The sequence below is a fragment of the Lissotriton vulgaris genome, chromosome 5, assembly GCF_964263255.1.
Source record: "Lissotriton vulgaris chromosome 5, aLisVul1.2, whole genome shotgun sequence".
Taxonomy (NCBI): Eukaryota; Metazoa; Chordata; class Amphibia; order Caudata; family Salamandridae; genus Lissotriton; species Lissotriton vulgaris.
In genome coordinates, this window is record NC_141693.1 from 876,543,377 (window position 1) to 876,615,465 (window position 72,089).

Genomic DNA, 72,089 nt, shown 5'->3' on the forward strand with positions numbered 1-72,089 from the left:
CCACATGTCACAAGGCACTAGATAGAATTTGTTTAATCAAGTTCCATAAAAAGCACCTGAGAGACCACTACTGTGCACCAATGTATATAGGGCTGTTGCATTCTTAAGACCGCTAACTGCATTTGATACTGCCAAAAAACACAATATTGGCATTAGATGGATTGCATGGATAGAGACTTTTGAAGATTTCATAGATGCAATAGATGAAAAAGATCCGATGTGAAAAGCAATTCAAAGGGAAGAAAAATTGGCACGAAAAAAGTATCAAAAGCATTCAAACATTGTCTGAAATCACTCTAAAGATAAATGGGTGTTCAATACCATTCATAATTGACAGCGGTGCATCAATAAATATCATGCCTGAGAAGAAGTATCAAGAATTGTCTCCGTTACCACAACTTACAAAGTCAAAAAGTAAAGTATACACATGGGCTTCTTCAATGCCCTTTAGGAGTCAAGGTTCCTTTGTAGCCACAATGAACCATACCAAAACTGTGGAACAAGCACCTATTCATGTACTTCAAGAAACAGCTTCAAGTGTCTGTTTAATGAGTTTCAACACTGCTGCTGATATGGGACTCATATCAGGGAAATACAATATGAATGCTTATCATAAAATTGTAAGTCAATTTCCTTCATTATTTAATGGGTTAGGAAATCGCAAATCAATGAAAATAATCTTACATATAAATGAGGATGCTCGTCCTGTTGCTCAAAGACACAGACAAATTGCGTTTCACTTGCAAGAAGATGTTGAAAAGGAACTAAATTAATTGCTTAAACATGCCACCATAGAGCGCTCCACTGATCCAACACTATGGGATTTTCCCATTTTAGTAGCGCCTAAAAGAGACAGTGACAGAGCTGTATGCATATGCGTTGACACGCATCATCCCAACAAGGCAATTGGGCAAGAGAAACATCCCATTACGCACATTGCTGATATGATCACTCAACTGAATGGTGCAAAGTTCTTTTCTTGACTCAACTTAAATAAAGGTCCTCTCCAATAGGATTTTGAAGAAAAATCAAGGTACATTACAACCATTTCTACACATATTGGTCTGTTTCGCTATATGCAATTGAGTTATGGTGTATCATCTGCTGCAGAACCTTTCCACAACATCATGCGATGTATCATACATCCTGTAGTAAATGCTTTTAGTTATAGTGATGATACATTGGTTTTAGGATCCACACAGAAAGAGCATGACAAAGCTCAAGTATGTCCTGTGCTGAATGATGCAAGCTTAACTGTGAATGCTGACAAATGTGAATTCCACAAGTGAAGCTTGAAATTCTTTGGCCGTGTCTTTTCTGATGGGGGCATGAAACCTGATCCAGCTAAAGTGCAAGTGTTGTCTAGTGCTATTCCCCACAAGACATTTCTATGCTATAATCATTTCTTGGAATGGCCAGTTAATGTTCTAGGTTCATACAAGACTTTGCTATGGTCAATGCACCATTACGAGAACTAACAAAAAAGAATGTGTCTTTTCATTGGTCAAGTGAATTTGAGAAGAACTTCTAAAAAATCAAAAACACTATTGAGAGTGCCTCTAAAATTACCTACTTTGATCCCAAACTTCAAACAAAGGTTGTAGATGATGCTATCCCTATTGGGTTAGGCGCAATCCTTGCACAGCACAACGGACAGCTAAATGCCCGGGAACATATTGTGGCATACACCAGTAAAAGCCTGTCACAAACGGACTGTGCTTACTCGCAACCTGAGAAGGAAAGTTTGGCAGTGGTTTGGGCTTGTGAATATTTTCATGTATTCTTGTGCAGAAAGACTTTCCCAGTAGTGACTGATCATCAAGCACTGTTGACAATAAACAATGGATTTAGGCCCAGATCTCTGTACTGGGGTGAGTGTATGACATTGTTCTGCATTCTGTCCACCACATGTTCTTTTTGCATTTATCACCCCGAGTGGGATCGGTATGCCCAGACATAGGTCCTATGTTCTCTATGCCACTGGAGTCAAGCTAGCCTGGCTGCTGAGGGGTGAAATCCCATAACTGGTCCTAGGATGCTTGTTTCCAGTCAAGGGAGGAGCTGGCCTTGCAGTTCGGGCTGGATTCTTCCCACAGGGAGAAGGGTCAAGACTGATTTGCATATGACTGGGTTCAAACTGGAATGGATTGGGGTGCAAACAAAAAATGGATTTAGGACCAGATCTCTATACTGGGGTGAATGTATGTCATTTTTCTGCATTCTGCCCATCAATTGTTCTTTTTGCATTTGTCACACCATGTGGGACAGGAATGCCCAGGCGTGGGTCCCGTGCTCCACATGCCACTGGAGTCAAACTAGCCTGGCTGATGAGGGGTCAAACCTTGAAACGGGTCCTAGGATGCTGCTTCCAGTCCAGGGAGGACCTGGCCTCGCAGTTCAAGCTGGACTGTTCTCACAGAGAGCAGGGTCAAGACTGATTTACATATGGCTGTTTTCCAAATGGAATGACATGGGGTGCAATAAATTATGGATTTAGGCCCAGATTTCTGTATTGGAGTGAATGTATGACATTGTTCTGCATTCTGTCCATCAATTTCTCTTTCTGTATCCCTTTTGAGTTAGGCACAATCCTTGCACAGCACAACGGACAGCCAAATGCCCGGAAACTTATTGTGGCACACACCAGTAAAAGCCTGTAACAAATGGAACATGCTTACTCGCAACCTGAGAAAGAAAGTTTGGCAGTGGTTTGGGCATGTGAATATTTCTATGTATTCTTGTGCAGAAAGACTTTCACAGTAGTGACTGATCATCAAGCACTATAGACAATATTTGGCACTCCCAAAGCCAATTTACCTCCTTGTTGAGCGTTGGGGTTTGAGGTTACAAGCATACAACTATACAATTCTTCATCATCCATGGACAGTTCAGAATACTTCTGATTATTTTTCAAGAGTGCCAATATAGTACGTTGGTACCCCATATAACACAGCAGAGACCTACATCAATTTCATTGTGAAATCAAGCACCCCAGCTGCCATGTCTTTAGAACAAATTGTCACAGCCACAAAGCAAGATAGTGACATGTTAAAGTTTAAAAACATCACCAGCACTCTAGATTTCTCACTAATGACAGTGAGTATTTGTAGTTAAAAATGTAAGACCCTTGACCCTGCTATCAGGCATGGCGCTCCCCACGCCGCTGCAACAGCTCCACCTGCTGTGACCGCCCCCCCCCCCAGCTCTCTGCTGCTGTCTGACGAGAGTTCGAGGTTTGCCCTGTACTACATCGTATTGTATTGTATCGTATTGTTTTGCCTGTTCTGCCATCTGAGAGCCCTTTAGTGTTAGTGATTTTTATTTCCCTATGTATTGTAGGATATCTTACTGTTTACTGTTTCTGCCTCCGTTTTTGCTTTCATCCCCTTTTCTCCCTCTGTGATTTGTGTACCCTGTTTTGCCTTCGGTTCCCTCTGCCGTCCCTCACCTGTTTTTTCCCGCTGCTGCGTCCCTGCGGCTCCGCCCCCCTGCTCGCCCATTCGCCGCCCCGTTTCCGCCTCCCACTGCTCCTCCCTCCCTCCTCACCTCATATGGCGGCCGCTGTGTGGTGAAAGGAGTGACCCTTGACCCTGCTCTAAGGCAGGTCGCTTCCCACGCCGCTGCAACAGCTCCACCTGCTGTGACCACCCCCCAGCTCACTGCTGCTGTCTGACGCGAGTTTGAGGTTTGCCCTGTACTACATTGTATTGCATTATATTGTTTTGCCTGTTCTGCCATCTGTAAGCGCTTTAGTATTAGTGATTTTTCTTTCCCTTTGTATTGTAGTATATCTCACGGTTTACTGTTTCTGCCTTCTTTTTGCTTTCATCCCCTTTTCTCCCCCCTGTGATTTATGTGCCCTGTTTTGCCTTCTGTTCCCTCCGCCATCCTTAACCTGTTTTTTCCCGCCGCTGCGTCCCTGCGGCCCGGCCCCCTGCTCGTCCATTCTCCGCCCGCTTCAGCCTCTCAGCTGCTCCTCCCTCCCTCCTCACATCATATGGCGGCCGCTGGCATGCCAAAGGCACACCTAAGGCAAGCCTGTCTGTGCCTGTCTGCGCCTGGACCGCTCCAGTACCCCTGGCCCCGCGAACGCCACAACACCCGTCTCCGCTGTGATGCCAGCACCCTCTATGCACTCAACACCGGACAAACACACACATGTTCCCTGGCCGCCCCGAATCGCACCCCAGGACCCTTGTCCTGCCGGAAATGCAGCTTCACCAGCATCCGATCTGCCAATCCACCCACCAGGACAGGACACAACCACCTCAGATGCATGCTCCTGAACACCCGCTCCGCGCACAAACACACAGTCGAACTCTGGGACCTGCTCGACACATCCGCACCGGATGTCACCTTCCTGACAGAGACCTGGATGAACGATTCCTCAGCACCCGACATCGCCATAGCCATCCCGGACGGCTACAAGATCACCCGCAGAGACCACACCAATGGCGTTGGAGGTGGACTCACCATCATCCACTAGTCCACCCTCAAGGTCTCGACCAACTCCGACGACACCCTCAACACCGCCGAACACCTGCACTTTCAGATCCATACTGATCCCAACACCACCCTCAGAGGAACTCTGATGTACAGACCCCCGGGACCTAGGCCACCCACCTCACCTCCACGGACTACATCCTCCTCGGAGACCTCAACTTCCACCTCGAGAAAAACAACGACACCAACTCCACCACCCTGATCACCACCTCACCAACCTCGGACTCAGAGAGCTTGTCACAACACCCACCACTCTACCGGCCAAACCCTTGACCCGGTCTTCTCCAAAAGCTGCCACGTCTCCTTCAGCCACACCACCAAACTCCACTGGACAGACCATTGCTGCATCCACTTCACCTTCCAAAAACCCACCAGGCACCACCGCACGCAACAGATCCCCCACCGCAGCTGGAGCAGAATCACTGAAGACCAGCTAAACACCGCCCATGCCCGAAGCTCACCCACAGACCCCACCAACCCCGACTCTGCCGCCAGCAACCTCAGACGTTGGATCGATGACTGCGCCAACACCCTTGCCCTGATCAAGAATCCCTCCAACAGATGCACCAACAAGAATGCCAGTTGGTTTACCACGGACCTCCAAACAAAACTGCCAAAAACTAGAGAAGAAATGGCGCCACGAACAGACACCGAGGAACCAAGCAGCCCACAAGAACGCCATGGGCCAACACTATCACCTCATCAGATCCGCCAAAAAGACCTCCTTTAAGGACTGCCTTGACAACAATGCACACAACAGCAGAGAGCTATTCAACATTGTGAAAGAACTCTCCAACCCCAGCTCCAACACCAACGACATCCCACCATCGCAAGACCTGTGCAACTCCCTTGCCTCCTTCTTCCACCGCAAGATCACAGACATCCTCGACAGCTTCGACAACCAGACCACCACGACAGCCAATGACACTTCAGACCCCATGGCCACCACCCACAGTTACCCCCTGCTTAACTAGACTAACATCAACGACGATGACACCATCAAAATCATGAGCACCATCCACTCTGGCTCCCCGCAAGACCCAAGCCCTCACCACATCTTCAACAAAGCAAGCGCCATCAACATCTCCTTGGAGATCAAGACCTTCCCGGAAAGCTGGAAGCACGCCGAGATCAACGCCTTGCTCAAGAAACCCAAGGCAGACCTGAGGGACCTCAATAATTTTCGGCCCATCTCCCTACTCCCATTCCCGGTGAAGGTCATCGAGAAAACAGTCAACAAACAGCCGACCTGCTACCTCAAGGAGAACAACATCCTGTCCCATCCCAGTCTGGGTTTTGCAGCAACTACAGCACCGAAACGGCTCTCATCGCTGCCACCGATTACATCAGGATCCTGCTGGACAACAGCGAGACCGCGGCCCTCATCCTCCTGGACCTATCAGCCGCCATCAACACGGTCTGCCACTGCACCCTATGCACTCACCTCCACGACGCAGGAATCCGAGGCAAAGCACTGGACTGGACCACCTCCTTCCACTCCAGCAGAACTCAGAGCGTCCGCCTCCCCCTTTCTGATCCGAAGCCTCCAAGATCATCTGCGGCGTACCCCAAGGATCATCCCTCAGCCAGACATTGTTCAACATCTACATGGCCCCGCCCGCTCACGTCGCCAGACTGCACGACCTCAACATCATCTACTATGCCAATGACACACAGCTGATCCTCTCCTTCACCAAAGACTGTCCCACCGACAAAACCAACCTGCAGGAAGGAATGACAGCCGTCGCAGAATTGATGAAGAACAGCCGTCTCAAGCTAAATTCGGACAAGATGGAGGTTCTCATCCTTGGCCCCATCCCCTCAGCCTGGGATGACTCCTGGTGGCCGACCGCCCTGGGAGCATCACCATCACCCACCGACCACGCACTCAACCTGGGATTCATCCTCAATTCAACACTCTCCATGACCAAGCAAGTCAACACCATCTCATCCTCCTGCTCCAACACCCTTCGCATGATCTACAGATGGATCCCCACTGACACAAGAAGAACGGTCACCCAGGCCCTCGTCAGCAGCAGACTGGACTACGGAAATGCCGTCTACGCGTGAGCCCCAGCCAAACTGCCTTAATGACTGCAACGCATACAGAATGCCTCTGCACTCCTGATCCTCGACATCCCTCTCCACAGCCACATCACCCCCCACCTGAGAGACCTGCACTGGCTTCCCGTCAACAAGAGGATCACCTTCAAGCTCCTCACCCATGCTCACAAAGCACTCCACGACACCGGACCAGCAAACCTTAACATTTGACTTGCCTTCTGCACCCCAAACCGCCAGCTCCGCTCAACCGACCACGCCCTGGCTACAGTCCCTCGCATCCAAAGAGTGACCTCCAGGGGCAGATCGTTCTCATACCACACCGCAAAGACCTGAAACACCCTCCCCATTGTCCTACGGCAGACCAAAGACCTACTAACCTTCAGGAGGATACTCAAGACCTAGCTATTCGAGCAGTAGCAGCACCCCTCCCCCCCCCCCCAGTGCCTTGAGACCCTTACAGGTGAATAGCGCGCTCTACAAATGTCTTGATTGATTGATGAACTTTCAGTGACTCAAGAAGGCCTCATTTTACGAGGTATACAAATTGTTATTCCCGAGAATCTACAACAAGTGATCAACATCACCCTGAGGGAAATCAAGGAACCTTTGCCACCAAGAGAGATCTTCATGACACAGTCTGGTTTCCTGCCCTGAATGAAAGGGTCGAAAAAAACTTAAAGACTTGTCATATATGCAACTGTCTTTCATCTCAAGTTATTCAGCACCCGTTGAACATGTCAGAATTGTCACATCATGCTTGGGAGAGAATTGCTATTGAACTCTTTGGTCCTTTTGAGAATGGGCATTCTCTTCCAGTCATTGTTGATGAATACTCCTGTTTTCTATTGGTAGAAGAATTTACATCCACTACACATGAAATGGTTATTTAAAAATTAGATGGCATTTTTGTGACATGGAGTGTACATACAATCTTAAAATCTTACAATGCCCTACCTTTTAATAGTCGAGAATTCAAAGACTTTTTATAAATCACCTTACCCTAAAGCATCAAAAAAGCACCCGTTCTTTGCCCCAGGCCAATGGTCTGGTAGAACGGTTCATGATTACTCTAAAGAAAACTATCCATTGTGCTGCATTGGAGAAGCTTGACCTTAAACTTGTTTTGAACACTACTCTTCATGTTTACTGTTTGGCCCCTCACTCAATGACAAGGAAAAGCCCTTATGTTTAAAGCCTTAACGACCAGGCTGGTCCAGTGGACAACCTCCGATCCAAGAATTAGAAAGACATTCATACTACAGACTATGGCCGCAAACACAAGATGAAAATATATGCTGACAGATAACGTCATGTAAAATATGTCACCTTTACAAGAGGATATCAAGTGCTTGTCCGTAAGCATAGAAAAAGAAAGTCTGATGCTCCTTTTGAGATGGGCCCTTTACCATCACTAACACCAAAGGACACATGGTGACTGTCCAATGTCCTACGAAATCCCCTACAAAAGATTCCTCTCATTTTTGACAAGTGGCCCATCGCTCACCGAACATCCGTGTCAATGAAGAGACTGGGTCTAGGGAGACTGTTGATGACTCAGTGTATGCTGATGATTTCACCTCACGTGTGCAGATCACTGACACTCGACCAGCAGAACCCGGTTTCCAGTAACCCAATCAGGATGTGTGATTCAGGTACCACAATGCTTAATTGGAGAATTATAATTTCCTGTTTATCTATGCATTGATTTGTGTATTTATTTGTATATTTATTTTGTTATTTTGAAAATGCTGTAACTTTTTTATTTAACACCTCAGGAATAAAAGAAGACTGGAAGTCTTTTGGTTCCCACTATACACCGTAGGCCTGTGACTCTAGCATTGGAAATGCTTATGTCACAGGCCTACGGTGGAGAGATGAGTATACAGAGGAGAGACAAGTTGAAAGCAGGCTTACAATGTTGAATTCTGACTTACATGCATTGGAATAATGACATGTAAAATTACTTTTTTCGTGTTGCGAGGTTATTCGCAAGGACATGGGCTGGCAGGAAGCTACAGTCCAGGGTACAAGAGGGAAGGGATACAGTCCATCAAAGCTCCCCTCTCAGGTCACAGGCAGCAGGTCCAGCCCTCCTCTGTTCTTCCACAGGACCAGAACTGTTCTTAAGTAGGTGCCAGGAAGTGCCTTGTTTATGTGCGGAACCATGTAGTGGGTGGGCAAGCCTTCTGGGCACCCCCTAATCAGTGGAAAAGTTTCTGGGGCCCACTCTACCCATGTTTTCTAAATGTCTGTTTGTCTTACTGCAAACAAGCCCAAAATGCGATGTGGCAGTTTATTTTTAAGAAGGCGAAAGTCTTTGACCACACTAAATTTGGGCTCTGAGGGCTGTGTGTGTGCGTGTTTGTGTCTGATGTGTGTGTGTGTGTGTGTGTTGGGAGGGAGAGAAATTACAAGTATTCTCCCACATCTAACACTAAAATCCAGTTTGAGGCTGGCAATGTACCCACAACAAATCTAGAGTCAGACATCTGTAAAGAAAACACGCAGGGTAGTTCCTCAACCAGACAGGGGATTCACAAGAATTGTCCTGGGATCCTGTTCTTGCCCTTATTAATGCACCCCAAGTATTACACATAGCTCAAAAGAGCTGTCAAGCAGACTTTGACACTGTGCGGTCAAAAGGAGTGCCACAGCCCTCACCCTGCATATTCTGTTGAGCTCAGAGAAGTCATCGTTGCCCATCCAGGTCAGCCTATTGTTTGCTCCTAGGAGGCATTTCACACCTCTTTCACAGGTATCCAAGGCTAATCACTGGCTACGTTACTGCTGAATAGCTAGTGCAAATTAGCCTGCAGGCACTTCAGGTAGGAAAAACGAACTTTCTGAAAGTTACTTTTCATTAATGTTTATTCAAAGTCCAACTTCACCATTGAATTAGATTGTTATTAACTATTAAAAATAGTGGGTTCATTACTTCTCTAGCTGGTTCATGTCCCAAGTTAGTAGTATTAGTATTTTAATTTGCACTCTGGTTTTCTACATAGGTCAGGTATTTTGTCCCTTATATGTATGGACGTGGTAATATTAAATTTCAATACGTCAGACTTTTAAACGCCGTTCCCCCTACCTTTTAGGCTACAAGGCTTATGTAGGGGTGACTTAGCAATATTTAAAAGGGAGGTTTTTACCTATCAAAAAGGATTGTTTTAACAGATTATACTGCAGGCTTTACACTGCAGGTATCAGGCTACAATAGTAGGCCAGTAACAATGTTTTTTTTTTGCCACACTAGTGGATGGGGCAATAAGTGCTTCAGTCCACAGGTGACAGGTAAGTATTCATGCCATAGATTTATTTCAACACCATCTACTATGGCCTTATAGAAAAGTAAAATATGCCAATCATGGGTTAGCTGGTTTCTCCATGTTTTAGGGTTCAGAGCAAATAAACTGAATGCTGGACAGCCGTGTCCTAGAGAGCAAAGTCTACAATCAAGCCATAAAATAACGTCCAGCCAGAGGTGAAAAATAGGGGTAACCACACAGAAAAGACCGATTTTTTGCATAGAGTATTTGTTGAAATGAGGGTTTTATGATACGCGTTGGATGTTGATCTGTTAGTGGATCAAAGAAAACATGTTATGAGCCAGTGGGCTAAACCTGATGCTTTTGTTATTGAGGATTCAAAAGAAGAGAATCTCATCAGTCCAGGAAATAGGAACAACCTCAGTCCCAGCACAGAAAGATTACACATCGTTGGGCAAGTTTGACCAGGGCCATTCTTTTGAGTAATAGCCCATGTTTGCAGAGAAAGAAACAAACCTTTGACTGAGGATGCTCAATAGTGTCCTCCTTTTCCATTAAGCTGAACACCTCACCGACCATACCAGAGTCGGGGTAGTTTGCCACTTTGAAAATTGTAATGCAATGTCAAAATAGCATTAAAGAAAAAGAGCCCGGAATCTTTTGAGGAGAGTATAAAAAGTGATTATGAGTCGGGGTTTCAGGCTTTCTGACCATATCCCTTTGTCCTGAAAGAGCTCCTTTCACTTTCAGTGGAGCAATGAATGAAATTAGAAATAATTTTCACTGTCAACAAAGCCTATGAGGACAAACACCAGTATACCCGCAGAACAGTTGTCAACACTAGCACTTATTACAACCAGCCACATGATGGCGCTGTTTGTGTAATTTGGAGATGAGAAAAACCGCATGCTTTATTAGTTTAAAATACATTTTATTAAAACGAGTAATACATGCTGTCCAAGCCGTTCTTACAGATTTGGGGGCCTGGAATAGTCTGAATTGTCTCACCTGTTGGAGTATGATGGTTAATAGCTGTTTTTGTTACTGGCACTGGCGGAGTTAATGGGTGGTGCAAGCTGCAGTGGCCTCCTGATGACGTGCCAGGCACCTTTTTTTTTTTTTTTTTACAAATTAACTACTGCCACAGAATCTCATCCTCATTAATCCAGTGGTCTAGCCCTAATATCTGGCAGCGCCAATGAGCCATTCAGTCAAATTTCATTCACAAGAAACAGGAGGGAAACTCTCTCCAATCACTGGGATGAAGGTTCTAGAACAATTTCAGCAGGTTTCTGGGGGATTTACCCAGTGACAATCCTTCGCAGCAACCCTGAAGACAAATACATTCGAGAAGCTTCTTTCTGTGATTCAACCACCGCTGGGACTGACCTCACTTAAAAAGAGACAAAGCCTCCTCAAATACGGGCTGGGTCTCATGTAAACCGTTTAATCCTGACCAAGTCTGGCAGATCCCGTTGTCCATGGCACTCGGTGAGCAAAATTCTGAAACACACTGCACCCTACACTGCTCTGCTAGCCAAGAACTGCCCTGAAGGCGAATGTCAGCGCTTTACAATAACGTTCAACAAATAAAGCAAAATATATTTTTCAAAGTTTGACACCTCAATTATTTGGCCTACCATTGACCTGAGAAGCTACAGTGTTTGAAATGTAGGCAATAATGGTTGATGTTTTGAATATCTCCCAGTGATGTTTTATAATACTCAGTGATTAGAGGATCAGCCTGTGTCATACAAGTAAAGCGTGCCCACCTATTAGTGCAGGCACTAATTATAAGATGGGGTGAATGCTAATTCTTGTACAAATTCGGAATTCAAAGTTTTACGGTATACTCCACTCCTTCCATATTTTCCAGTGACAGATTTCAGCAGGTCAACCCTTCTGAAATGTACTGGGATATGACATGCTGTAAAACTCTGGCATATGCGAAATTCTGCAAGGTAATTAGTTTCTGCATTTAAATGAAAACTTGAAATCGGAGGATTTACTTCACCCAGTTAATATTGCATCATTGGGTTTTCGATCGGTGTTTAATAGTTGCAGAAACTTTACCTCTGACTTCACTGGACCACTAATGAACACGGCCTTTGCAAAGACAAGGCTATTTCTAGAAATAAATCAAGTTTGCCTCGTTCCCTGATAAACTGCTTTCAGTTCTTTCGCAAGTTACAATGTATGGGCAATTCATTATTCAATTGTTTCAACGGGCTGGTAAAATAGCTTATACAACTGTTTACATTTATAGTAATAAAAAGGAAAAACTGAGCAGAATTCAACACATTGCAAGAACTCCTCCCTCAACATTATTGATGACATAATTAATTGACCAGAAAGTACCACGAGTTAAAATATTCGTCACTGTAAGGGCTGCATCCAGGTTACCAATGTGCCTCATCACGCGCCTTTCTCTACCCATACAAGGAATATTCTGCCCAATAAAATGTTTAAGAAAGAATGAAAATGCTCATACAGGACGACCTTTTAGTTACAGTTCATTCCTGGTACACAACAGGATGCAGTCAGAGCACAACATCTCTCTGCCAGATACTCAGACCTGCGTATCATTGCCAGTTTTTTCATGAAAAGATATCTCCACGGAAACGTGTTTCTGTCTGCATCCATTTACTACCCAGTGTCGTGCTGCAGGGCGCTTTACAATGAAAGGCCACGCACTTTCATTAACTGGACAAGTGCCATCACCGGCAAATGAGAAGAAAACCAGTCACCGGATTGGGGGCATATTACCAACAAGTAGCGATATTTATCGCTAAATAGGCTTAGCAACGATTTTTTTATCGCTGCCTATCGCTGGATATGTTAGCAGAGAAAACATGCTATTAGCAACGTTTTTCTCCATTGTGCTAAAAAATCCAGCGATAGCGGCGAAATGCGTGACTATCACTGAGAATATAGCGATATTCACGCATTAGCTTCTTAATGCTTTTAGCCATGTTATCCACCTCCCATTGGATAACATGGCAAAGAACTGGTTTGGGCAGGTGTTAGTTTTTGGAGATATTCGCGCTTAGCGTGAATAATTCCAACGCTACGCCTGCCTTGCTAATAGGTGATAGCGACGTTAGCGACTGCTTTCAGTCGCTAACTGGTTGGATACGCCCACTTTGCATGTCATTAGCGATAAACATCGCTGACATGCAAAGCGGGCCCCAAACCGCTCGCTATCGCCTAAAAGCTGTCGCTAACATCAGTTAGCTATAGCTTGCTAATAGGGCGATAGAATTATCGCTGCTTAGCGGCCGAAAATTGCATATCGCCCCCCTTGGTAATATGCCTCTGGATCCTTTCACGACTTCGTTCCTGCTGTACGTTTCTCTTCTGTTGATATTCTTTGAAAGTGTTAGCCGTTTTTCCAGGTAAGCCGCACTAAATTTCCTTTTTTTATTGGTTGCTGTAAACCTCCTTGACTGACTTCTAGGGACCAGATTCATGAACTGCTTTTTGTAGTACATACGGTACCGCTACTTTACTGCAAAATGCAACTCACAAACCTATAGATGGCGATCTCCACATTGATGGGGAGATCCCCACACGTGTAAGTTTACTACTAGAGCCCAGATTATGAGTTAAGGTGTTATTTATTGCCCCTGATAAATAATGATACCACAGGGAGAGATAAATAACACCTATTACGAGTTATTGTAGAATAACATGCAGATTTTGGTGTTTGGTGAACCAAAATCCGCTAAGGTTTTTTAAATGCTAATTCCTAACTATAACGTGTCTGAAACCTATGGTTTTTCAGTGAATTTCAAAGGTTTTTTAAATGTTAGTTTCTAACTATGCCTACAGAGGTAGGACATGTGAAGAAAGATGAAAAAATGCACTATCCTTAGGAATCTTATTTGCCCCTACAAGTCCTCTCGGACTCTCCGTTCTGATCTTGCAAACTTGGTCACTGTCCCCAGAGTGAGGAAGGCACGCTCTGGGGGACGTCGATTCTCGGTCAACGCGGCAACACTTTGGAATTCTCTTCCCGCCATGATTCGAATGGAATTTAACCATCTGAAGTTTCGAAAGCTCCTTAAAACTTTTCTTTTTCCCATTGAGCCCTAATTCACTGTACCTTTCTCAGTTTTTTGCTCTTGGTTCCGCAGCGCTGGGACGCTCTCGGGCAGCCATGCGCTTTATAAATCAAATTTCATTTCATTTCATTTCACTCTCCAGCCCCATCTGGTGATGAAGATGCTCACAACCCCTGGGCGGGAACAGATCGGGGAGAGAAAAGGACCGGAAGCAGCAACAGGGTGTGTGGAAGGCAGAGACGGAGAGAGGAGAGGAGCCGAACCACCGGACGGATACGAAGGAGGAGGACAGGAGAAACGAGACCGAGAAACCGGAAAAGGACAAAAGACAGAACCAACGAGAGAGGAAGCCAGTGAGCGAGCACGGGAGAACAGAGGAGAAGACGGGATGAGGCCCGAGGAAGGCGCTATGGACGGTGCAGCCGGGATCCCAGGAGAGGGTCCCGGCCTCAGGAAAGTGATTAAGAAGGCTGGGCGCACTATAGTGGGGTGGTGGTGTGTTCAGGCCTGTTACTCTAGGTTGTAGGAGGGGGGTGCTTGGAGACCAACTGCTGGCAATTAGGGAGGGGACGAGAACCTATACTAGGCTAAACTACCACCAGGGTTAACCCTGCAAATAAGGTCCCAAGGTCAGTGGAGAGGAGCCAGCACCTTGTTTATTCAGCCTCCCCCCGAGCCCAGATTTAGGGGGGATTTGTTTAACCATAAGCCTTTATTATTTAACTTAGGGAGACTCAGGTAGAATTCTAACCGTCTCCTTCGTTTCTTTTTACCGAGGGCCCATCCAGCAGGCCGACTCTAGAGCAAGAGAGACCACCACGACGCCACCGGAGGAAGCCCGGAGACCAAAGAAGCATGGAACCCCTCAATTTCTTTGTGGACAATTGCCCATTCCTTTGTATACTTGGAATAAAAACCCTTATAAACCATTCAAGCCTCATCCCCATCTTACAGATGTGCAGAAAGAACAAACAGAGGAGCTGAAAGAAGCCTTGTTGCAAAATCCTCCTGTACCCTCAACTTTTTTATACGGTTACTGATGGTAACTGAGTCTGACTAACCAGTCCTAGAGCCAGTGCTATGTTAAAGGACACTTAGAATACAGTTAAAACACCTACATACACTAGGGGACACTATGCGTTGAGGTCCCCCTGTGACTTGCATGACCTCCTCTGTAAGGCTCTAGTATATAATAGCAAGACAAATAGTGGCTGGGTAACTTTTGCGCAACACCAACTGATTCAGTGTTCTCCAAGTGAAATGGCCCAAGGGAACAGGGGAAAGCGGCCACCTGCATCCCCAAAAAGACTGCTCTGTAAAAACAGAGAATTGAATGAAAGAAGATAGGTTGTCCCCGGTCACATATAAGCAACTTCTTATATTATCTCAAGAGAAAAGATCACCACAGTCAAATTAATGTTCTTTCAAAGTCCATTAAATCAATTCCTTTTATTTTCTTTTCTTTTCTCTTCATACATCAGAATATTCTTCATCATAGTCTCAGTATTCATAATCCATCAAATTCATATAGAGTGTAGCCAATAAATCAAAAAACCAATGCCAATCTGCTTTGGTATTTGGAAGAGAAAGTAGGTTTCCTGTTTTCTCTTCCAAATACCAAAGGAGAGTTTGCTATGGCAGGGCGGGAGCCGCGAGGCTCCAGCCCTGCCATAGCAAACTACGGTGTCCCAGGGGTGGGCACCCTGGGACACTGCAGGAGCCGGCCCTGGGGGATGGCGGTTACCCAAGGCCATCACTGGCTCGGGGGCCGTCCCCCTCACACTTTATTCAGAGTCCCGGGGGTCGTGGTCCCCGGGGCTTGGTGGTCCGTAACGGACCCCCTATTTTAAATATTTTGTGTCCCAGGGAAGTGGCAGTCCCCGGGGCTTGCGGGGACTTGAGCCCCCACATAGGTTTGTTTGTTTTTTATAAAACAAGCCATGGGGTGGCAGTCTCGGGGGCTGCGGGGGGGTTGTGAGCCCTGGCAAATATGTAAATAAAGTGGCGGTCCCCAGGGCCATCATTGGGCGGGAGGGGGACAGGCGGCCCCCTCCCACTATATTCAAAGCCTTGGGGGTGGTGGTCCCCGGGGCTTGGGGGTCCATAACGGACCCCCTATTTTAAATATTTAGCGCCCCAGGAGAGGGCGGTCCCCAGGGTGTGTGGGGGACTCGAGCCCCCCACACAGGTTAGTTAATTTTTTATAAAACAAGCCCCAGGGGTGGTGGTCCCCGGGGCTGCGGGGGGGCCTTTGAGCCCTTTTTTGTAGCCCTGAGGGGAGGTGGTCCCTGGGGCTGGGGGGGCTGAGACCTCCCCACATATTCGAGAAAATCCCCGGGAGTTGGCGGTCCCCAGGGGCCCCTCTGGGTCTCCCATTACATTAAATATATTGCCCACGGGACGTGCCCCCTCTGTGGGCTGTATACTAACAAAAGTGCGGGAGCCCACACTTCGGTTTTTTTTCTCTGCAGGATCTGCACACCCTGCGCAGATTTTGAAAATTAAAAAAAAAAATTAATACATTTTTTTATGGGCCTGGGGGGTCAGGGTATTTCTACCCTGCCCCTTTTTGAATTTTGCGCACTTGTTTGACTGATTTCTTGTGCCACGGTTCTACCGAGGCACAAAATGGCTGCCAACACTTCCTGGTTTGGAGAGTTAACAGCCAATTAGCATAAAGCTCGTGCTCGGGAGGATCTGCGGCCCTGGATATATATGTGTTTTTACTTTTGAATTTCTCTGCAACTACTGAACAGATTTACACCATTTAACAAAAAGGGCTCTTTCTGAACCAAGAATTACCTCTTTGCCAAATTTGGCGTAATTCCGTTCCGCAGTTCGGGCTGTAGCCGAGACCAAAGTTTCCTACGGGAAATTGAATGGGGAAAACACGTTTGGGCCCCCCCCTTTTTTTTCGCCCCCGCTTGACGAATCACTGAAGAACTTTCAGGATAGGAGTGGACCGGAGCACCCCACGAGTTTTGACAATTTCGTGAAGATTAGTCAACCGGCGCCAAAGTTATTGGAAATAGAATGTTGTGAATTTCCTATGGAAAATAGGTCCTAACTATAACTACCTACTGGCAACCACCAGTAGGTTATTATATCTATATAATTAAACTTAAGAAGCAGACTGGGAATTAAGTATTACTATGATCTGTGGAAGCGGCAAGGTGTTCAAAGTGTCTCAATCACTTCTGTTTTTCCTCACATGACTTCTGCAGTCCCTTTCTTAGACATTTACACTCCTTTTTTATGTGCATCTTTCTAAAACATCAAACTACATATCTTAGACCTCATCTCTTTCCTCTTCAGCACCCTCTTTTCAATCTCCCCTGCACGTACATCCTTGCATCTCCTTCACTTCAGTAATCTCCCTACACGAACATAATAGACAACCTGTACACAATTAATTTTCCATAACGTTTGCCCTGTCAATTTTTTGACAATTGGGTACCTCCATCACATCTTTCACATAGAATCACTATTACAATTGACACACCTACCTATTGCTCTGTGTGGTCAGCAGATAAGCATGTATTCCTAACTCCTTTGTGACCGACTGAGAAGCACTGTGAGAAAGTGGCGCTGCATTCAGCCTGAACTCCCCAGCTCGCAACCATGGTCCACCCACAAATTGAACATGGACAGCTGCATAGGAGCCGCACTTTGCACACTACACAGTATGCATGACAAATATTTTGCATGAAAAAACTACAGAAACACACCATCCTGGGAAAAGCTAGTAGTACACAAACATTTTTAGTATGTTACATCTGACTTTAAATACAATAATAATATCAACACTTTATTTCTGGACTTAGGCATGCATATTATAAAAAAAGAAATTTGCTAAAGGAGGCCTACAGTACTCTGTATATCAAAAGTCTTGAATTCAGTGGCCAGCAATGAGGCGCTAAATTCCAAGGGCCTCATTTATGAAAAGTGACGCATCGCTGCGTGAAAACAGCGATGCGTCACTTTTTACTGCGCCCTCCTTGCGACACCAATGATGCGTCATATTTACAGTATGACGCATCATGGCACAAGGAGTTACAGATACGTCAGTATTTCTGATGTATCTGTAAGCGCAAAAGTGACGCATTGCTGGAGTGTGTCACAAAAGTGACGCAACTCCAGCAATGCGTCCTTTCACATGGGGAAAGCCCCATGTGAAAGGGCTTGCGTCAGTCTTACGCCTGCTGTGAGGCAGGCGCAAGATTTTGACGCAACAGTGTCCTAAAAGTGACGCAGTGAAATCTCATAGATTTCACTGCGTCACTATTACGAGGCTTTTTGCGGGGGAACGCCCCCTCTACATACATTATACCTGACGCAGGTATAATGTGGCGCAGGGGTTTAAAAAGTGACGCATCTACCTAGATGCGTCACTTTTTAAATATGGCACAACAAGGCGCATTTTTTACACCGCTGGTGTGTCACAAAAAGTGACGCACCGGCGGCGCAAAACTGACGCAAGGCCTTCATAAATAAGGCCCCAAGTTGGGTCAACATGGTGCTGTGTAAGCTGTGTCATGTATCAGAAGTTCCTGCTCTCCAACATACATAGCAGTGGCGGCAGCTATTTAGCGGGGGTGGCGGACGAGGGAAGGAGGAGGGGGTGGCAGGGTGTAAATTAAAATAATAAATAATAATAAACAACACTTACCTTCAGGCCGGCCACCCAGCCGGCCACCCCCTCTCAGTCCGCTCTCCGCTCATCCCCGCCTCTCGCTGAAAGCAGGAACCAGGAAGCACCCAGGCTCATGACCTCCAGCCAATCACAGCGCTGCAAAGCAGTGTTGTGCTTGGTCTGAGCGCCGTGGATCTGCACTCAGATGGGGAATGGGGGCCTTGGCATGTCCGGCCCCCCAACTGTAATGCATTCTGGGTCCAGAACATGCAAAGTGTGCATGGCTGTTATGGTCAGCCTGAGAGGGCAAGCCAAACTGTTATGCACAGTTTAGAGTTGAGCAACCATTCCTCCTCCTGTTCCCTGCCATGGAAGTTCAGGCCTGCCCACATAAGGAAAAGGAAAACTAAAATGATGTTAGCTATTATCATTTTAGTTTTCCTTTAATTACTGCTTGGTGAGCAAAGCAGTGTGGCTACGCTCCTCCACCTTAGCGGAGGAGCCACCCCTGATCCATAGGTCAGCACTTTTGAGACAAAGCCACAATCTTAACCACAGCACTCTGCAATATTGCACCTTCCTCTAAAGCATGGGTACTCACAAACTTTCTCTCGGGGGCCAAATTTACAGTGTGGTTTGTGTCCGAGGGCCGCACCGGTGGGGGCGGGGTCAGTGGGGAAGGAGCGGGGCTAGAGCAACAAAAAAAACTGTGACCGTGAGGTTGATCATAGGTCCCTGCAGCGGACGCCTTCGTCTACTGAGCCACCAGACCCAGCATAGAAACACATCTCTCTCCCTCTCACTCCCCCTCTCTCTCTCTCTCTCTCCTTCCCTCCCTCTCTCCCTCCCTCTCCCTCTCTGTCTCCCTCTGACTCTCTGTCTCCCTCTGACTCTATCACTCCCTCTCACTCCCTCTGTCTCCATCTCTCCCTCTGTCTCCATCTCTCCATCTCTCCCTCTGTCTCACTTGCTCTTACTCTCTCACTCCCTCTCTTCCTGTCTCACTCACTCTGACTCCCTCCCTCCCTCCCTCCCTCTGTCTACCTCCCTCCCTCTCTCCCCCTGTCTCCGTCCCTCTGTCTCCCTCCGTCTCTCTGTCTCCCTCCCTCCCTCTCCCTCGCTCTCCCTCCCTTTCCCTGCCTCCCTTTCCCTCTCCCTCTCTCTCCCTCCCTCTCGCTCTCCCTCCCTCTCCCTCCCCTTTCCTCCCTCTGTCTCCCTCCCTCTGTCTGCCTTCCTTTCCCTCCCTCGCTCTCCTTCCCTCCCTCGCTCTCCTTCCCTCCCTCCCTCGCTCTACTTCCCTCCCTCGCTCTCCCTCCCCCCTCGCTCTCTCTCCCTCCCTCCCTCGTAATGGAATTCATTTTTCATATGGTTTTGTCTGTGTTTAATCCTTAAAACACAAGCAATCACTGGCAGTGGCGCAAGGCTAAAAGCTTGTTTTTAAACTTGTTGAAAGATGCGTTCCTTCTCTCACCCTCACCTCTCCCCCAAAAACACACAAGCTGCTCTCTCGGGACCCGATCTCCCATGTCAGTGCTTTAGTGGATGGAAAAGGTGGTGGTGTCTCCAAAAGGGGTATTTAGGTGTAACTAGGAAATCTTGGGAAAATTATGGGTTGGGCCTAAACGGGACCTAAACTCGGCATGCCACCTGACAAGTATTCAAGGCACCTTCATGTGTGATGTTTGGTAGTGCTTATAAAACCATCATACTTCAGGTAACACAAAAACCTAAAACATGCCCGATCCATTACCTGTACCAATGCTTGTTAGCACAGATTTTTGTTCTATGTCACATGAAGGAGTAACTCACTTTCTTCCTGTCACATCACTTCCTGCTGCAGGCCCCCTCTCTGTCATTCACGTACAACCTGTGCTCCACTCATCTTTTTGAAGTCTCTCCATCCACATATTTCACGCCATCTGCACCACTGTCTTTCACTCTCTCCTACACATCCTTCCTTATAACTCCTCCTCCTCAACATCGCCTCTCACACGCCCCACATTTTCTTTTCCATTGGCACTGTCCCTATTTTGACAGCTGCATACCACCATACACTTTCCCATAGAATCGCCATTACAATTGGCCCACATGTGGCCATCGTTCTGGGCGCCCAGCAGAGAGGCCAAGGATTGGATGAGCATTTAGTTAGAACACCGTTATGCGAGTCTCTGTCAGAAAGTCGAACTGCCTTCAGCCTCAGCTGCAGTTCTCAATCATGCCCAGTCATGAACAGTCACCCACACCCTGAACTCACCTTGAGGTGACCGGGCTTGCAGTGCGGTTATGCAAGATTCGTGCAACATTACTGAAACCCATCTGAGATATGAACATATTCTAAGGAAATAGAGGCGCACACATAGTTCACCATTAAATAAAGCGAACGAACTTTAACAGGGACCAACTGGGGGCATCTGGAAGGCTGAGGACTTCTACAGCTTCACGAAGCTAGCCACGTGGTCTCTAGGCTCTGAAGTGAGGCGGGTGTAAACTCGGGACCCCCCTCCCGCACCTGCTATCACCCCATACTCCACCTTTTCTCTGACTGCCTCCTTCTCGTGACCCTGCCTGTTTGTCTCTCCCCCCCACCCCCTCCCCCTGTGACAGCTTCCAGGCGCGCGCACACAGCCGCACCCAAGCATTTCACAGGTCTTCAAAAGACCATTAGCATGTTAATGAGGCTCTTTTCACCTCACAGCGCTCCTGCAGCCCCACTCTGACTACGGCGGAAATCGCCCGGCCCCCACAGGCAACAGAGTCTCTGAGTCGAGCTCTGGTTGCAGACAGCCTTTAATAAAATTTAAAAAAAACTTGGGTACGATGTCTGAAAGGTCCGCGGGCCGCCAGGGAAGGCTTGCCGGGCCGCCACTGGCCCGCGGGCCGTACTATGAGTACCCCTGCTCTAAAGTAAGGTGAGGGGACAGTGTGGTCCCTACTTTCCACATGGAACATGAACTAAATGCAGAAAATAACTTGTGGATGCTATTTTTGATTGAGTGTATTGTACTAGAGGTGAGCACAGATGTTTCTAAATGCTTCTTGTGCTTTTTATTAATGCTAAATGCGGTATAAAAATCAATATGGACGTACAAGGCTATTACCAAAGGTAAATTTCACTTGTGAGTAAATCTACAAATGTAATTTACTTTTACACTTTGGAGCAGTTCTACTATTTTTGGCTATTCACAACATCTGAGTGTATAGTTGTGGAAAATGTAGTCTTACGCTTGGACTTAGACTTTTAATATCTATGTGAACCACAAAGCTGCAAAAGAGTGGAGCCATATTTACAATTGTAAGTTACTACAAAAAAACACAGTATTGAAGTTGAGCACTACACATGGCCAACCAATGGTTCTGCAACCCCCTCCCACAGAAAATAATGGAGTTTGGAACTTAAAATAAAACCTCATAGGAAATAAAGTTACATTAAATTATTTAAATAGTTAATAGATAAATAAATATAATGTAATGTTTAAAAAATTCACAAAAATAGTAGATATTTGTAATTGAATTATGAAATATAACCTTTTCAGAGAGTCTTTTCCCAATTCTAACAAGCCTAGCTCTCACTTTCCCATTCAAAGTGGTATTAAAAATGTATTTGCGGTACAATCGATGTCAATGTACTGACTGTTGTGGTGCCTGCTGATTCGGTATCCTGGTGTAGGAAGGGTTAGTGATGCCACGTGCACGTGACTAGGCCCACTGAGAGCCCCTACTAGGTTCCAGCCTGGGTGCTTAGGTTACTGCGCCCCCTGCTCATGATTGGTTGTGCCTACATTGATGCATCTAAGGGGGTCTGGTGACATTAAGGTGCCCTGCCTAGCGATTAGGCCCAATGCTCAGATGATTATGCCTGTCTAGGCCTGATGTTAATGTTATGCGCCTATTGTTTCTTTTTGCAGGAGGCGCCCATGCAGGTCAAACTGTGTTCGTACACCTAGGGGCCGATTCCGATCCGGAAAAAAGCACTTCGAATACCTGAACAAAGCGTGTTTCCCCAAACGAATCGTACCCGTACACGTCTCCGTACGAATCTGCAAGTACGATCCCAATCCAAAGCAATACTCCGTACGCCTCATAAAAATCTCCATACAAATCGAAAGTCCATACGAATGGCATACGGCTGACGTTTCACGCAACGTCCGAACGTAAATAGACCGCGTCATCCATACCAGGAAGTACGATCCGTGTTGAAGACACTCCGTACGGCTCTTCTGCTACGAGAGTCAAAAACTCCCGTAAATACAGAGTCCGGCCCGACCCACACCCTGGTACGCGACAAACACGACATGAACCCCATCGTCCGTGTCATAACAGTCCTGTACGCCCACCACCTCGGACATAGAAACCGACGATGGCGCAGATGGTGAGTACAACGAACTCATACATACCTGTACGTGGTGCCACACGCGCACAACCCCATCAAACGCCTGTAACGTCTGGGTATGTAGCGACACACGCTACCACATATCACCAGTGTCATAGTCAGACGTTTCGCACCTACGTCATTAATGTTGGGGTACAGAACGCTACCGCATATCACCAGTGTCATAGTCAGATGTGCTGCACCTACGTCATCGATGTCGGGGTACAGTACGCTAGCGCATACCACCAGTGTCACAGCCAGACGTGCCGCACCTACGTCATCGATGTCGGGGTGCCGCACCCGCACAACCCCATCAAACGCCTGTAACGTCTGGGTACGTAGCGACACACGCTACCACATATCACCAGTGTCATAGTCAGACGTGCCGCACCTACGTCATCGATGTCGGGGTACAGTACGCTACCGCATATCACCAGTGTCATAGTCAGATGTGCCGCACCTACGTCATCGATGTCGGGGTACAGTACGCTAGCGCATACCACCAGTGTCACAGCCAGACGTGCCGCACCTACGTCATCGATGTCGGGGTGCCGCAACTATGTCATCGATGTCGGGGTACAGTACGCTACCGCATATCACCAGTGTCATAGTCAGACGTGCCGCACCTACGTCATCGATGTCCGGGTACAGTACGCTACCGCATATCCCCAGTGTCATAGTCAGACGTGCCGCACCTACGTCATCGATGTCGGGGTACAGTACGCTAGCGCATACCACCAGTGTCACAGTCAGACGTGCCGCACCTACGTCATCGATGTCGGGGTGCCGCACCTAGGCCATCGATGTCGGGGTACAGTACGCTACCGCATATCCCCAGTGTCATAGTTAGACGTGCCGCACCTACGTCATCGATGTCAGGGTGCAGTACGCTAGTGCATACCACCAGTGTCACAGTCAGACGTGCCGCACCTACATCATCGATGTCGGGGTACAGTACGCTACCGCATACCACCAGTGTCACAGCCAGACGTGCCGCACCTACGTCATCGGTGTCGGGGTACAGTACGCTACTACGTCATCGATGTCGGGGTACAGTACGCTACCGCATATCACCAGTGTCATAGTCAGACGTGCCGCACCTACGTCATCGATGTCGGGGTACAGTACGCTACTACGTCATCGATGTCGGGGTACAGTACGCTACCGCATATCACCAGTGTCATAGTCAGACATGCCGCACCTACGTCATCGATGTCGGGGTACAGTACGCTAGCGCATACCACCAGTGTCACAGCCAGACGTGCCGCACCTACGTCATCGATGTCGGGGTGTCGCACCTACGTCATCAATGTCGGGGTACAGTACGCTACCGCATATCACCAGTGTCATAGTCAGACGTGCCGCACCTAGGTCATCGATGTCGGGGTGCCGCACCTATGTCATCAATGTCGGGGTACAGTACGCTACCGCATACCACCAGTGTCACAGCCAGATGTGCCGCACCTACGTCATCGATGTCGGGGTACAGTACGCTACTACGTCATATCACCAGTGTCACAGCCAGATGTGCCGCACCTACGTCATCGATGTCGGGGTACAGTACGCTACTACGTCATCGATGTCGGGGTACAGTACGCTACCGCATATCACCAGTGTCATAGTCAGACGTGCCACACCTACATCATCAATGTCGGGGTACAGTACGCTAGCGCAATCCACCAGTGCCACAGCCAGACGTACCGCACCTACGTCATCGATGTCGGGGTACAGTCCGCTAGCGCATACCACCAGTGTCACAGCCAGACGTGCCGCACCTACGTCATCGATGTCGCGGTACAGTACACTACTGCATATCACCAGTGTCATTATCAGACGTGCCGCACCTACGTCATCGATGTGGGGGTGCGGTACGCTCCCGCATACCACCAGTTCTACAGTCAGACATGCCGCACCTACGTCAACGATCCCGGGGTACAGTACGCTCCCCCATTTCAACAGAGTAATAGCCAGACGTCATCGATGTCGCGGTACAGTACACTACCGCATATCACCAGTGTCATTATCAGACGTGCCGCACCTACGTCATTAATGTTGGGGTACAGTACGCTACCGCATATCACCAGTGTCATAGTCAGACGTGCTGCACCTACGTCATCGATGTCGGGGTACAGTACGCTAGCGCGTACCACCAGTGTCACAGCCAGACATGCCGCACCTACGTCATCGATGTCGGGGTGCCGTACCCGCACAACCCCATCAAACGCCTGTAACGTCTGGGTACGCAGCGACACATGCTACCACATATCACCAGTGTCATAGTCAGACGTGCCGCACCTACGTCATCGATGTCGGGGTACAGTACGCTACCGCATATCACCAGTGTCATAGTCAGACGTGCTGCACCTACGTCATCGATGTCGGGGTACAGTACGCTAGCGCATACCACCAGTGTCACAGCCAGACGTGCCGCACCTACGTCATCGATGGCGGGGTGCCCCATCTATGTCATTGATGCCGGGGTACAGTACGCTACCGCATATCACCAGTGTCATAGTCAGACATGCCGCACCTACGTCATCGATGTCGGGGTACAGTACGCTAGCGCATACCACCAGTGTCACAGTCAGACGTGCCACACCTACGTCATCGATGTCGGGGTGCCGCACCTACGCCATCGATGTCGGGGTACAGTACGCTACCGCATATCCCCAGTGTCATAGCCAGACGTGCCGCACCTACGTCATCGATGTCAGGGTGCAGTACGCTAGCGCATACCACCAGTGTCACAGTCAGATGTGCCGCACCTTACATCATCGATGTCGGGGTACAGTACGCTACCGCATACCACCAGTGTCACAGCCAGACGTGCCGCACCTACGTCATCGATGTCGGGGTACAGTACGCTACTACGTCATCGATGTCGGGGTACAGTACGCTACCGCATATCACCAGTGTCATAGTCAGACGTGCCGCACCTACGTCATCGATGTCGGGGTACAGTACGCTAGCACATAAAACCAGTGTCACAGCCAGACGTGCCGCACCTACGTCATCGATGTCGGGGTACAGTACGCTACTACGTCATCGATGTCGGGGTACAGTACGCTACCGCATATCACCAGTGTCATAGTCAGACGTGCCGCACCTACGTCATCGATGTCGGGGTACAGTACGCTAGCGCATACCACCAGTGTCACAGCCAGACGTGCCGCACCTACGTCATCAATGTCGGGGTGTCGCACCTACGTCATCAATGTCGGGGTACAGTACGCTACCGCATATCACCAGTGTCATAGTCAGACGTGCCGCACCTACGTCATCGATGTCGGGGTACAGTACGCTACCGCATATCACCAGTGTCATAGTCAGACGTGCCGCACCTACGTCATCGATGTCGAGGTGCCACACCTATGTCATCAATGTCGGGGTACAGTACGCTACTGCATATCAGCAGTGTCATAGTCAGATGTGCCGCACCTACGTCATCGATGTCGGGGTACAGTATGCTACCGCATACCACCAGTGTCACAGCCAGATGTGCCGCACCTACGTCATTGATGTCGGGGTACAGTACGCTACTACGTCATCGATGTCGGGATACAGTACGCTACCGCATATCACCAGTGTCATAGTCAGACGTGCTACCCCTACGTCATCAATGTCGGGGTACAGTACGCTAGCGCATTCCACCAGTGCCACAGCCAGACGTGCCGCACCTACGTCATCGATGTCGGGGTACAGTACGCTACCGCATATCACCAGTGTCATAGTCAGACGTGCCGCACCTACGTCATCGATGTCGGGGTACAGTACGCTAGCGCATACCACCAGTGTCACAGCCAGACATGCCGCACCTACGTCATCGATGTCGCGGTACAGTACACTACCGCATATCACCAGTGTCATTATCAGACGTGCCGCACCTTCGTCATCGATGTGGGGGTGCGGTACACTCCCGCATACCACCAGTGCTACAGTCAGACATGCCGCACCTACGTCAACGATCCCGGGGTACAGTACGCTCCCCCATTTCAACAGTGTAATAGCCAGACGTGTGGGACATAACTCTGCAGTCACAATGCAAGTGCAAGTGATGTGTAGAAAACATACCCATCATCAGAAAGTGTGTGTGGCTAAGACCCCCACCAGTGCCCAGCAGTGCCCAACATTACAGTGTGTGTTTATTTTATTTATTTATTTACTACATTTGTATGGCGCAACAGCTATCCTGAGGGTTTTTCCGGCGCCTTGGAGTTATGTTAGCTGAACCGAAGCCAAACCGTGAATACTATTGGTTAAACAACCATGTTTTGACTCCCTTATGGAATTGGGGATAGCTCGTTTCAAGACGAAGATTGAGTGGAAGTGAATTCCAAAGGACCGGCGCCATATGAGTGAAAGAGCGGCCACCCAGGCGAGCCCGTTTGTATCGTGGGACGACAAATTTAGCCTGAGACAGGGATCGAAGGTTTCGTGAAGGGATGTATCTCTGTGCCAACTTACAAAGATAAGTGGGAGCTTCCTTCCTGTCAATCCGAAACATGTAACAGAGTGCTTTAAATTTTACTCTGTTCACTATTTTTAACCAGTGCAAGTTTTTTCAGGTGTTCCGTCATGTTTGTGCGCCCAGGCAGACGGAGGAGCAACCTGGCTGCAGCGTTTTGTATGACCTGAAGTCGATTTAAAATGTCTTTGTTTGCTCCTAAATAAAGAATGTTTCCGTAGTCCAATCTAGAACCTATCAGGGCCTGTACTACTGTTCTTTGTGCCCCTTCTGGGAGTTGCCACAAAATTTTCCTCAACCATTTGAGGATTACAAAACATGTTGAGGCCATTTTGGCCGTTTGTGGTTGCATTGATAGCTTGTCATCAATTATTACCCCAAGGTTACGAGCGGATGGTACTGCAACCGGGGTCAGACCCATTTCTACTGGCCAATGGGAAGGGCCCCACAGCTCCTTATGATTGCCTAAGAGGAGCAGTTCTGTTTTATCCCCATTCAATTTTAATTTCTTAGAATCCAACCAGTCTGCCATTCTCAAGAGGCCAGAGCGAAGGGGAGAGGTGATAGATTTGTCGGTGGCTGTTAGGGAGAACACAAGTTGAGTATCATCCGCATAAGAATAAATAGTCAGGCCCATTTCCTCTGCGATTGAGGCTAAAGGAGTAACATAAATGTTAAACAGCAGTGGGCTCAAAATGGAACCCTGTGGTACTCCGTGAGGGGAATCCAGGATGTCGGAAGAGTTATTGTTGGAAAACACCTGGAATGTCCGGTGTAGAAGGAATTGTTCCATCCATCTTAGCGCTTTCCCTCTTATTCCGATATCCTCTAGCGCCTGTACCAGGGTATTATGGGAGATCGTATCGAAGGCGGCACTCAAATCTAAAAGAATGAGTGCCGCCGTACCGCCGTTATCTGACATGCTAGATGACATGCCATCCATGAACGACACCAACTCTGTAATGAGTTGTGTATGTCCATGGAGGACAGTCAACATGGATGTCTGACCTACAACAAGCTGCCAGAGTAGGTCCACAGACTCAGCACTGAGGGCAGCAGGGTCACAGGGGCAGGTGCAGCGGTGCCGGGACCAAAGGAGACACGGGGGCTAGCACGGACCCTAGGGACACGAACAACTGGGAGGGTGGAGATGGTAATGAAGGAGGAGAGGCCAGCCAAAGATGTAGAAGAGGCCATTTCTGCATATTCCCCCTCCTCCTGAGAGTCTGATGCTGAGCCATCCACATTGTAGGAGGTGTTGGTCACATGGGGTCTGGCCCGCAGACTCTCCTCACCCTCCGTGCCACTGCCTCCCTCCGATTCCTCAAAGCAGGTGGCACTGTCACTGGGTCCCTCTGTCAGGTCCGTGTCTGTGTCTCCTCCAGATTGTGGTGATGATGCTGTTGGCAAGGAGAATTAGAACAACATATCAGTCACCTGTACACATTAGACAAATCAGCTAGTAACAAATTGACAACATTTTTGAACATGGCATGCATCATGAGTTCCAATACACTGAACTATGCACAATGCGAAGCCTACTCTTGGCCAATCTGAAGAGAAACTACGTACAATGTATAGTAGGGTAGAAGTAACAGGCAAGGCAACAACTTGTATGAGAGAGACACATTGATGACCGACTGCATGACAACTGGATAGCTGATGATCATTCACTGTTCATTTTCCCACACTGACACACAAAATCAGACCTGGTCATGGTTGAATAGCTGTGACCCCGTGCCACATGCTAAAAGTCCTTCATCAACTCCCATATGATGCCATCCTTGGACCTGGAGCCAAGTGTACCTTGACCTCACACTGGCATTACAGATGTCTACACCCAATTTCACATTGTCTGCTTGTCCATCTATAAGATTTGTTCACAACATGCAACTAATTTAGAGTATATGCACACACACACTGCACAGTGTGACTATGCACAACTCAAAATTATTATACATGTACAGTGTGCACCTGTAGCGAACACATGACAATTCGAAAGTACACCATGGACAAAGGCCCCTGTGGCAGACTTGTGCAGAAAATAAATGTTGAGACACCATATCATAGCGAAAATATGTAGAAGGTCAGACACAGAGCACATGTGGTGCTACATGTAAGGTAACAACAGGTGTCACAGACCTCCCTCCAACATTATGATGTGCTAAGGAATATGCATACTGACACATAGCACCTTAGGAGTACCTGTGAATGAAAATGTTTTGGCACAGAGCAGGGCAAATGTTGACTACGGCAAGGCATGTAAAGAAGCATCAGCTGAAACTTGGCCATTCTCATGCCAATGCATGAAGTGGCTGTCTGACAACACCAATCCAACAGTAGGAGTGTTAGCATGGCTTGGAGCACTGCAGGTAGCATGTGCCACACATGACAACAAACAGACAAGTACCTACCCCCTTCTTGCTGCTGTCTCCCTGGCAACTGCCTATGGAGGTCTGGGAACACCACTTCCAGGACCCGGAGCATGTGGGGGGTGAGGTGGCGGGTGCCGCCATGCCGGCGTGGAGCTTCCAGCTTCAGCTGGACTCTGGCGATGTGGCGGGTCCAGCACCGGATATCCTGCCACCTCTTCTTGATGTTTCTGAGCCTCCTGCGAGGCCCCCCCTCTCTCCTGACAGCCCTGGCGATGTCCAGCCAGATGTCAGCCTTCTCATAGGCCGATGCCTGTCACAAATGTAAGGATAAAGAACATCAGTACACCTGGTCCATGTCTCAAAGACACACATATGCACAAAATACTTGAGGACAACAGGGCATAGGATGATGAACACACATGCATCATTGTCCAGGAGTTTGTGGCCTGTGAGCAAACAGAAAAGCACAACATGATATTGAAAGGCTACAGATGACATAAGGGGTGCAAACCACTCATTCTGCATGGCACTCACTGAGCAATATCTGCCACATGAGGGTGCACTGCAGCACGTGACATGCAGTCACACACACCACTACAACAAATAATCCTCTTCAGACAATACTGTGCACACCGGCACTCACTCAAAACAACATTGCATCTCTCAGAAATATGCATACACAATGGCTGTAGTGTCACACACACACACAACAGGTGCACACTCCATGGTAATGCACACATGACTCACCTGATCCTCTGGCCTCCCATACAGCTTGCTGTAGTTAGGCAGGAGGGCATCCAGCAGGGCCATGGTCTCCCCCTCACTGAATGCAGGTGCCCTCTCCATGGTCAGCAAATCAGGGTCCAGAGGATACAGAGAAAGCAGCTGTGGTTACCACTCCAATGTTGTGCAGGCAGGTGCCCTCCCTCAGCCACATGCTGCCTTATATCTGTGCTGCTGAGGGTCTGTGAGTGCAAGGAGTAGTGTGTGATAGGCCACAACAGTTAGTATCCTATGTTCCATCCAATCCAATGACACCAAAGGCCATGACACACATATGCGTGGTTTGAAAAGTGAGCCAGAGCTGAACAACAACTTTTGCAACATTGTATACTTTTGCCCAACTGATTTTTCCAGATCACCTATAGGACACTCTCAAATCTCTGTGACCATGACAAGCAGGCTGCATTCTAATCCTACCACTGTTCCCCTAGATGTTCAGTATGTTTCAGTTATTTGAAAGTACACACAAGTACGGTGCGATTGCCATCGCAAATGCAACTCATTGAATGGTGGAACGAGGCGAACACACGCACGTACGATAGGGGTAGGCTCTGCTCTCGTATGGCTACAATGCATTGGAAACGAGGCGTACACACGCCCGTACGATAGGGGTACGCTCTGCTCGCGTATGGCTACAATGCATTGGGAAACGAGGCGTACACAAGCACGTACGATTGGGGTACGCTCTGCTCGCGTATAGCTACAATGCATTGGGAAACGACGCTTACACACGCACGTACGATAGGGGTACGCTCTGCTCGCGTATGGCTACAATGCATTGGAAAACGAGGCGTACTTACGCACGTACGATAGGGGTACGCTCTGCTCGCGTATGGCTACAATGCATTGGGAAACGAGGCGTACATATGCACGTATGATAGGGGTACGCTCTGCTCGCGTATGGCTACAATGCATTGGGAAACGAGGCGTACACACACACGTACGATTGGGGTACGCTCTGCTCGCGTATAGCTACAATGCATTGGGAAACGAGGCGTACACACGCCCGTACGATAGGGGTACGCTCTGCTCGCGTATGGCTACAATGCATTGGGAAACGAGGCGTACACAAGCACGTACGATTGGGGTACGCTCTGCTCGCGTATAGCTACAATGCATTGGGAAACGACGCTTACACACGCACGTACGATAGGGGTACGCTCTGCTCGCGTATGGCTACAATGCATTGGAAAACGAGGCGTACACACGCACGTACGATAGGGGTACGCTCTGCTCGCGTATGGCTACAATGCATTGGGAAACGAGGCGTACACACGCACGTACGATAGGGGTACGCTCTGCTCGTATATGGCTACAATGCATTCGGAAACGAGACGTACACACACACGTACGATTGGGGTACGCTCTGCTCGCGTATGGCTACAATGCATTGGGGAAGTGAAGAAGAGGCATACACATGCATGTCCCGTACAGTGCATCAGACATGCTCAAGTGAATGGTTGTGTAGGCTGCGTCCATGACCTCATTCATGTCAATATTGGGAGAGTGACCACAGGAAATCGTATGGCAGGGATGTAGTGTACACTCATGTTGAGCATGTGGATGTATACATCTGCATGGCATCCTTCCATCAGCAGGCCCTAGGTCTGGCAGACAGTGATGTAGCACAGGAAATGTCATCTTGTGGGTCACTTGATGTGTGAAGAGCTGTTGAGACATGTGAATGATCATGGTGCACATGTGTCTCACATACATACAACACTTATCAGCTGAGTAACATATGCGACATATTGTGATGCACAACAACACTGGAAAGGCACACCATTCAGTACATGGAAATGTTACATCATGACATTGACATGCCCACTTTCACAGATGTGAAAATGACGCACAGCATGACCCTTGTCTGACCACCTCATGTGTGTGCCATGTGCGACACTATGCATGCTGATAGCATATGATATTAACAGGTCTGTATCATATTCCTCCCTTTACAATATCCACAACCGTCAGACAGGATCTGCAAATCTGTGCACAGCAGTTTGTCTGTAGGTAACGTCTGTGGCTCCATGTGTGTCGTTGGCGTTGTGTGCACCGTTATGACGTTGCCTGAGTACTCAGATGCTGCCTACGTGTGCTGACGTCAGGTCTGAATTTTGAACCCCAGCAGCGCAGTTCTGGTATGAGTGTCACCTTAGTTATTTACAATAGAAACTTTGTACAATCACTTCTGCTGATTTGACTTTAATCTTCTAATCTGGACGCTGCCAATAGGGATGTCTGATGTCAAGCCTGTGAGGATTGCGAACAACTGATGTCGGTGACTGACCCTCACCGTCGGTTTCTACACTGTCTCAACGTCAAACACGACAAAAAGAGCATCTCCAACTGCCGGGCCCTGACTTTGGAATGTAGGCGGTAGTGGTCCCACAAGCGGCTCCAATTCCAGCAGTTGTCTTGCACTGCAAGAGGTCATGGTCTGGATGGATGTCGAGGGACCGGGCGTTGGGTTTGAGCCATCAGAGGTCCAGGAGTCAACATCACTCCTCTGTGGCAAAGTTGTCTGCAAAACACAAGAAGTCAGAGAGGTCATCGCTCTTCCAACTCCCCACGATGCACGTGCAATGCAGCAGGGGATATGTGTAACACCGCCCGCACAGCTCCGTCACAGTCACGGGCATCGTAGCCTTCCCCACATCCTCCGGTCCATGGGCAGCATGCAACGCAGGATGAGTTTGAGCGCTTCCTCATGGCCATGCTGTCCCTCACTCCTCCGACGGGCAATGCAGCGGCATTGGGCCCAGCCGACACGTCTGGGCTCCCTAGTGGGTCTGGTGGTCTGGCCCTGATGCTGACTGGTGCTTTGGCTCAAACGGCGCTGGCGCATTCGGCCCTGTGCCGCTGGGCCACACTGGATCCAGAACTTGATTCTGGTCCTCGCTGGTTGACCTCACGCATGCACCATCTACAGTCACCCAGGTCTCACCCTCGGCGCCGTCATTGTGTGGTGCTGTCCCCAAAACCACACTCTAAACGGCTCTGGCGCAGGAATGGCACAGCCAAACGGCACCTTAGATGCCGCATGGGGAGTATTAATTAGACGAGCCGGCCACATCTCTCGACAACCCTGATAATCATGGAATGGGTGATAAGGAGTATTGTGATTGGTCTAAAGACCCACTGACACATGAGTGTCAATCCCAAGACGAATGGACAGGTGGACTGGGGGATGCGAGTGGTATGCACACCTCGTCAGACACTGGTTTTGTCACAAATCCAACTGTGGCTTCGGAGGAGGGCCCAACCTACAGTGTGGTGTGGATGCGGGTGGGCAAAGCCTTGCCCCTTCGTCTCCCTGTCGCAGCTGTGAGGAACAACCGCCTCACTGACGTTCTTAAACTGCAGTCAGGCTCGGCTGAGCCTCTGCAGCCATGTCACGAGGCATTGCCTGACACTATTTGGGGCACGAGGTCCAGGCCCGATGCAGGTTTGGCTGTGGATAGGCACGTGGGCAGATGCCAACACCTGCCACAGGACTACCGATGTGTCCTGCCCTGCTACCCCACCCCAGAAAGCCTGGGCATCCAGGCCTCCAATTCACAGACCACATTCCCATCTGCCCTGCCGGACAGGGTATCCATGAGGTATGAGCACTACACCAAGATGGTATCATCCTCCCTGAGTCTGGAACTGCGGTCTTCCAACATCACATGCCTCTTTGTCCGCTACACCCACTCTTAGCGGGACACGGTTGCGGTACTGCTGCCCGTTGTTGGTACGGGCAAAACTTGACCAAGCCCTTGTGGAAGGGCAAGCTGCGGCATGGCATTTGATCTGGTGTGGGCTGGATCGCATCAACTCACTGGGCAGGGCGATCGCAACCGCGGAGCCAATTTGTAGCAAAGCCTGGTTGAAGTCCAACCAATTTGCACCCGATGTCCAGAGTACACTCATGGACATGCTGTTTGATGTAAGTTGCCTTTCTGGCAACAAGGCAGACCATGTGCTGGGGCACATTAAGGTCTCCAGGGCTACGGGCTGGTCCATGGGCCTGTTGCCCCTGCACCAGCAAACTGATACCTCTTTGCTCTTTTTCTGGCCAAGGACGTGACACACACATGTGCTGCCAGCCACACAACGCTGACTAACATCCAATGCAGTGTCGGCGGAGGTAACCGCTGTGGCGGCGTTCGTGGACAACAGGAGGTCAGTCCACACCTCCCCTGCAACATCTGCCTACACACCCCCCTACTCTGTTCTTTCATGGCCAGGTGACACCAGTGGGGGGCATGGTTCGCCAACACCTCCACCACTGGCGCACTGTCACATTTGACATGTGGGCGCAACAAATCATCCCAAGAGGCTATTCCCTCACCCTTGATGCAACCACTGAAGCCATGCCACCGCCATCCAAAAGAGTATCTGGAGATCATTGGCAACTGCAACATGCAGGAGTCACAGCCCTCTTGGCCAAGGGGGCCAACATCCCCGTTCCTGGGCCCAAAATAGGGTGTGTCTGCTACTCTGACTACTTACTGCTACCCAAGAATGCCAATGGGGGCGTACCCACTATCTTGGACACATGTAATGACAATGGCTTCCTCCGGAAGTGGACGCTCAAAATGCTGAGAATGGCCGAGGTCCTACCTGCCCTGGACCAAGGAGACCGGATGGTAGCGGTGGACTACCAGGATGTATGTTTCTACATCCCCATCCTGCCGGCCCACCGGCCCTACATGCGGGTCACATTAGGCCACAAGCACTTACAGTTTCCCAGCTGCACTTTGGCCTTAGCTGCGCAACACGGATGTACATGTTGGTACTGGTATCCAGAGGTCTCAGTATGTCAGTTGACCAGCCGGTTCACCTGCCTCTCCTGGAGGATCCTATGTTGCAGCATCAGAGGACGGTCCACCACCCGTACCTGTACAGTCTCCACCTGCATGCTTGGAGATTGAGCGGCGACTGTAGAGGCCATTTGACTTTCATCCTCAAGTCTGTAATTTCATCCATGCTGCCAGGTGACACTACACAAAGTTTGAATACGCCTGCAGGTGGACAAGATTTGGGCCATGGTGCACACCAAAGGCTGTGGACCCTCATTCTGCGCCTCTTCATGAAATTCATCTCTTCCTTCTTCCTCATGCCCAGTAGGGCTCTGCTCTGGACACTGTCAAGGGCTACGTTAATGGCCTCACACCCATACTAAGGCTGACTGATCAACCTACTTTGTACTAGTCCCCTATTGTGAGTTGTTTTCTGCAAGGCATCAGACACACGTGTCATCATGTTCCGTGTGTGTTGACTCAGTGGGACTTCAACATGGTTCTTACATTTCTGTAGTGTGCTCATTTTGAGCAACTGCACAATTTTCATCTGAACCTTCTTACTCCGAAGACAGCTTTTCTCTTTGCCATCAACACTGCCAGGAGAGTGAGTGAGCTTCAGGCTCTTAATACATAACCTCCTCACCTTTCAGTCCATCCGGACAAGTTAGTTTTTCAGAATACACCCTATTTCCAGCACTAGTTTGACACAGACTTCCACATCGGCCACTCTTTCACCTTGTACACCTTATTCCCGTCTACGCAGCCCCCAAAGGAGATGGAGCAGCTACACCGTCTGGACCCAAAATGTGTGCTCACATACTATGTGGATGGCACACAACAGTTCCTGGTGGATGAACTTTAGTCTGTCACCTGTATGCTGTAAAGTGAAGGCCGGTACACAAGCAGGTCTCTCTGTGTGTTGTCTGGTGCATGAAGGCTTGGTACCTCTTCCCAAATACGTAGACTCATGTTGGGCTGAGTGCCCATTCCACTTGGGACACGGTGGCTACTACTGCCCTGGGTCAGGGAGTCCCCTTGCAGGAAATTTGTCAGGCAGCTACGTGGGCCTCAATGCACACGTTTGGAAAACACTACTGCCTGGACAGCCAAGTCCGGAGGGATGTCTTATTTGGCCACTCCGTCCTCCTGGATTTTCTTGTGTGATTATTTTGTTCAAAACCCACCACAGGCATTCGTCTTGCTGGGGTATGTATTCCAAGGTAGGAATCTGATGCAGACTACTGTTATTTACAGATGATTCATTACAAAAGGTAAGTAACTTGTTCATACTGTTAAGTATATCTGCTGTAGGAGCATAGATGATGTGTCCTTGCTGTGATGAGAGGGTGTCCCATGTACGCACACCATGCCACTTGTGCCAATGATCGGTCCATATGTGTGATGGCATCTTACACAAATAGTCATTAAGATATATTTGGGCTGTCAGATGATGCCTATGTTTGACTATTGCAAATGTCACACGGCAAAGAGAATATGTCTGATCATTGCTAATTATGGGACATGTGTTGTGGGTGTGTGCATTGCTGTCAGCTGTCTGGAGGTCCAGACAAACTGCTAATGCAAATCAGGTGATGTGTGTGACTGACCAGATACATTGTCACGCTCACTCAGACCTTCCCATCAGATCATTTCTATGCATGTCATGTCCATTCCACAGACCACAGGTCTAGTACTTTATATGTAGGAGTGGCTTGGAGCTGTCACATGTTTCCTGTGTGTGTATCCCACGCCACACTCACTATTGTATTGATGTGTTGAGCATTGTTGCTTGTGCCATGTACATTTTCATTTTCTTTGTCTGACAGTTGTACACAATTTTTCACTGGTAAATGTTTTGCAGGGCACCCCCTCTGCCAAGGCCGTTGCCAGACTTGGATGCCATGAGGGAACATGATTGCATACGGCGTTACCGCTTCCCAGCACAGTTGATTCAGGACCTGACGGACAGACTGGAAGCACACCTGCTACCACGACATAGGTATCCGACTGCGCTGACACCCAAGGTAAAGGTGATGGCGGCACTACATTTCTTTGCCACAGGTACGTTCCAATTTACCATAGCTGATGTGGGAGGGATGTCACAGACCATGTTTAGCTGGGTATTAGGTGATGTATTGGATGCAATGTTGCTGCACATTGATGAATTCATCACATTCCCTACTCCTGAACAGTTGACAGATGTCAAGGGGGAATTCTATGCCCTAGGACGCATGCCACATGTAATTGGTGCAATTGATGGTACACATGTTAGTTTGGTGCCACCACAGGCTCAGGAGCAAGCGTACCGCAACAGGAAACACTACCACTCGATAAATGCCCTGGTGGTGTGTCTTGCCAACATGCTTATCTCACATGTTTGTGCTCGCTTTCCAGGATCGTGCCACGATGCATTCATCATGAGGCGTAGCAGAATACCACAGATGATGCTGCAGCTGCACAACCATCGGGCATGTCTAGTTGGTGGGTGTACTCTGTTAGCCATGTATGTCAGTATGTCATTACTTCATGAACGGCATCATATTACACACTCATTTCCATGATGTCAATTTGCAGGAGACGCAGGATATCCAAACATGCCGTGGCTAATGACTTCCCTACGCAATCCCAGGACAGCTGCAGACCAGCGGTACAACAATGCTCATGGGAAGACCAGGCGGGTGATTGAGCGTACTTTTGGACTCCTGAAGAGCAGGTTCAGGTGCCTGGACAAGACAGGCGGTGCACTCCAATACACCCCACTCAAGGTGTGTAACATCTTTATTGTTTGCTGCATGCTGCACAACATGGCAGTGGAGAAGGCTGTGCCACTCATCCTCGATCCTGATGAGCTGGAACATCAGCCTGTTGAGGATGAAGGCCTTGCCCAGGATGCAAGTGACGAGGAGGTTGAAGATGATATCCGGAGTCACCTCATCCGCAACTTTTTTTCATGATGGTGAGTCATAGTTGAATATTGTCCAGTACTCAACTTCAGAGTTGCATGGGTAGCATGCTCTGTATGCAGCTGACTGTATGCAATGTCATTTTTTATGGTTGATGTGCAGTGTCACACAGGTGCAGATGTCATGCAACACACATATGTGCTATGTGTGTAGTTGGAATGTACAAGTGTACTACAACATCAGGGTAATTAACATTAGAATGTCAGAATGACATTCAACAGGACTTGACCCCTTGTGTGCCTCTCATCCCCAGCTCGCCCTGCTTGTTGTCCGATGGTGCCATCTTGGTCATCCTGCTATTGATCATCATGAATGCAATGGCAGCCGAATCAAGGGAGCAGGCATGGACATGTGGAAAAGTCTATTTGGGTAAGGACTCATATAAGGCTGTTTAGCGTTGGTATGTTTTCAATAGTGTGGTACATGTTCTTGTGCATGTTGTTTGACCATGCATACATGTAACCACATCATGTTTCCTATTACATGTAGGCCCACTCCCATGACAGGATAGTCACCCCACCTGACAGTCATCTGTACTTGTTTTAGACTCTGATGGCAGCATCAATGTTGTTTGACATTGGCACTGAGACATTGGATATACCATGGTTTGACATTGTGTGGGAGGTCTCAACCACAGACTCTGTGGGGGAATGCAGCCTCACTGTGTGCATTACAATGTATCAAGATCATCACCTCCAACTTGTGGACCAGTACAGTTTGGTACATAACAACCATGCTGTGTAGGTGTGGCCCAGTGAAAGTTCCACATGTTAAGACAACTGTCCTGTGATTCTGTTCACATGGATGCATCACCCCTTGTTGCAGTATGTCATGTCTCTGTTGTGTCAGTACCTCACTGCAGGTTGTGAGTACCGCTACACCAGCCTTCACTGTGAGTATGAGTTCTGTTTACATTGACCTGATGCCATGTATGTTGGACTGATGACATCACAATGGTGTGCTGATGCACATGTTCAATATTCTGTGCCACCAGTGTGCTGCAGTAATTCCCATGATTCTCTTGTCCCGTGCAGCATTTATGTGCGACGGTCGGGTTATTTATGTGGCTTGGCTCCTCATTGATTGTTGTTTACTATTATTCCACCAGCATGTCATGTTTACCATGTTGAGGCTCATTTACTATTGCAAAATACCTGCTACATAGTGCCTGTATTGCAATTAGGTGATTATCTTCCACATCATATGTGATGCTGACAGCAGTTGTGGGTGATGTACAGTCTGCCCTCATGGCCCTTACGGGTACACATGAACATGTACAGATGTTACACTTTGCATAAGTCAAACTTCCATATGTCTACCTGTGTTTGCAGGGGACACATCAGCATACATTCTAAATGATTATTTGTGAACACAAATCTCTTTGCATCGTAGCAGAATTGTGACCTTTAACCAAGACTGAAATAGGTGACAGGCTGTCCTAGGTTTCATGTGTCCGTGTTACGGCATCTGCTCTTATGTGATAGCATGATGACTGGTCTCTAATTGGCTACAGTCGGTACACTTCACAGGTGTGACTGGTACAGTTAATCTCATGTGGTGTTTGTAGTGTCTGTGACATGAGATTGTACTCCTAATGCTTGTGTGCCCTTGTTTCAGGTCTCCCTCCCTGCAGTTCCCATCCTCTCCTTCCCTCGCCTGATCACCCTTTTGTGTCTGTCATTTGTACTCAGACCAAGGGGCTATCTGGAGGTGAAACCCTTTGAGCATCACACCACTCTGATGGAGTAAGGTACGGCCAGTCCCTGGCAGTCTAGTGGCGAATGTTTCAGCTGCTTTCCAGTTGAGATCATTCAATGACTTATTTGGTCTACTGGTTGATGGCACTGACCGTGTATGTTGGATTTTGCTCCATGGCCTCACAATTTAAATCATCATGTAGTGCATGACATGTCATTACAAACGAATATTGTGCATCCTTGATGTCAATGCGCATGTCCTTCTAATGTGCATGTATTATATATGTACTATTGCAGGATCATTGATGACAGGTGTTTACCTGTACTGTGACAACATGGATGTTGTAGGTTTTGGCTTAAGTACAGTATTGTGTGTGAGGTAGATGGGTGTGTAGCTGCTGTTCTGCTTTGGACACAGTACATGTAGACTACACTTGCTAATGGTGTGTGTCCTGTGCCCCACTTGTCCCTAAGGGGCCAGGTCCTGTGACTGTCATCTTTGCTGATTACTGTGTAATTTTAAATGCAGTGACCCTGAGTGATGCAGACACTCCTGCTTCCACATACACAAGTGAGTTAGTGGCCTTAAAAAACCCTTGTGGTATGTGCTTCTTTTGAGAGTTGACGCACACATTCTGCCGTAATCTCTTCACTCATTACTGCTGCTGCATACACAGCCACTATGTTGCGCACACTACCCAGATCCAGGACCACACACGCCTAAAGATGACCCCTCCTTCAAGCCATTAGGAGAGCATGCTCCAGCCATCCTGCACACAGGGAACACCAGACAATCATCCACCTGGGATCTGAAGACTTCAACCTCACCCATGACGGATCATCTGCCTGTGTGTGCAACTCATACTGGCAAGACTATGCAGAGACACATGACAGTGTGTCTACGTCCAACCAGGTAATGTGCCTCGTAGGGCACACACACCTTCCTTCCACCAAAAAATGGACAGTGTTACCTTGTCAGCTCCACAGCAGCACACCTTACCTTCCTTACAGTAACCTGGCAGTACACTCCCTTGGCAGACCTATTCTACATTTCCCTTTCAGCCAGTGGATTAGCCACCGGGTGCACACACCATTACCACGTCTCATGGGTGTGGTGTGATGTGGCCGTTCTGGTGAGGATAATAGTCACACGTGGCTAGGTGTTCTATAGGCGTTGCACACATCACATCAGTTGTGTACTTGTAACTCCATAGGGGAGGTCACGTGATCAGGTGAGCTTGTGTTGACTGATACAGACCATAGGCCACAGTCTGTGCTGCCACCCTTTGCCTGTGCACCATTCATCACATCCACAGTACAGCTGCATGGTGATGATAGTTGACATGCCTGAGGACACAGTTGTGGGTACTACCAACGTGGCCACCTAGCTTTATAGCCCTGATCTATACACCTCCAAGTTACTTTCCTGTGCCTGTCATTGACAGCAGTTTTGTGAGGCAAAACAACCTGCAGCATTTACAAACCATCACAGGTGTGTATTTCCATCCATGTATCTAGTTGTTGGAATATTGTTACCTATGTGTGTCCTCATCCAGACTCATATACAAGTGTGTGGATGGCTACAGTTAGTTGCGTACTCTTGCATTTCATACATTTGCACACACATATTCTTCATACTGTGGTTACAGGATGACTACACAAATGCGTGTGATGACATTTTGATTTATTAGGTGATCTTGTGCAGCAAACGTGAGTAGGTGCTGTACAGAAAGGGGGGAATCCAAAGTTCACTGCTGGGGATGAGATGCCTTGCCCTTAAAGTCAACCGAGTCCAGCACACAGTGCTTGGCATCATTTTGCAGATTGTGACCAGCAAGTCCATGTGGGAGAGTCTGATGGATGATGCTGTTGCACCCAAGGCCAATATGCCAGGTCAGGTGTCCTGGGAGTTGTGCATGACCTACTTCCTCTCAACGTCTTAGCCGTGGATGACCCTTTTTCCTTGGGGGACCCCCAGGTGCAGACCTGGGCGATGCATGGGACGCTACGTCAGACAGTTCCTCCTCCTCCTCCCTCCCTGTGGCTGGTGTGGCACTTTGCCTTGATGTTCCTGGCCTGGTGACACAGGGAGGGTGCTGCATGTTGGCAGCAATCCTACGTAGTGATTGGCTCATGTCCCGATGCACCGTCAAGAGCTCAGCCAGTGTTGCCTCCACCCGTCCATAGTGTTGTTCTTGCCTGGCATGTTGCTCAGCCTGCTGTTGTTGGAGTTCAGTGAGGGCCTCCGAGACCTTGCTGACCTCCCTGGTGTCCCGCCAGTATGACTCCAGAATGGTAGTCAGTTCAGTCAGACCGGTCCCTGCAGCTGACTGCCCAGAATCTCGCCTCCGCCTTGCGCCAAACGAGTACGGCCTGCGCTTGTGGGCACATCCAATCGATGGGACCCCCGAGTGCTGGCAGGGTGGATGTTGTCTGCCACCTCAAGGGTATCCGTCAATGAATGTCCCTCATTTTCAGACTGGCTGTCTGTTGGATCATGGGCAGGGCTCTGACCTGTCTGCTGGGATGTGGTGGGAATGGGTCCGGTAGTTGGCACGGATGTAGCTGGTACAGTTGCTGCAGGGGTTTGGGATCCAGAGGGGCCAGGTTGGTTGGGGTCATCCACAGTGCATTGAGTGGCATTGCTGTTGGTGGGGTGAGAGTCCTGCTGAGCCTGGGACTGGGATCCTTCTCCCCCCTGGTTGGGGGTGGTTGCCACACGTTGCCCTGTGTGTGTGTGTCAGGAAACCTATTTATTTTGTATCCATTATCAGCATCACTGTTCCACAAGCTTGACATTGTTGTCATTGTTCAGTTGTGACCGCTGCGCCTCTCACCAGGCCCGGTCACCCCCTTGCTCCTCCTGCTGCCTCCTGCTCCTGCCTGCCAGCCTTGATGGCTTCTTCCACCGCAGATGCCCCCCTGGCCCTCCGAGCGGCCCAGCCGCAGCAGAGCCGCCCGCTCACCAGTTTACCGCCGCAGCTCGCCACAGGCCCCGCCCACCACCGGCCCATTGGCCGAGCCGCTCCCGCCGCCCAGCTGACCCGCCCTCCCGTCCCCCTTCTTATGACGCCCCCAGAGCGACCGCGCAGCGGACGCGCGCAGCGGGAGCGCCGACTGAGCGCCGAAGGTGCGCCAAAGGTAAGCCCGTCTGCGCCTGGACCGCGCCCAGCACCAGGACCCCCGGCCCCCACAGACCCCAGCCCACCCGCCGGACGTACGACGCCGCCACCCTCAACGCACTCAACGCCGGCCGAATCCCAGGATGCTACCGAGCCACCCCGAGACGCACCCACGGACCCTTCTGCTGCAACTCCTGCAAGTTCACCTGCATCCGGACCTGCACTACTCCAGCACCAACCAAGACCAAGACGAGCAACAGCAGCAGCCACCTGAAATGCATCCTGCTCAACACCCGCTCCGTCCACAGACACGCCGTCGAGCTCTGGAACCTGCTCGACACAACTTTACCTGACGTCGCCTTCCTCACGGAAACCTGAATGAACGCCTCTTCAGCGCCCGCCATCGCCATCCCAGACGGCTACAAGATCATCCGAAGGGACCGCATCAACCACACCGGAGGAGGCATCGCCATCATCCACAGGAACACCATCCGCATCACGACCAACACCGACGACACCCTCGCACCCGCCGAGCACCTGCACTTCCAGATCCACATCAACCCCAAGACCACCCTCAGAGGCACCCTCATCTACAGACCCCCGGGACCACGCACACAATTTAGCGAAGACATCGCCGACTTCATCAGCCCGCACGCCCTCCGCTCCGCTGACTACGTCCTCCTCGGGGACCTCAACTTCCACCTGGAGAACAACAACGACCGCAACACCACCACCCTGCTGGACAACCTCGCAAACCTGGGACTCAAGCAGCTGGTCACCACCCCCACCCACTACGCCGGACACACACTCAACCCCGTCTTCTCATCCAGCAAGGACATCGCCTTCAGCCACGCCACCGGACTCCACTGGACGGACCACAGCTGCGTCCACTTCAGCTTCAGAAGGACCACGATCCACCACCACCAGCAACATGAGGTTCCGTGACAATCGTAAGTGATGTTTTTGACTCGCACGAATATGGTCGAGTCTGGTATCTATGAACCGCAAATGACGAGTTTAGTGGGTGTACGCAGTTTCGCTGTGCTAACCTAACCCGTTCGTCTGTTCCGTGGGTTTCTATATCTGTACCCACGGGTTTCATCTTAGATACGGCATCCATTTTGTCTCTTGCCCTCAAGTAGCCAGCGAACGGACGCTGTCCGCTTCGCAACCCTGGGATTCCTAAAACTCTTGCGGAAGACACGTTTCCTTTGAAAGTGTCTTTATTATGAGGGGGATGATACTGTAAGGCAGATGGCCCCGCTCGAGGCTCATCTTGCCGGTCTATTGTCTTAGCCGTGCATCTCATTAGGCGCGTCCCTTTGATGCTTGCAACTCGTGTTTCCCGATACCACCTCTTTTACACCCTTTCCGATCTCCCCACTGTTTTGGTCTTCCTCTACACCTGTTCCTGTTCCTTCTTCGATCTGTTTACTGCTGATTGGAATGTACTAATGGTGGCAAGATGGGTTTTTACAGTTGGGAACCACCAAATGTTTCCGTACTTATGTTCCGGGCCCTGAAAGCATGAAAGCTACCTCCTTGTGGTTTATGATGGGAACCGAGTTGTAAACCTTTGTGTACCGTGTTAACCTATGAGAGAAATGTGTATAAAAGGAGCGACCCCCAGTAGCAATTTGAAGCAGTCTCCCAGAACTTACATGCTATGTACTTCTCGTGACTTCTGTGTTCCCTGCAGTAATAAACTTCGAATCTTTGACGCCGAAGGAAGTGTCCCGTGTCTCTGTCATTTGGTACGCCGGAACAGGTTACCCACGAAGGTTTCAGGTGTTGTCCCCTGGCACCGATGGATCTTAAGAAAACCCAGTCCTTCAAACAGGTTGCACGCAGAAGCTGGAACAAGATCACAGCCGACAAGCTCGCGACCTCCCTGAGCATGAACCCTCCCACCAGCGCAACGAACCCCAGCCAGGTGGCCACCAACCTCGCGAAGTGGATCAGCAACTGCGCAGACGACCTCGCCCCTCTGAAGACTCCGCCTAGCAGACCCGGTAGCAAGAAAGCCCCATGGTTCACCGACAAACTCAAGAGCTCCAACAAGAACTGCAGAGCCCTCGAGAGAACTCCGGACAACATGACTGCCCTCAAGCTCGCCACCCGAAAACACCACCAACTCATCCACGCCACCAAGAAAACCGCATTCAAGGAACGACTGGACAACAACGCACACAACAGCAAGGAACTCTTCAACATCGTCAAAGAGCTCTCCAACCCCAACGCCGGAAACAACGACATCACCCCTTCGCAAGACCTCTGCAACTCCCTCGCCGCCTACTTCCACAACAAGATCGCGGACATACACAACAGCTTCAGCACTCAACCGACGCACGCCACGACCGAACCACCGCCCCCCACCACCACCCTCTGCGCCTGGACCTCGATCAGCACCGAAGACACCGTCCGCACGATGAACTCCATCCACTCCGATCTCCTACCGACCCCTGCCCTCACCAGGTCTTCAACAAGGCCGACGCTGTCATCGCACCCCACCTGCGGGACATCATCAACACCTCCTTCGACACCGCTACCATCCCGGAGAGCTGGAAGCACGCCGAACTCAGCGCCCTACTCAAGAAGCCATCAGCCGACCCCACCGACCTCAAGAACTACCGCCCCATCTCGCTGTTCCCATTTCCTGCAAAAGTCATTGAGAAGACCGTCAACAAGCAGCTGGCCGCCTTCCTCAAGACGAACGGATCCCTCGACCTCTCGCAGTCTGGCTTCCGGGCCAACCACAGCACCGAGACCGCCCTGATCGCAGCCACCGATGACATCCGAGCTCTGCTCGACAACGGAGAAACAGCGGCCCTCATCCTCCTAGACCTCTCCGCGGCCTTCGACACTGTCTGCCACCGTACCCTAGTACAGCGCCTCAGCAACGTCGGAGTCCAGGAGAAGGCACTGGAGTGGATCATCTCCTTCCTCGCCGGAAGGACACAGAGAGTCCGCCTCCCCCCGTTCAGATCTGAAGCCACCGAAGTCATCTGCGGCGTTCCTCAAGGCTCCTCGCTCAGTCCAACCCTCTTCAACGTCTACATGAGCCCCCTCGCAGACATCGCACGCCAGCACAACCTCAACATCATCTCCTACGCCGACGACACCCAGCTGATTCTCTCCCTCACCAACGACCCCGCCACCGCCAGAGCCAACCTTCACGAAGGGATGAAAGAGGTAGCTGAATGGATGAAGAACAGCCGCCTGAAATTGAACTCGGACAAGACGGAAGTCCTCATCCTGGGATCCTCACCTTCCGCCTGGGACGACTCCTGGTGGCCCCCGGCCCTAGGCAGCACACCCAAACCAACAGACCACGCACGCAACCTGGGCTTCATCCTGGACTCCTCCCTCTCCATGACCAGACAAGTCAACGCCGTCTCCTCGTCGTGCTTCAACATCCTGCGCATGCTACGTAAGATCTTCCGGTGGATCCCCACCGAGACCAGGAAGACGGTCACCCAGGCCCTCGTCACCAGCCGTCTGGACTACGGCAACTCCCTCTACGCCGGAACCACCGCCAAACTCCAGAGGAGACTCCAGCGGATCCAGAACGCCTCAGCACGACTCATCCTGGACATCCCCCGTCGCAGCCACATCTCCGGACACCTGAGAGACCTGCACTGGCTCCCGGTCAACAAGAGAATCACCTTCCGACTCCTCACCCACGCACACAAAGCCCTACACAACCAAGGCCCAGGATACCTCAACAGCCGCCTCAACTTCTACGCTCCCAAACGCCAGCTTCGATCAACCGGCCACGCCCTCGCCGCCGTCCCCTGCATCCGAAGAGCCACCACAGGGGGACGGTCCTTCTCCTACCTCGCCGCCAAGACATGGAACTCCCTCCCGACCCACCTCCGCCTGACCCAGGACCACCTCGCCTTCAGGAAGCAACTCAAGACCTGGCTGTTCGAGCAGTAGCGGACCCCCCTCCCCTAGCGCCTTGAGACCCTCTGGGTGAGTAGTGCGCTATATAAATGCTTTTGATTGATTGATTGATTGATTATGTAGTGGTAGCAAATTGACATGTAGTTAAGTGTTTTTTCCTTCTTCCATTCTCTTGACAATGAGTGACACAGCCATTGCTGTGTCTTGTCTTGCCACCACAACACATATACAGCATTGCACTGTTTCATGCTACATTCAGGATACAGTGTCAATCCTTATGGCTGCATCAGGCATGCACAGAGTTCAGATGCAGCAGGTTCTTGTAAGAGACTGAGTTTATTTCTTACTGATACATTCCAGTACTTTGGATAGTTGTTGCTGTTCCATGATGGCCAAGCTATGCCAACCCCCCAGGACCTACACACCCACTTCTGCATCATAGCGTTAGGACATCGCACTTGTACTACAGGCATCACCTTGGCAATACACATGTCCATGTTGGGACTAAAGTGATGCACAACGTTCATATGACGGGCCAAGTGCATTGTGTGAGAGGCACAATGGACTTGAGCATCTGCACTGTGCATGTTATTGTTGTATGTGTATTCATATGTGAAACTGTTTATTTGTGGTACATGACCATTGTGACAGTGTAGCACTCCATTGCCTGTCCCCATGGGATTACTTTCTGTACGGGGTGTGTGACGGGCCATGGTTGTAGTTGGTATGTCAGTAGCAATCGTACATCTTTTTTGTGGTTTGGCTGTGCCCTCATGAGACATGCTACCTTGATCGTGGTTGAGGGTTCCTACACAGGATGTCTGACCTTGTCCTGGAGTTTTTGTTTGGAATGTTCACAGGAGTGCCTTGTTCTGACTACACCAGGGCCCACTTTCTACTACAGGCCTATACAGACTGTGTGTCCTGTAACAGTACTGTGTTACCTGCAAATGCTGGGTGTGTCTCAGGCAGTTGGCACATTACTGCTGGTAATTGAGTAACATCCCTCGACAAACTGGTGTATGTTCTTCAATGGACCTATGAAGTGATGGGGTGTGACTGTGTGTGCCCATGTCACTGGGGTGAGTTCACTGTGGGAGGATAACTGAAGGTGTAATACAGAGGGAGGAGGGTGACAGGGTGTGTAATCCAGACCTAGGTAGGGAGACAGACAGAGGGAGAGTAAGGGGGACGTAGTTATAGGTGGACGGAGACAGAGGGACAGAGACATAGGTTGCCAGACACAGGGAGACTGTCGGAGGGATGGAGACAGACAGATGTAAGAGGTCAACAGAGGTATGGAGACAGGTGGTTTGGCCTCACTCGCTTGCTACACTGCCTTACTGTGTCACCAAATGATGCGTCTACAAAACATGTCTCAATGACATGTATAATAATAGTTTTGTGTGGTGTGCTGTCTTGTCTGTACTTTCACACTCCCTGTGCATTCATCATTGTGCTTGTGTGTGTACCTGGGTCATTTGGGATGGGAGCAGCCTCCTACCCTATGACTTACTCCCTTTCTGCCTCCCCCATGCAACTACCCCCATTTAGTTTTGCTGAGCTGTGACTCAATGCCACCCACCCCCATCCTGCTGTGCACTGTGTTGAGGTCCACCATATTACATGTGTTTGTTGTGTACTCACCAGGCTCAATGACTCCTTGTATTCCGTGTACTCCCACCGGTGGCAGCAGGGTCATGACTTTCTCCTCCCAGGGATGGTATACTGGAGGTCTGCGGGGACTACCACCTCCAGTGTGGTGTACATTGGCGTAGTCCTGGTCCATCTTCTTCTTGACCATCCTCCGCAGATCATACCACCTGGACTGGCATTCCACCTTGGTGCGCCTGATGGGTGCAACAGCATTGACCTTGTCAGCGATCCTCTCCCACATGCGAGTTTTTGTCAGCAATGCTGGTCTGTCTGACCAATGCACCAAACAGCTGGGGCTCGGATGACTTCATCTACAAGGATCTCATTTTCCGGGTTGGTGAACTTTGGATTCTTTTGTGTGGTCATAGTGTGGGGTGTGTGTGATTGAGAAGGTGATGGTGTGTATGTAAGAGGGTGTGTGTGTCTGATTGTGAAGGGGGTGGTGTGGGTGTGTATGTGATAGGTTGTATGTGTGAAGATTAATGGGTGCAGTTGGTGATGTGCTGGCAGGCTCTTCTTTTTGCTAGTAGGTATGTTGCAAGGGATGTTGGGTTGTATGTGTGTCCACTTTTATTGGTCCATTTGTGGGTGTGTCTTAGTTTGAATTGGTGGTGTGTGTGTTATATGGGAGGGGGTGTGACTTGTGCCCTCAGTTTGGCTGTGGCCAGTGCTTTGTTTGTCAATGGTGTGTACACAGGAGACATGTTTGGTGTTGTTGTGCAACTAGTTTGATTTGTCCTTGTGTTGTTTTTGGGGTTTTTGTTGTGTGTGCGTGTGGTGTTTGTGTGTGCGGGTGACTTGTACGGGCCGTTGGAGGTGTTGGGGGTCATGTTCGCTTGAGGGGGGTGTACGTGTGGTGTGTGTGCATGCGGGTGACTTGTACGGGCCGTTGGAGGTGTTGGGGGTCGAGTTCGCTTGAGGGGGGTGTGTGCGTTTGGTGTGCGTGCGTGCGGGTGACATGTACGAGCCGTTGGAGGTGTTGGGGGTCGAGTTGGCTTGAGGGGGGTGTACATGTGGTGTGCATGCGTGTGGGTGACTTGTATGGGCCATTGGAGGTGTGGGGGGTCAAGTTCGCTTGAGGGGGGTATACGTGTGGTGTGCGTGCGTGCGTGCGGGTGACTTGCATGGGCCGTTGGAGGTGTTGGGGGTCGAGTTTGCTTGAGGGGGGTGTATGTGTGGTGTTTGTGCGTGAGGGTGACTTGTACGGGCCGTTGGAGGTGTTGGGGGTCGAGTTCACTTGAGGGGGGTGTACATGTGGTGTGCGTGCGTGCGGGTGACTTGTACGGGCTGTTGGAGGTGTTGGGGGTCGAGTTCGCTTGAGGGGGGGTGTACGTGTGGTGTGCGTGCGTGCGGGTGACTTGTACGGGCCGTTGGAGGTGTTGGGGGTTGTGTTCGCTTGGGGGGTGTACGTGTGGTGTTTGTGCATGCGGGTGACGTGTACGGGCCGTTGGAGGTGTTGGGGGTCGAGTTCGCTTGAGGGGGGTGTGTGCGTGTGGTGTGCATGCGTGCGGGTGACTTGTACAGCCCGTTGGGGGTCACATTCGCTTGAGGGGGGTGTACGTGTGGTGTTTGTGCGTGCGGGTGACTTGTACGGGCCATTGGAGGTGTTGGGGGTCAAGTTCGCTTGAGGGGGGTGTACTTGTGGTGTTTGTGCGTGCGGGTGACTTGTACAGGCTGTTGGAGGTATTGGGGGTCGAGTTTGCTTGAGGGGGGGTGTACGTGTGGTGTGCGTGCGTCCGGGTGACTTGTACGGGCCGTTTGAGGTGTTGGGGGTCGAGTTCGCTTGAGGGGGGGTGTACGTGAGGTGTGCGTGCGTGCGGGTGACTTGTATGGGCCGTTGGAGGTGTTGGGGGTCGGGTTTGCTTGGGGGGGTGTACGAGTGGTGTTTGTGTGTGCTGGTGACTTGTACGGGCTGTTGGAGGTGTTGGGGGTCGAGTTCGCTTGAGGGAGGTGTGTGCGTGTGGTGTGCGTGCGTGCGAGTGACTTGTACGGGCCGTTGGTGGTCGCGTTCGCTTGAGGGGGGTGTACGTGTGGTGTTTGTGCGTGCGGGCAACCTGTACGGGCCTTTGGAGGTATTGGGGGTCGAGTTCGCTTGAGGGGGGTGTACGTGTGGTGTGCGTGCATGCGGGTGACTTGTACGGGCCGTTGGGGGTCGCGTTCGCTTGGGGGTGTGTGCGTGTGGTGTTTGTGCGTGCGGGTGACTTGTATGGGCCATTGGGGGTCACGTTCGCTTGAGGGGGGTGTGCGTGTGGTGTTTGTGCGTGCGGGTGACTTGTACGGGCCGTTGGAGGTGTTGGGGGTCAAGTTCGCTTGAGGGGGGGTGTGCGTGTGGTGTGCGTGCGGGTGACTTGTACGGGCCGTTGGGGGTCACGTTCGCTTCATCGAGGGGTACACGGTTGGTATGTTTCCGTACAAATGAGTCTTCATGCGCGACTACTTTGGCCCGTAGAATCGCGTACAGGCTTTCCGCACCGGATCGTACTAGTGTTATAGTACAGCATGTTTAGTAATCGTACGGAAGGATTTCCGATTCTTATTCGTACGGGTCACCGACTTGGAATCAGATGGTGCGATGATTTTCGTACGGTAATCGACGGTAACGAATTGTACTACGCAGGTCGTACGGATCTTTCACATTCGGACGGAATCTGCTACGAATACGAATCGTACAGCGTTTGTTTTTTTCCAGATCGGAATCGGCCCCCTAATGTTTTTATTTCGTGCTGACCTGCGCAAAGGCCGAGGCCTAGTGTTTCTTTCCCTCACATTGATAGTGCTTTTGTTCCGCGTCATTTGGTAACTCTTTGTCTTTATTTCAGCCCTGGAAACTTGTGGACTTACCTTTTTCCTTCTTTTTCCCTTTTCCCTGTAAACAATTCCCCTGGTATACATTGCCCTCACTGTGATTACTGTGTCTTACTTTTGCAGTTTGGAGACAATACATGAGTTATTCTTTTTCATCCAAACCTGTGTCGTGTCTCTTTTTGTGCTGTGCCCGGTGTGTTGTCTGTGGGTACTGCATGGATGCTTCACACATGTCCTCAGGAGTTTGGCCTGCCCGCTCTGCTCCATGCTACCCCGTACAATTGGTTACCCCATTTCTAACACTGTTCATAATACATTCCTCTCTATGTCAGGTTTCTTGCTTAGTAATCCCGCACCTATTTTAGGTCTCACTAAACAAAGCAGAAGTAAATCGCCTATTGTTACAATTCTTAAAAATATACATAGATAGCTTTGGCTCCACCCACATGAGCTTTTTGTCTCTCATCTCATGTTAATGCCATTTGCTGTTTGGTGTATCATTCTGTCTCCTATGGATGGATGCATTTAAATGCATGAAGCACTATATACACTGATTTATTACATTAAATTATTCATCTCAAAGATGAATTTATTCAGAAAGCAATAGCTTTTTATTGTTTTTTTCCATCTGCATCACACTATTTTCAATGTTTTAACCTGACCTCTTGGCTTTGCCAGTGCTTATTTGAACAGTGCTCTGTGGCTTTTCTTGTGGTATAAGATTGCCTTGCCCAACGAGCAGCCTCACGTCTATATACTGTAGCTGTGAAACAATCACATATGTTTATACTGTGACTGTGTCTAACTAGTAATTCATTGCTACATCCCACATTTTTCTAGATGTACTTCCACAAACTTATATTGTCTTTATCTGCCATGTCTTTGACTTTGTACAACAGTTCTGTTGAAAATCGAGCCAAGCCTCATAGATACAAAAGGAGACTACAGGCCAATCGGGAGGCAGTGCTGCTTTACGTGAAAGTGTCCGTTGAAAAGCCGTTAAAGATATAGAAAGCACAAAGTGATGTGCTCATTCTCTAATCCGTATTAATGCACACTTCACTGAATGTCACAGCAGATGGGCTGCTCCTCCTTGCCATCTAAATTAGAACCAATACCGTTGTAAATAAATGTAATTTACCTATCTGATATTTCTCTTGGCCCTTCCACCTTTCCTGGAAAAATATTGCTTAAAACATACAAGAATGAACTCTGGTGTTAGTAAATAGATTTGCTTAGTACTTGGTTGTGGGAGAAAGATTTGCAAAGATTATGGCTGCTCAGGAAATTAGTTTTTCTTTCATATAGGTAATAAAATGTATACAAGGGTGGGCCACTGGCGCTGGGAGAAAGGGCAGATTGTAATGAGAGTACTGCGAGGCAGACATTTGTTGTGGTAGCTGTGTGAACCACAGCTTGCTAATGCAAATTAAGAAAATGTGTATATTTGGCTATCGAGGTATTGTAGCATAGTTCTCTATTTTTGCCACTGCTGCTTGATTGATTGTTCCTCCTGTTTTTAATTAGATTTATTGTCATCACAACTTTGTAATATGGTAAACTTTTAAATTAACTGAAGAGAATAAATAAAGAAAAATAAATAAACTAAAAAAATAATAAATTTCAAAGCAGGCCTACTACTTGCGTTAAACCCCTTCTCCCTTCATAATGGTCTATTGCATGGAAGCAACTGTCAGCACGCAAAATAAACACATATACACAGTTAAGCACACTAGAAGCATTCAAAGGAAATTAAATTTCTATTTTTTCCAACTCGTTTCCAAAATCATTTAATTAATTTGAAGGAAGGAAGATGTAAAAAAGGGGCTAACATATGTTGCGCACATGAAAATAGTTCAAATGAAGATGTGCAACATGTTGTGAATTTCAAGACACATTTAATGAGCTTAAAAGAATATGGTAATAAATATGATGGGAGCTTGTTAAATGTACTTGGAACCAGATTTTTTTCAAAATGATCTTCCTGTACCAAACAGTAATCAAGCTGTTAAATTCTCATATACTACCTAGACCAGACTACCTGGACTCGTTGATGTGCCAGATTAAAAGAGAGCTGACGTGCTGATGGAGTCTGCTCTGGATAAATATGAGAGACAAAAAGCCAAGTGCGAGAAAAATAATTGCATCTGTTGTAGGTTGTTTCCTATGGAATTCTTTGTTATATGTTACAATGTCCACAGCCCTTCATATACAATTGGACATTAACACGTTCCTGGGATACAACCAACTAAAAAAACACAAGCGTCAACGCGTTTCGGTGATCTTGTTTGGTTGTAAACCACCTTTATCAAGACTAGAATTATATAGCAGTCTCTCTTATCATAAGATCCAACCAATTCCTCTGTAATTTCAAGGATGGCACAGGAATTTATATTTTCCAGTAAACAAAGGGCGGGGCTCCTACGGGCTCCAAACACCAGTTTCATGCAGTCTTGGAAGTTCCAAAGGTGGCACAGGAATTTATATTGTCCTGTTAAAATAGCTGGGGCTTCTATAGACTCCAGGCGCCTGGAATATAAATTCCTGTGCCATCCTTGAAAGTACTGAGATCTCTTGTAAACGAATTAACACCGAAATTGATGTGGGAGCAAATAGAACCATGGCTTCCACATACACAGTCCTGACAGAGGTGGCAGATAAGCTTAACTACAAGGACAACTGCAAATGGTTTTTAAAAGTTTTTAAAAATGGTTTTGAAAAGTTATTTGAATAAATTAAAATTCTTAGGGCGAATATATACATATTGGCAAGAACACATGAAAGTAGAATCTAGAATCACTATGTGAGAAGCTCACAAATACAAAAACCTTTTCAAGCAAACACAGAGCCTTCGCAGATCAGATTAATTTGGCGAAAAATCTTCCAATGAACCATTTGACAGAGTCTAGAAATCCCCCCAGCGGCTCTTGATATTTCAAGAAAACATTATGAAAGAGGTGGATGTGACCATCACTCTGTACCTGACACCTTGATATACATAGTGTGGCTCACTGGTTAGAGGCGGCAGACCCGAGAGCAGAGGACGGCCCGGGACCAGGGTTCGATTCCCGGTGCGGCAGGTTTCTGGACCAGGGTCAGCGGACTCGATAATTCTCTCGCCTCGGTGCCCACTTTGATCAGCGATCACACTCGGAAACTCTGGGCATTAGGTTGCCTCATCTTCACTAACGGCCCCACCAGACCGCCGGGGATGCCTGGTCTCACCCTGGAGATACCCATTAAGGGACCATCTCTCAGGGAAGCCAGGAAGGGTTTCGCAGCGGTCGAAGCGCCTTGGGACCCTCCGGGTAAGTAGTGCGCTATATAAATGCCTATACATTTACATTTACATTACATTTACACATGTCTCTAGCACAAGGGGTAGTTCCAGATTGACTTTAATTTGGACAGGTTACCTACCCCCTTCATAAAAAGAGTGGTCCACACCTCACAGACCTATGCAACCTCTGCCCAATATCCAACATACCATTCACAGCAAACGTTCTTGAAAGCTGCCTTGAGAAGCATCTAAAACATCTTAGAGAAAACAGCCATAATGATTTTCAACAGGGATCTAGACCTGACTGTTGCAAAAGCAGACAGCAATGTTACAAACAGTAGATGATGCCTGCCCTGTGCATTGTGGATAAGAGATAATCATGCCTTCTAGTTCCCCTCCACGACGGAAATATTTTCCATAAAACAAATCATCAGCATAGTAAATAATGAAGAGAATTGGAATCTTGAATGCTAGAAAAGTTATGGATGCTGATAGCATACGATACAACAGGGCAGTTGGCACCATAAACACCAATCTAAAAGAAGTCTTAATTGAAAATTAGTTCAGGAAAGCTCTGAGGCACTGGGCATATGGAAAGCTGTGGGACTTAGCATTGCCGCATCTGAGATTTGTATATGTACTTTTAAACCACTGCTTTCACAAGTAGTTTTAGCAATGCCTTTTTTCCTGCTCTCAAGACCAGCAGCACGGTTGTTCTAAAGGCCCAAGAATCTCTAGCAAACCCTGCAGAACAATTAGTCTCAAAGAGAATGATTGCAAACCATTTTCTAAAATCATTTTATTTCCCACTGAAATCTAGGTTGAAAATCAAATCATCAACCCCATGCAGCAAGACCTTCATCCAGTCTTCTCCACAAAAGATCAGATCTCTGCATTTCATAAGTATAGCCAGACAAATAAAATAACACTATTGCACAAGCTGACTTTTCCTGTCTTTCACCTGAGTCCAGGGAGATTTTATGGAAGAAATGATCAGCCTAGAAGATGTAAATCATTAGAAAGTTCTATTCTGACATTCACTGGCGGCTGGTGATCCCTCAAACTGGTGAGGCGTAATACTTGCCACGTTGTTTTCAAAATTTGCCTCGAGTGCCCTCACACACAAATGTACCCCTATACTTACACTCACTGTTTCTCACACACAAACACACTTGCACACACTCACACTTTCACAATCACTGGCCCTCACTCACAACTACCGATATTCAGGGTCTCTGATCTGAACTCCTGGGGTACATGTGTTCTGCTTTATCAGTGCAGCAGGGCCCCTTCGACCTGGTGCAAGTGCACATGTTACACCGTTGATATAGACACCCCTGACACACTCCCACTCCTTCTCACAATCTCCCCCTCACTCATTCTAACTCGCTCACACTGCTTTACTCACTCATTGATTCTCACTCTTTCATTCTCATTGGCACTCTCAAACACATTAAACGAACACTCAATCTCATTCTCTCTCAATCACTCAAAAATGTATTTTCACTCACACATCCACAGAAAAAGATCACTGATTTATTTTCTATTTACCCTTCTTCCTTTTCTGGCAACTCAAAGGCTACATGGCAGCAGCAGAGAAGTAATCCGGAGCTGAGCAGTGGAACCAGCAAGGCAGGATTCCTAACGAGGGGCTAGACTGAGTAGCAGGGCCAGGTTACAGAGGAAGATCCCCCCCAAGCCCTCTTCCAGCTTCCTGGTAGGACATGAAGCACAGCCCTATCAGAAGCTGGGGCAGTGCTGGGGATCCTGTCCCTGCTGCTCTGTGTAACTCCTTACTTACCTCAAGGACGCACTGCGTCCTGACAGCCCCATTTTGTAAGATTTACTCTGCTACCTTAGGCATGCTCAGTATGTCTGCTAAATAAAAAGGATTGTGCCTATGCGAGGCGATCATAGTTGAACTACGCCCCTCACATACACAATTCAGACATTCGCCTACAGCGAGTTGTGTTTTTAAACAACACTCCGTAGCTGGATCGTCGCTCAGCCCCCCCCCCCCCTTTCCCTCCTCCTCTTCCCATCATCAGAAGTATGACCTAAAAACGGTAGTGTTCATGTAACAATGAAAGTCTTGTTTTCATGAACACTGTAACATTTTTATTATTACACTTATAAGCATAATAATTCGATTAAGCTGTGGCTCTATGGGTTCACAGGTGGAACAGCCTTGAAGAGGAAGCACCCCTGCTATCTAAGGGAAAAATATATTTTCACGGAAGATTGAGTTGGCTTATCACAACAACATAAGCGTGGTAAAACAAGAAAACATTTTACCTTGCTTCTATTCTGAGTCTATGTCAGGCTAATATGGTATACCTTCCTCGAAATGTCACAAGGGGGAGACAGCGTTTACAATGCTGTCAGTACCACGCACGTTGGTAACAACGCAGACATTACATCGTTCGCGTTGTTACCACGCATGGCATTACATCACAAGTCGTTTCAACTACTTGTGATAGATGGCGCACAACACCAGGGAATGTGTTGGATTTTAAGTCCAACACATTCCCTGCTGATGCGCTAACTGGAGTACGAATAATAATTTATACTATTCCTAAGTCTAGCGTGCCATCTAGTGCAAGTCGTAGAAATGACTTGCGTTGTATTGCCATGCGTGGTAACAATGCGGATGATGTAATGTCCGTGTTGTTACCTACCGTAATGTAAAATGTGGCGTTGTAGCATCACATATTCGTCACAGAATGTTCAAGTTATCAGTTTCCTGATTTGTCTCTTAATGTACATTTTGGAGGCCCTTATTATTGCCTTCACTGAGTAGGGCTTCCAGGCACAATCATATGCCTATCAATCAATCAATCATGGCATTTGTATAGCGCGCTACTCACCCGGAAGGGTCTCAAGACGCTGGGGGGGAGGGGTCCGTTACTGCTCGAAAAGCCAGGTCTTGAGTTGCTTCCTGAAGGAGAGATGGTCCTGGGTTAGCCGAAGGTGGATGGGGAGGGAGTTCCATGTCTTGGCTGCCAGGTAGGAGAAGGATCTTCCTCCGGTGGTGGCTCTGCGGATGCGTGGAACGGCGGCGAGGGCGAGGCTGGTCGATCGTAGCTGGCGGGTGGGCGTGTAGAAGGTCAGGCGGTTGTTGAGGTACTTGGGGCCCAGGTCGTGGAGGGACTTGTGTGCGTGGGTGAGGAGTCTGAACGTGATCCTCTTGCTGACGGGGAGCCAGTGCAGGTCTCTCAGGTGGCCGGATATGTGGCTGTGTCGGGGGATGTCCAGGACGAGTCGTGCGGAGGCGTTCTGGATGCGTTGGAGTCTTTTCTGAAGTTTGGCTGTGGTTCCGGCGTAGAGGGTGTTTCCGTAGTCCAGACGGCTGGTGACTAGTGCCTGGGTGACCGTCTTCCTGGTTTCGGTGGGGATCCATCGGAAGATCTTTCGGAGCATGCGCAGGGTGTTGAAGCACGATGATGAGACGGCGTTGACTTGTCTGGTCATCGAGAGGGAGGAGTCCAGGATGAAACCCAGGTTGCGTGCGTGGTCCGTTGGCTTGGGAGTGGTGCCCAGGGCAGGGGGCCACCAGGAGTCGTCCCAGGCGGAGGGAGATGACCCCAGGATTAGGACTTCCGTCTTGTCTGAGTTCAGTTTCAGGCGGCTGTTCTTCATCCACTCGGCGACGTCTTTCATCCCTTCGTGTAGGCTGGTTCTGGCAGTGGTGGGGTCATTAGTGAGGGAGAGGATCAGCTGGGTGTTGTCGGCGTAGGGGATGATGTTGAGGTTTTGTTGGCGTGCGATGGCTGCGAGGGGGCTCATGTAGACGTTGAAGAGGGTGGGGCTGAGTGATGATCCCTGTGGTACGCCGCAGATGACTTTGGTGGCCTTGGATCTGAACGGGGGTAGGCGGACTCTCTGGGTTCTTCCGGCGAGGAACGAGATGATCCACTCCAGTGCCTTCTCCTGGATTCCGATGTTGCTGAGGCGCTACACTAGGGTGTGGTGGCAGACAGTGTCGAACGCTGCAGAGAGGTCCAGGAGGATGAGGGCCGCTGTCTCCCCGTTGTCGAGCAGGGATCTGATGTCGTCAGTGGCTGCGATGAGGGCGATCTCTGTGCTGTGGTTAGCTCGGAAACCGGACTGCGAGTGGTCGAGGGATCCGTTCGTCTCGAGGAAGGCGGCGAGCCTAGAGGCTTACTGAAAAGCCATCATCTGCAGCTAAAGGTATCAACTTCCAAAACCAAGGTATTTGAATTGCCCCCAAAAGGGTTAAAGTGAGCTATGTATATTTGGGTGCTAAATTATTTGATGAGATGGAAATTTATCTTTGTTATGTATGGCTCTCATATTGTGCCTCTGTCTTTTATTTCTGTTTCTAAATGTTAAAACTCACTGCTGTAATGTAGCAACAGTGGGTAACAAAACTTGTTACCCACTGTTGCTACGGGTGCACAGACATAATATCGACTCCAAAATATCGTTTGGACATAATATCGAGTTGTAAATATAGACTGGACAAAATATCGACAGGACAGAATATAGATAACCAAAATATTGTTTTTAAGGTAGGTGATTTAATATCGACTGTTAAAAATATAGAAAGTTAAAATATCGAAGTATATAATATAGATAGTTAAAAATATCGATTTTTTAATATCTAATTTTTTATAGTGTATTTTTATGTTAAAATATGTGTGAAAAGTGTGTATTTATGTTATAATTATTTTTAATTAATGAATTTTGTTTTTATAATTATTGCGTAATTTAATTCTGTAGCGGGTTGTGAGTTTACTGGGGAATAGGGTGGGAAGTAATTTAATTATAATTAATTAAATATGTAAATGTATATATTGATAGTAATTTTTAATTAATTGTTAATTAATTTATATTTGTTAATTAATTAAATTTTAATTGGTAATTAAATTTACTTAATTGATTAATTGGTAATTATGTGAATTTTACTTATTTATTTTCTGTAGCGGGTTGTGGGTTTATAGGGGAATTGGGTGGGAAGTAATTAAATTGTAAATAATAATTAATTAAATAATTAAATGTATTTAAATGTATTTAATTGGAAATAATTGTTAATTAATTTTTAATATTTAAATAACTAATTGTTATTTTCTTAATAATTTGTATTAATAGGTGATCAATTGAAATAATTATTGTTAATTAGTAATTGTAATATATTAATTATTATATTATATACATTTTAAAATTATTTTTAAATAATTATTAATAGATATTAATTTTTAAATTTTTAAATAATATATGAAGTATTTACTTTCCCTAATGTTGTATTCTCTGGAGTGGGAATAGTAATTTTAACCCTTACGCTATCCAAAGCTTTCCCTACTGTTGCACTCTTTGGAGTGGGAATAGTAATTTTAACCCCTACGCTATCAACGTTTTCCCTACTGTTGCACCCACTGGACTGGGAATAGTAATTTTAACCCCTACGCTATCCAACGCTTCCCCTACTGTTGCACCCACTGGAGTGGGAATAGTAATTTTAACCCCTACGCTATCCAACGCTTTCCCTACTGTTGCACTCTATGGAGTGGGAATAGTAATTTTAACCCCTACGCTATCCAACGCTTTCCCTACTGTTCCACTCTTTGGAGTGGGAATAGTAATTTTAACGCCTACGCTATCCAACGCTTTCCCTACTGTTGCACCCACTGGAGTGGGAATAGTAAATTTGACCCCTACGCTATCCAACGCTTTCCCTACTGGTGCACTCTTTGGAGTGGGAATAGTAATTTTAACCCCTACGCTATCCAACGCTTTCCCTACTGTTGCACCCACTGGAGTGGGAATAGTAATTTTAACCCCTACGCTATCCAACGCTTTCCCTACTGTTGCACCCACTGGAGTGGGAATACGAATTTTAGCCCCTACGCTATGCAACGCTTTCCCTACTGTTACACTCTTTGGAGTGGGAATAGTAATTTTAACCTCTACGCTATCCAACGCTTTCCCTACTGTTGCACCCACTGGAGTGGGAATAGTAATTTTTACCCCTACGCTATCCAACGCTTTCCCTACTGTTGCACTCTTTGGAGTGGGAATAGTAATTTTAACCCCTACGCTATCCAACGCTTTCCCTACTGTTGCACCCACTGGAGTGGGAATAGTAATTTTAACCCCTACGCTATCCAACGCTTTCCCTACTGTTGCACCCACTGGAGTGGGAATACGAATTTTAGCCCCTACGCTATCCAACGCTTTCCCTACTGTTACACTCTTTGGAGTGGGAATAGTAATTTTAACCTCTACGCTATCCAACGCTTTCCCTACTGTTGCACCCACTGGAGTGGGAATAGTAATTTTTACCCCTACGCTATCCAATGCTTTCCCTACTGTTGCACTCTTTGGAGTGGGAATAGTAATTTTTACCCTTACGCTATCCAACGCTTTCCCTACTGTTGCACTCTTTGGAGTGGGAATAGTAATTTTTACCCTTACGCTATCCAACGCTTTCCCTACTGTTGCACCCACTGGAGTGGGAATAGTAATTTTTACCCCTACGCTATCCAACGCTTTCCCTACTGTTGCACTCTTTGGAGTGGGAATAGTAATTTTTACACTTTTGATATTGTACGTTAATAATATTGGCTATTATTTAATTATATTTAGTTAATATATATATATATATGTTTTAACAAATATGAATTACATTTTTTTTAACCTTCATTAATTATTTAATTATTATAAGTTAATTTAAGTATTGTTAAGTATATTTTAGTAATTAATTTTTAATATTAATTTAATTTAACATTGTTTTTAGTAAAGTCGATATTTTTAAAAACTATATTTTAGTAATCAATATTTTTAACTCGATATTTTTGTACTTACCTGTTTGTAGATAGAAACTCGATATTTTGACTGTCGATATTTTTTCAACGATATTCTTGATGGTCGATATTCTGTCCCTCGATATTATGTCAGTGATCCGTTGTTACGTCATGAAGGCCTTCCAGGCCAGACTAACAGGGGCTCTTTTTGTCTGCTTTTACTGAAAGCAGAGAGTACAGTTGCTTGAGGAGGATGGAAGGGAGGGAACGTGGTAGGGGTTGGTTAAGGATGGCAGGTAAGGTATTTTTTAAATTTGGCCAGGGAGTAGAGGCCATGTATTGTACAGCTGTCCCATGACACCTCTGCCCCGGTGTAGCAGTTGTAAGCAGGGGCAGATGGTTTTGGGGTCCCATGTACAACATAAAGTTATAGATGTCTAAAAAGTGAAGTATTGGGATGTTTTTCACCTCGGGGTTCTGAGTGACATCATAGACAACTCGAGCGTTGCTCTTTTTGTCTATTTGATGTCACTCAGAACCAGGGGCGGCTCCTCCATTAGGGTGAAGGAGCGCCACCTCACTGCTTTCTAGGAGTGCGAGAAGCAGAATCATAAAATGGTATTTTAAATACCATTTTATGTTTCTGCTTCTCTCCCTGTGAGATGCCTGGTTGGGGAGGGCTGATTGGTTCGGGTCGGGTAGGAGTGGCTTGCCCAATGCTGTGGGCCCTGACTGTTTGGTCTGCCCTCTGGGGCGGACCAGACAAGTCATGCGCACTCTGCATTTTCTTAATGTAGGCTGCATGCAGCCTACATAGAGAAAATAGCCTCCCTACAGGCGCTCGGCTGGGCACCGTCCGCACCAATCACAGTGCTGCCATTACAGCGTTGTGATTGGCATAGGGGAGGGGAGGGAGGATGCCTGCTTCCTGTTCCAGGAAAATGCTGGAGAGGGACCCAGCAAGGAGCGAAGACAGCACGGGACCCAGTAAGGTACATTTTTTTATTTTTTATTTTTTAAATCCCACCCTGCGCAAACTCCCGCGCAATCCCCCACCCCGAGTCATGCGAGCCGCACCCGCTCAGAACCCCAAGGTAAAAACCTCCCTGTGATTCACAGTTACCCATCTACAATTCTATTTATCTTGCAATGCTCATTTCCAATAAAAATAATTGTTTTGAGTCGCTATGAATGTGCAGAGGTAATTGCAGCGCTATAGAACAGCGCATGGTGCTCTCTAAGGTGATAGTCACCAAGTCACCCCCTCTGTCGCCAAAAATTCTCACAACAGTGTAACCAAATGTAAGAGGCATCTGTTTGGATCAATAGGATATTACAAATCCAAAATTTAGTTCTCAATTGACCGTTTAACAGGTTCAGGTTCAGTATTGGAAATCACAATAAACATCATCCATTCGATATGTACAAAAAGAGATCTGAGTCGATCTGTTACTGATGCCTAGTATCTGGCAAACAATATCTTAGGTGAACTAAGAAAAATCTTAACATTGAAGATTTTCATATTGTTGAACTATTATCAGACATTTTCCTCGCCTTACGATTTCAGATAGGCATTTTCAACTTGGTACTATATATATACAGTTGAACTTACAATAAAAAAGAATGCCAAAAATTGAAGAGTGCTGTGAAGTGGAGTGGCGTAGAATGTCATGGAGTACAGTGGCGTAAAGTGTTGTGGAGTGTCGTGGTGTGGCATGCAGTGGTGTAGAGGGGCATAAAGTAGAGTTGAGTAGAGTGGGGTAGAGTGGAGTGGTGTGGCATGGAGTGGCATAGAGTGTTATGAGGGAGTGGAATGGAAGGGCGCTGAGTGGAGGTGTGTAGAGTGGAATACAGTGGAGTGGAGTAAAGTGTCGGGAAACATCACTTACAACGCATTTATTACAACGCACTACCATTACAACGCAACCATTACAACGCAAACCATTACAACGCATTGCGCTGGGGGGCGCTCTAGGATAGGGAATATATTTAATTTACTATCCAACACCTTCCCTACTATCCACGGGGACTGGAGTTGGAATAGTAAATTAAATAAATCACTATCCAGCGCTTAAAAGCACTATGCGTTGTAGTGGTATGCGATGTAAAAACCGTGTTGTAACAGCTGGCGTTGTAATAGCCTGCGTTGTAACGACACCAATCCAAAGTGTCGTGGAGTGGCATTGAGTGGGGTGGAGTGGAATAGAGTGTTGTAGATTTGAGTGGCATAGAGGGGAGAAGAGTGTTGTATAGTGGAGGAGCATAGACTGTCATTGAGTGGAGGGGCATAGAGTGTCGTGGAGTGACACAGAGTGGAGTGGTGTAGAATGGAGTGTAATAGAGTGGAGTAAAATGTTGTGGAGTGATGTCGCGTATAGTGGAATAAAGTGTCACAGAGTGGAGTGGCATAGAGTACAATGGCATAAAGTGGAGTGGCATAGGGTGGAGGGAAGCGGAGTGGCGTAGATTGGGGCATAAAGTGCAGTGGTATAGAATGGCGTGGAATAGTGTAGAGTGGCACAGACTGGAGTGGAATGGAGTGGAGTGTCATAGAGGGGAGCGGCGTGTCGAAGAGTGGAGTAGCGTTTCAGAGTAGAGTGGCATATCATAGAGTAGAGTAGCGTGGCGTGTCATAGAGTAGAGTGGCATAGCATGTTATTGAATGGAATGGCCTGTCATAGAGTGCTGTAGAGTGGCATAACGTGGAGTTGAGTATTGTAAAGTCGAGTGGCTTGTCGTAGAATGGAGGTGCATAGATTGGAGTAGAGTGGAGTGGCGTAGTGTGGAGTGTGCATGGTGTGATGGTGCACTGCCATTACAGACAACACATTTTCAATTGAAATGACCATTACCTTTGCACAGATATACAGTTTTACTGATAAGAGTATACAGTGTACAAACAGTAACAGGTGGAAATGTCATCACCTGTGCATTGATTTGTTTTGAATGTATTAAAATATATATTTCCATCACATTTCAGAATTTTAAAAAATGGGCCTCATTTGTGCTTTCCTAATTCTGGTATATTCTGAAATATCTGTACATCTAATATACAGACATTTACATTTTGTGTGCTAGAAAAAACCTGTTCCTTTCACAGCAAGATTGTCATTTACATCCCCTCACTTTGAAGTCAGAGAAAGAAAAGTAAACACCAAGCTCCATTGAAGACAAAGCCTGTTATTTGACTCTGTCTTTGAATGCACAGCAAAGGTGTCAAGATCAGAACAAGATTTAAAGGCCTGTTTACAGAAAGGGAGCACTTGTGGAAGAATAGAGTAAATAAGCTGTGCTCCAAGGGAAGAAAAATCTCAAGCTGGACAGCCTAAATCAAATTAAGCCAGCAAATAGACAGAAGGCAAATGTGAGTTATAAAACACAAAGCCAATGGTAAGCAATTCCTGGGGGACTTTTCAGAATGTCCACAAGAAATCGTTAGAAAACCAGACACCTGTGCTGTCTGGTAGGCTTCAACCTAAAGAGATGTGACGCCATACACATAGATCAGGGGCTAAAGATCTATATGTCACTCTACAGAGAACTTTAAATGTTAACTTCCATATCCTATTAATGTGATCGGATCTTGAAATATATTACCCCCTTCCTGTATTTGATTTTATATGGTAACTTTGAAAATAATGCTAACGTTCCACTATGCTTAAGATTGGCTTCAAATGATGGCAAATACATTGTGATCAGCAATTCAAACAGTTCTAGATGTGCAAGATTTCATCGAATTTTAACTTTAGATGTGATCTATGTTTTGAAGTGATCTAGTATTTGTGTTAGTTCACTTTGTCTTTTTTTACAGTATTTTATATACCTTTCTGATGAACGACAGGTCTGACAGATGGAAACTGTTTCTATCAGTTGAAATTGGCATCTGCAGTTATTCCAATCTAACTTGTCATAGGAAAGTGTGCAATCTGATATTTAAAAACTGAGCTGACTTCCTAGGAGGACTTTGAATTCAAAAAGGAAGGCCTTCAGGTGAATATGTGGATTCCAGTAGAGGGAGCTAAAGAGTTTAATCTGGTGGATTTTTTCAGGAGTGGGCAGGAAGAAATCCAGCGAATTCTTTATTTTTGTCTTCCTTTCTCCTGGATGTACCCAGAAGAGTATGTTTATGGAACATAAGCTATGCTTTGTATAGCTGCTTTTATATTTACTGGTGAAGTATAAAGAGGGGGCTCAAAATGGATCCCGGGTCATGTAGTTACCATAGAACTGGATTCTTGATCCAGCCCAACCAATCTTAATGACTTTCCTGATGCCGTGTGTGAACACCGCAACTCATGCAGTGGTGCTTCGGGGGGGGAGGGGGCGAGGGAGAGCACAACCTTCCCTTCCAGGTAAGGCAACTACACTTACAGGATGATCAGCAACTTCCTTTGTCTGGCAAATCTCGCAGCTATTGGTTGGCAAAGGATCACAGCTGAAAACTAACACCTTGATAACACATTTGGACAGATGTCGGTAAGAGCACATAAAGGCAAGCAGCCTGTCAAGTTTCACAAGTTGCTTAATTGCAAACTGAAATTTGGAGGTCGATGTTGGCCCTTCCACGCCATGTATGTAGGAGGTATAGGTCTATGCAGTCTATATATGCAATTTCACTTATAGCCATTATGTAGCACTTAGTAACACATGCATATTACTCTCAACCCTGAGCACTTCAGGGTTTAAAACTGAAGTGCCCAGGTCTGAGGCAATCAGTGGCACCCCCCGCCCCCCTCATCACAAGGGGGACGGCCTTGAGGTGCTTTGCCAAGCTGAATAGGTTACACCCATAGGAGCTGTGAAACCTTCAGCCCAGCAAAGTTAAGCTCAAGCAGCCAAGAGACTGCACTTTTAGTGCATGTCTAAATCCTGGCTGCCTGACCTGAAAATAAAATGTGTCTTCTCAGCCTGACAGGTACTCTTCTTGTTGGGCAAAATGTGTGTGGGAGTGGCCACTGTACCCGGTAGGACAGTCCAGGGCTGAACACAAGGCTTTCTACAGCAAAAGCATTAACCCACTGAGCTATCTTACACAAGATACAAATATGTGATCTATAAGCTACACAGCACACTGTGAAAGAAAAACATTAACTTTCTGTGCTTTGTAAATAATGTTGCTTCAAACCTGTGACCAGAAATCGCACATGTTTATCATCAGGAAGTGCATTACCTCCATGTTAACCTACCTTTATCATGCCATGCCAATTGTGAGATACATATAGATCTTTACAGCAGGTGAGTGAAACTCAGTGTTTTCAGTGGGCGGGTTCTGCCATCGCTCAATGTTGGCTGAGACAGAGGTGCTGGTACCAGTCCCTACTTTGCTCTCTTATTTTGTCCTCCAGAGTTCATCATCTCCATCTTAAAAATTCAGACGTCACTAGAAATCTGAATAAACAAAAACTGGCAGGTTTGAAGGTGGGACCTTTTTGATCCAGGAAAGGGGATGAGAAGGAGGGTGACCAGCAGGAGGGGAGCTAGGATCACCAGCGGAGCTAGCATCCCTTGGTGGGCCAGATTATACCAGCACCAAGATGAGAAGAAGTCAAACAGGACCAGAACCATGAGAACAAGAGGACCAGGGGAAAGAGGAATAGGATCATGACAGCCAAAACCAGGATTATCAATAGGACCAGGGTCAGGAGGACAAGGACCAGAAGGACAAAGACCAAGTCACATGGACCAGGAAGGCCAGACAACCAAGCCCAAGTCGATAAGTGCCTGGAGGAACAGGGATCAGTACCAACGGGACTTGAATCAGTAGTATTAGGACTTAGGGGACCAGGAGGAGAAAGAGAGGCAGGAATAGGGCTAGGAGCAGTAGGAACAATGATAGGTCCGGGGCCTGCAGGAGGACCATGACCAAGAGGATCAAGACCAAGAAAAACAAGGCGAAGAGAACTAGATTCTAGAGGACCAGAATAACCTGAAGAGACAGGAGGGCAATGATGCACACAAGGAGGATCGGGAAGATTAGCACCATGGGAAAAAGGAACAAGAGACCAACTGCAGGACCAGAAGGACGTGGAGCATGAGAATTAGGACCAGGGAAACTAAGAGTATCACAATTAGAAGGACCAGGTCAAGACCAATGGGAAGAAGATCAGTGGACTAGACCATATGACTCAAACCTGCAGGAGAGGGACTAGAAGGAATATCAGGAGGAGAAAGACCAGGATGATAAGAAGGAAGAGCGCAACCATAAAGATTAGGATCATTGATTTTGAGAGGGAAAAACTGATTGTCCATGTTCTTTTTTGGGCCCTTTTTATTTCGCAGGCGTAAGCCGACACTCACAAATGGAGTACCATTATTATCATGAGACATGGAGGAATGCTGAATGATAGGACATTTGTAAATTCCTGCAGATTACAGAATTTTTCATGACATAAATGTGAGGAAAATGTGTGTTTTTGAACAAAGTTTACAGCTCAGCTAGGGCCCGAAATCCACAACTACCCACATTGCTAAAAAAAACTATTGATTTTGCTGGGTGTAATGTGAGGTCTCTAGGTCGGTTTTTGTGGAGTTTTGTGTCACATGCACTAGACACAGCCACACAAGTGATGTACCATTTTTATCGGGAGATATATGAGATCACAGAATAGTACAGCATTTATATTACCAAATGGATTTCTCAATATATATATGACTTTCAAGTATAAGCCACTGTGCAAGAAGAAGGCGTTTTGCAAAAGGCCCTCTGAAACACACAGTAGTATGGGCAACCACAATTTTCAGTGGTGTACAACTAATCACTGTTTCAAATGCTAAATTTGTAAAACAATAAGTGCCAGAGCTCTAGTCTGTAGGCTTTCACATCTTGCACCAGCCATTGCCTCCACCAGTGTTGCCAATGACAGTACCTTCACACTATTAACCAGCACACTGCTACAAGTGTGACAATTCATACTATTCCAGGTCCCCCAATCTATAAAAATGACTTGGGGTAGGTTTTAGTTGTTTTTAATCTATACCAAATTAATTAAACTTGCTGTTCTGCTCATCTCAAAATTATATAACAAGCACCATCATGTGGCAGCTGTCATAAGTGCTGGTGTTGACAATTTAGTAGAGGTAATCAATTGGGGTGGGGAGAAAGAGATAGGATCCTTTCAAACTCCTGTTAGATTGCTTTTCATCAATGGGGGAAAGGATCACTTGTCCTGCGAAAAACTTAGGTCTGCAGGTTGGTAACTGGGTGTCTCCCAATAAAACGACCCTCATACACGTGTGTTTTTTGGCTTACTTGCGTTAGCGGTATATGAGGTGTCCCCGCTTATATCACACGTGCGTGCGTAATCATAGGGTCAGTTCAATTGTGTGCACCCTCCACCAGGAGGTTTTACCTTAAGTTTTAAGGCAGTAGTGATCGTGGAAATTGGGGTGATCAAGGTGGTGATGAGTGATTTGATAAAAAAGTCTGGACTCTCAGAGCTAGGAAGTTTATTAAGTCTGGATTCCAGCTTTTGTTAAAAGAAAGTTCGTGCTGCTACAGAATCTGTTTATGAATTCAAGTGCACTCAAAGGTCGTATAAAATGGTCGACATGTTTCAGCTGTGATAGACTATTGGTCAAATAGCTTTCTTCAGGACCAGGGGGTAAAGTTGTGAATAAAGTGATAGAATAGGTAAATTATAACCTGATTCTTGAAGTGATGAGAGGTCTCATTGTACCTGTAAAAGAAAGCACACAACAAAAAGGACAAAAGGGGAGACAAGAACAAAAAAGGGGGGGGGGTTGGGGGGTTGAGGGAAATGAATAAGGTACAAATTTGTACACATTCAAAATCAAATGATCTCGAATTAAGTAACTGTAAAATGGCAATGCTTCGCACAGAATCACTCTCATGTCAGGCGTCAACTCACCCATTCTCATATCAAAAAAAGGCGTGAGGTGGCTGTGCTATACTGTTCTGTGGTGCTCTTAGATCTTGCCGGTCATTGGTGTATATAAATAGCTCTCATACGGTGATATGGCATGCTGGTAGGTCGGCATTTAGGTGCTACTGATGTGACGTTGTCAAGGGTTTCTTAGTGCCGTTCGTGATTGAGACATCTTTATCACGCGGTGTTTGGCGTGATATTATGGCTTAGTAGTCAGGGGTGGGCGTGGATGGCTATGCTGAATATCGGGTTAAGCCTACCTCTTGGTTCAAAGCTATTCGCTTCATCAGGGGAGAGAGGTTTTTGAACTGGACGGTAGCGCTAGGAGGAGGGAAATAAATGTTACTATAGAAAGGTTGTACTTGCGCTTTGCGTCTGGAGGGGATCAGAGCTTTCGTCTTGTACCTTCTGCAATCGCGTCCTCGCTCGCAGCATGTGCTGTCTCTGCCTCCGTCCACCCGGAAATGGTGGCGGTCGGCGAGGCGGATGTTTTTAAGTGCAGTGATGTGAGAATGGAGGAAAGACTCGGTTTTACGATAATTCTTTTGAGTCCCAAAAGTGTTTTCTAAATGGGTTTTTGCCAATTGTAAATTGTTATAAAAAGGTGTGTTTATTTTATTAAAAATAGTGGGGGAATTTGTGGATCTTATGGCGGCACATAAGTTGGCTGCCTGGATGGGTTATTGATTTGTTCAGGTGTCACATAGTGATATTGTGTAGCTAGTGGCTGATTGATAGACCGGGATTTGAGAGAGGGGTAGTGACCGAAGTTAATGAACTTGACTTTCGCTAAGAGCAAGTTAAAGGATGAACTCATTTAATTAAGAGCGAGCCATGGGATGGAGTCATTCAGTCCTTGGGTGTCAGTTCTGAGTCTGTGCACCCAGCGTTGTTCTTTTTCGAACAATATTTTTGAGGCATTTCTGTCTACGGTGTCAAGGGTTTCTAAAATGACCCACTGCAGATCTTTGACTGTGTGTCCCAGTTCCTTGAAATGAGTTGACATTTTTGTTGTTGTCTTTTTGCAGTTCACATTACTGCGATGTTCATACATCCGTTGTTTGGCCTTTCGACAGGTCATGCCTATGTACTTCATCTGGCATGGACATGTTATCATGTATATCACATGGCTCGTATTACAGTTGGTGTGTCTTTTGAGTTTCCAAAGCAGGTCTGGTAGCAACTGTAGATCGTGGCCGGACTGTACGTGAGTCACTTTGAGAACAGGTTCATCCAAAATACAACTAACCCTTTCCTGGAAAATATTACCTTTTGGAAAAGGTATATAGACGACATCATACTGATCTGGAAAGGAGATGAACAGACTCTCAAGCATTTCCATCGATGGCTAAATGAACAGGATGATTGTCTACAATTCACGTACACTGCCAATAACAGAACACTAGACTTCCTGGACATAACCATCTTTGCTAAAAACAACTCCCTCCATACCAAAACCTTTTTTAAGCCTACAGCGAAAAATAGCTTACTCTCTTTCAAAAGCTTCCACCCACGACCCCTAAGGGAAAATCTCCCTTATAGCCAATTTCTTCGCCTCAGAAGAAACTGCAGTATCAAGAGTGACTACAAGGACCAAGCAAATGATCTTTGTGAAAAATTGTCAGTTCGTGAATACCCTAAGAAAATAATCCTTTCCTGCAAGAAACGTGCACAGAACAACCAAAAGAGGCATTACTGGAAACACATCCAAAAACACCACTACCTACAGCCCCGTCACAAATAAGGTGAAAAAGATAATTAACAGAAATTGGAAAATAATTACATCGAACAACCTTGACTGGCCAAAACCTCGTTTTGCAAACAAAAGAAGCAGGAACCTCAAAGATCTACTAGTACATACTAGACCACCACAGAAAAAGAAAAAAGAACAACTAGGCTTATGGAACACTACCCCCATAACAGGACATTATCCCTGTGGCACCTGACTAGCCTGTGAAACTACAAAACCTACTAAAGATCTACAGTTGCTACCAGACCTGCTTTGGAAACTCAAAAGACACACCAACTGTAATACGAGTCATGTGATATACATGATAACATGTCCATGCCAGATGAAGTACATAGGCATGACCTGTCGAAAGACCAAACAACGGATGTATGAACATCGCAGTAATGTGAACTGCAAAAAGACAACAACAAAAATGTCAACTCATTTCAAGGAACTGGGACACACAGTCAAAGATCTGCAGTGGGTCATTTTAGAAACCCTTGACACCGTAGACAGAAATGCCTCAAAAATATTGTTCGAAAAAGAACAACGCTGGGTGCACAGACTCAGAACTGACACCCAAGGACTGAATGACTCCATCCCATGGCTCGCTCTTAATTAAATGAGTTCATCCTTTAACTTGCTCTTAGCGAAAGTCAAGTTCATCAACTTCGGTCACTACCCCTCTCTCAAATCCCGGTCTATCAATCAGCCACTAGCTACACAATATCACTATGTGACACCTGAACAAATCAATAACCCATCCAGGCAGCCAACTTATGTGCCGCCATAAGATCCACAAATTCCCCCACTATTTTTAATAAAATAAACACACCTTTTTATAACAATTTACAATTGGCAAAAACCCATTTAGAAAACACTTTTGGGACTCAAAAGAATTATCGTAAAACCGAGTCTTTCCTCCATTCTCACATCACTGCACTTAAAAACATCCGCCTCGCCAACCGC